Here is a 69,951-nt window from a genome sequence, read left to right as displayed (position 1 = left end):
TACAAATGCAGGCCACTTACTGTTAGACTAGTGTACAATGCTTTCATATTGCACCTTTAAGGAACTGAACAGAAAGATGAAACTTTGTTTGAGCTACAAGTCTGCTGGAATAAAATCAAAACATTTTTTTTTACTAACTCAGCTCTCGTCTTGCCAAGCTTGCAATGCTCTCACATTTCTGTTCTCACTGTGTCCTCTGAAGGTTCTCCTGGTCTTGGCTCATCAGATGCATACTCATATTAGCTTCCATTTAGGACAGATTCAGTGGTGTCAGCATCAGGTCCATTATCATCATCAATCGCTGTTGGGATCATCAGTAAAAATCAAACGTGAGCCCATGGTGGTTATAACACAAGTGAAGTGTCAGAGCTTATTTTGTCAGCAGGTGAGGACTGTTTTCTGCAGAGAGACAGAAGGGAGACATGAATCAGCAGCTGCCAAAGTGACTGACGAAGTCACACACTAATGCAGCAACAGCAGCAGAAAGTTAGTACTCGTGTCATATCTGATAAATGTTTGTGTGTGAAAGTCCTGAGAGTGAGTCAACTCATTGAAGAGGATAGTCGTAACTCAGATTTAGGTTTTAAAAATGCAACGGTAACATTCAGAATTGGGAATAACGTGTCTTCTTAAAATGTCCTGCATCCTTAAATGTGCTGATTGGTATCTAATCAGCCAAATACTTCAAACAGGCATTTAAAGGGGTTGAACACTTGTTTCATCAATACATTTGCAGTGATCTGTGGTAGGAATGAATGCCCTGTAAGTCGTACTCGGAGGATGTGGAAGGTATTTTAAAAACGTGACACCCACCTGTTGCACGTCCCCCAGTGTAAAGCAGCAAATGCACACAACAGCATGAGGACATCACATTCTCCGACATCTCTGAGCTGCTTAGGCAGTGTTAGGTTGTGTACAGCAGCCCCACAGATTAATTAGTGCACCTATTCTCCTGTTTATGCTTTAGCATCAGCGATGGTGGAAAAACTGCTCAGTCAGAGTCTGAGTGGAGCTGACCTGTTGGTATCCCTGCACTTTAAATCAGCCCTGACAGCTTTGTGATTAGAGATGGGGGGTGGAGGTCGGCTCACTGACAAACACATCTCTGCCTCTCACCTCCATCCCAACCTTACCTTAAGCACACTCCGTTTCTCCCTTCTTGATTTAAAAATAAAAAGCTGCTCTTGAAGCAATATTGGGCTTTCTCTTATTCCATGAAATGACGGGGAAAGGTCAAAACAAGTGCACGTCGGGACATAATAAGAACCTTAACTGCAAGCGATGGCAGCAATTATCCGGCTGGATTTTCAAAATTCGGTCCACTCATTTTCCTTACCCATCCTGTCGGTTTGAGTCTTCGGAAGCATGAATCTGGGGATAAGTTGTGGATGTTCCTCGTTTCCATTACATCCCATCTGCTGTAACGTGGACACTTCTGTCGCTGTAATGTGGATTCATTTTAGTGCACGTAGATTCCCTGAGTTGCTGCATATTGGGAAATAAGGTAGGATGGGAAAACAGTTTAAAAGAAGCTTGCATTCAAAGATCTTGTCTAACAATCATTTCCAGGCAGGCCCACGGGGAATGAAGCACACAGGGTTTTAAATGATTTGACACACTTGGATGGTCTCCTGTGTCAGCAATTAGCCACCACCGTGACCTGCTATCACCATTCATAGAGTAATTAGGAGGACTGGAGCGTGAAAAACCTGGGAGTCATGTTTTTTTTATTTTTTTTTATTATTAACAGGCATATTTTAAAACACATCCTGAAATATATGATACCTGTGCAGAATTTATTATGTCAAATGAGTCGAACCCCATGTGGTTAGAGGATTTGCCGGCTCAAACAAATATTGGTAAATGAATTTAAATTAGCTGTGTGGTTGATTTTATTGACTTTAAAATCTCTCTGCATCTCAGCTCCTCAAAGGGTATTGTAATGTATGAAATGACTGTTTTCCACCAAAAGTCATTTTCCCCCTCTCCTCTGACGGAGAACTGGTCTGCATGAGATATGGCCTCAAGGTCTCATGCATTTGCTTTAAACTGCTTCTTTCCAGCCCAACAGAAGAATGAAGAATGGACTCTCTCCTTTTAATAAATCAAAGAACTCTATTTTAATAAGCTAATCAAACAAAGTGTTAGTCAATAATAAGATGTGACCAATCTGTGAAATCAAAATATTAATTACTTTATTATAATCCTATAGAATATAAAAAGTAATATGACTTTAAATGTTTCCACTAGGACTGATCTCACGTAGCGTTAAGAGACATGACATATTGCTTTACTGATCCAATCAGAATCTGCCAGATCTGACGGAGGCGTGGTTTTGGTGGTGCTTGGTAAATCTGTCATCTTTTCATTTGACCGTAAACCAAAACATCCGAAGTATAAAACTATGCCCACGTCATCTCTAACGCCAGTTCAAAGCGTTCTAGAGAAGTTGTCGGAGTGGCCGATCCGTAACTTTCCTCTTCAGCCGAAAGAACCAACGACAAGCTGGATAAAATCTGTTGCTGTTCCACCTGCTGCAACGGTTCCTTTCAGAATAAAAGCTGAACTCACTGACCTTCTGGGTCCATCTGATGCTGTCAACCAACTGTCGCTTTTTACCTGGAGACAATCCAGAGACTAGTTTGTCGTACTGCTGACGCTGTTTTATCTGCTCCTGTACCGAAAGAGAGGTTCGAGGACCTGGCATTCTGGATCTGTACGCAGGTCTCATTCTAAGGGTATGTATGGTGCAACAATATGGCGTCCAATGTGTTTGTGAATCTCCTAATCAAAGCTTAGCTCAAGACATCACCTTCATTCCCACCAGAACTAATCGTTTCTTCAGATTTGCTGTTTCTGAACAACATTCTACACTACACCATTCTCCGTCTCATCCACCTTAGTTACACCATACATTTAGTGTTAAAGTTAGTCTAGTTTTAATTTGTTTAGTAATAAATCTTTAAACTTTTAAACTTGACTCTCTCTTCTGTTGTCTCTGAGTGAATAGCTGTTATCTAATCCCTGCAATAAAAAGTTCCAATCTTCTGGTTAAACAGTACCCACAGATCCATATGGTTGATTTCATATTTACTATGGAATCTTCTGTCTTACGGCTCATTAAATAACATGTAATTTAACTCATTACAGAATGTCGAGCCATTGCCAGATATTTGTACATTCTTGACACTTCATGCTCATTCTGAGACATTTTTAAACAGTAAAACACTAAAACTGATGTTTCTGGTTGAAAACAGGACAATCTCATAATCCACCACTAGAGTGCAGCATCTCCATTTAAAGTCAAAAGGGGGTGTGACACTGTTCACCTCCCACAACTAAGGCTGACGTCACCTCAAGCCATATTGGAGCTTCTAGCACAAAGAACAGGTTTTTTCCTGCTGTCATCTTTAATGTAAATACATGCTTATGTCTTTTCTGAGTGGTTCGTGACACTGTGTATTCTTGTGTACGGAGATAAAATAATTTCTCCACCGGAAGTCCGCTTCCCGGATTTCCGTTTGATCACCAGTAAATCAGCCCGTAGCCTGACTAGCAGTGAATTGTGACAGTCTTATAGGCTTTTAAAACGGAAGAGCGTCGCTGCAGCACGAATTGCACACGCTAATTAGTCCGAAATATTAAAACGAATGAGTCACGGACGTTCGGTTATTCGGGCTGGTCAGTTCTACGACAGAATTAGACCTCAAAGTCCTGGTCAGCTGACAGGCTCCGCTAGCTTAGCACGCTCAGCTGCTAAAGTTTAGCACTCGATTTCGGCAAAAATGGAATAGCTACCCGCAGCTGAAAATCGATTGACACAGCGAACCTGTGTCTTATAATCCGCTAGTACGCGAGGGATAAAACTTCGCTTCGGTCGAGTAGTCTAGCGGCGTTTTTAACACTTTCGTTGTGAGAAACTGACTTTCGGTTAGCCATTTGTGCTAACCGCCAGTTGGAGGTACGGCGCATGCGCACGCATGCCGCCATCTTGCCTGGTAAGCCCACTCAACCTCTCGATCAGCCATCTTGGTACGGTCAGCCGAGTGACATCTCTGGGCCATTACAGAAACTGTTCTGTCCTGAATGTTCATTCAAAACCCTACAATTTCTCCTGTAATAAAGTCCATTTTCATCCATCCAGTAACCAAGGGTTTCCTATTCAGCTTCCATTAATTTTGTAACAAATTAAAGGATCTGTTACATCTGTACAATGCCTTCAGAGCAAAATAATCATTTGACTTCTCTCATTTTCCAGATGAAAAATGAATTTCAACAGCAAATGCAAATGCTATTTTTCCAGTGAAGAAATGAAACTCAGACCCAGCTAAATATGCAACTTTCTGAAATGAAAAACATGCAGATGCAGCTTTTCAATCTGCAACAGGAAGTCACAAAAGTCCAAGCTATTGGAGATGCCTCCCACATGGGAGGGGCTCTAACCCTGTGCTCTGCTGATTTGCCTCCAGATAAGATGGAAACGCTACAACCGGATGTACTGATTGGCTCTGAACTACAGGAAACACACAACATACCCCATATCGCTCCATCCACACTGATGATAAGTGAAACCTCCACGGACAGTGGCCCGGTGCCCCCTGGTGTCGAGCCTGACGAACTACTACTGGGACCTCTCCTGCCACAGGGGAGGGGTAGTAAGCCCACAGTGTCTGTCATATTGCAGCAGGGGCATCCCTGCAACGCACTTTTAGATACGGGTTCAGATTTTACAATCATGAGCAAGTCTCTTTTCAATCGCGTCTGCTTGGATTTAGGTGGAGGTGTACGCCCTCCAGAACTGATTCCCTGTGCATTAACTATCCGTGTTTTCTCTGATTCTACAGTGCTCCTGTCTTCTAAGACTCTGCTCCAATTCATGATCGGTCCCATGACACACCCCGTGTACATCTGTGAGAGTGGAACCATGCCTTTCACCCTTGGCATGGACTTTCTGAGGAGCATTGATGCTTTTATTGATGTGGAAGGGGGAGAACTCTGGTCAGGGGTTGAAGCCCATTGTTCTGCCTCCTGACCTCCATTGTCTCACGGTTGGTAACTCTGAGCAGGCGGGAACAACATGTTCACCACGCAGCCCAGAACCTTTGCCACCACTGATTCAGCTTTCATCAGAGTCACATTCTGATGTTTTCTTTCAGACTGAACAGGTCGTGGACCAAGCAGATGCTCCCACTGGGTTTACTTAACCCTTCGGGCGCCAGAGTTTTTACAAGAAAATATTCAATTTTGACATGACTATTTCAAAAGGTTGTAGCTTGGAAATGGTTTGAGACAACACTTAACTATAGGAGAAAAACATCTTCAGAAGTACCCAAAGTTTGTGTTGGGAGCAAATTCTAATTTGCATATTATGATGTATTCAGGCTGCCATATTTGAATGCATAATTTTTACAGATGTTGCTTCTTATTTTTAAGTTGTTTTGAAATTATTATATTTGGAACATTTTAATTTATATATACATAAATAAAGCTCCTTTTAAATGTGATATTTTACTTTTATTTTCTGATTATGTGGCACACATATCTAACACATTGCATCTGCCCCTTTTTTACGGAATTTCTTTCACATTGTCGCTATGTCTGTCACGTTAGTGGTGTTTTTACCATCATTTCTACATCCATCATGTCCCAAAGAAGGTTAAACAAACGTGAAACCTAACATGTGGAGCTTGTAAACTCCACACACCTCTCATGCAGCACCAGCTGTCTGATGCTACAGCAGAGACAATCTTTCCTGCTGGATGAGTGAATTTCTTCATCAGAGTCAGTAATCTGCTTCATAAATGGAGTCAATCATGACCAAAGTGTTCAGTCAACAACGACCAGACCTGCCGGCAATTATAAGTTTTATCCCGCTCATATTTGCCCTTCATGCTGCGCGTATCTCCTCCTCTCCCCGACTGGGAGCCTCTCGGCGGGAGGCGTTTTTCAAACTCTAAAAGCTCCCAAACTTTGCTCAGCCTGAAGGTTACACATCTCCACTATCTTCTGGTGTAAAGTAGTAACTTCATGAGGGATCATATTTGTAGATTTGTTAAAGTCAACTATTACGTTTGTCGCAATACTGCGATTTTGGCGCTTATAACGAGTAAGTCCCAACACTGACAACAACGTACTGAAACTAGAACCAGCATGCATAAACAGACAGATCGGTCCCGCCTACTTACACTGTTGGTCTTTTTTAAATACGCAGTAATCGTTGTATGTCTTTTTTGCTTCATCCTGCATCCTAGCAGCAACCACTTTGGCGCCTCTGGAGTCGGTGTTTGTTTACGTCATGCTGCATTCAATATAATTGGAAAAATGAGCTTCAAGCGCTTAACCTCTGATTTTGTTTTCTTTCTTGCCTTAAGGGTATGTGTGTGGGGGGGACGGATCGGCGTCAGATTTTTTTATCCCCAATATTTAGCTCTGTTAAATTAAATCCAAATAATCGGCAGCATGTTTTAGACTATGACATCTACATATCAGTATCGACAATAGAAAACCCCGTTTTGGTCAACCTCTGATTAAGTGTAGTTTATTTTATCTCATGTCCATCTCTTTATGACCACAGCAGAGTCACATCACAAATCTCAAATCTTTTCTCAACCATGACAATGAGTTTCCTGGACTCAAACTGCCTCCATGGTCACAAGATCTTAATCCAAATTGGGAGATTCACATCTTCCTATCATGTCAATATAGACTGGGCCCTTTGTTGAATATGACCCAAAGTTAGAGCTGTTCTCAAGGCAAAAAGAGGACTAACCCAGGTGTTGCAAAGAATGCCGAATAAAGAGTCCTGTGAGCTTTTATTTAATTTATCTTATCATATCACACACCAAACCATCATCTGTCATTAGCACTTTACTAAATTACCTTACCTCATTATCACATTACAAATTTACAGATTTCTTTAGTACGTTTCGTAATAAGGTGCCTTTCCCTTTTTTTGCAAGCACTTTACACTAATGAAAAGACGTCATACTGGCCCAGACCGTGATGGATTGAAAGAACACAAGCCTTTTGAAGAAATCTCTGGCACTGCTCGGCTTGAGATGGGAGATTAGATAGAGCCAGCCCAAATAGACGAGCTCATCTCAGCCAGGAAAAGCTCTGGAGATGTGATTGATGACACTGAAGCAGAACCTCAAAGCAAACTTAGGGAGTCCAAACAGTTGGTGATGAGGATGTCTGTGAAATTGAAAAAACTACAAATTAGTGATATTCCATGACAGGACGATGAATACATTTTATTGCACTCTGTGATATTTATTTTTAACAAACTCAGTGGTGTTCCAGTCTTCTTATTAGGTCTCCTCATGCTGTTAGTCACTGGCTGTCGCTGAAATCTCAATGGGATTTTGAATTTAGCTGCTGCTGTGTTGCCTGTTTGCTCATTCACTCCCACAGATTTTGCCAAAAAAAGTTTTCTCACTCTCTTTTTCAAAACTTTTCAAATCAATAGCAGGTTCACATCTGCTGTCAGCCTTGAGCAGCTGTCAAAAATACATGTCTGAAGACACAGTGGACTTAAATTAACTTTGAAAAATTGTTTTTAATTTTTTTTAAAAGTGGTCTCAAGCTTTGTTTCATAAACTTAAATTCATCAATTTGTTAAAAATGTAGTGTAACCTCAGAAAGCTAACCTGGGCAGCTGGTGATTTATTTATTTATTTTTTTTGGGTGGGATGCATTTTTGCAAGTCAGTTTTTCAGATGCGCCAACCAAATACCACTCCTAGGGGACACAAAATTACCAGTCTTATGCATCACACAAAATGAACCTGACAGACCTGATACCAGGTCCACGAGCACTTCAAGTTGTTCCTAAAAATATACTTAATATTCACCAGTCCAACCTGTACCTGTACTTAATGGGAAGAGGCTTATCTAAACGATAGAATCCACGTTTTCTGCCTCTACAATGAAGTCACAAGTGTTAATTAAGTTTTACCTTTGCTGTTTATGGTCATAATAATCCATGTTATAGTAAAAAAAAAATCCACTCAGTTTGTGTAATTCATGAGACTGGTGGGACTATGGACGAGTAGTCACATCACTAACAGACTGTACACCCACAATCAAATCTGGCACATGGCATCAAAATCTGTTCCTGTAGAATGGGAATAGCCTAGTTCACACGTCTCAATCTGCATCAGTACAGAGACACGCAACGCCAAAAGCCGTCAATGCAAGTGCTCTCCAACAGGCTCGCAAGGATGGACGGTGTTGAGCCCACTTTTTAAAATATTTGTCAAAAACGACAGAGATCGCAAACCAAAGTCGCAAAGTTGATTCAATGCTTCCTTTCTTAGAGTGTATACTGACAGCTACTGGAGACAGACTGGACCAAGCGGCTATAGTATCCAACAGAATCCATGTCTCTAAAGTAGGTGTTAAAGATGTCGGACCACCAGATAGGAATTATGTGACGACTGACAGCTGTCATAACTATTGTCTACATGTGAATAATATGCATTTCACTAGAATGAGGGATTGATGGGTAGTGACAGTTACATCTTTACAGTCACTACTGGTGTATTTCCACTTTTGCAACACACATACTGCAGACCAGCAAACTGTCAAAGCCCACATAAACGATGGTCGTAATTATTTGATCAGATGGACAAGTTGTCTGCTATACTTCTTAAATTCATTAAGAGTAACAAATATGAACTTGGGTTTTCACATACAATTTCATAATTTTAGATTTTGGATTTGTCACACCCTGTCCTGTCTCCCCATTTGGTTCAGCCTGCGTCTTTGTTAGTTGCTCCCACCTGCCTCTCGTTTTCCAATCACCCAAGCTCCCAGCCCTCTTGTATTTAAACCCCTCTCTTGTTGGCTCATTGTTTCCATGCCCTGCGTGCGTATATCATTAAAACCCTTTAAGTTTTCCAGTTTGTCTGCCTGCCTGCTTCCTCTTCAGCGTTTGGATCCTTACCTCTGCTCCACTCACCAGCGCGTCGTGACAGAATGAGCCAACCCCCTAATGGATCCAGCGGGGAGATTCTCCCCTGGGAGTGCCTGCTCCAATTCCTCTCCGTCATCTGCAGGTGGAGGAACCACGCCTACAGCCCAGCTGACAGAGCTCGCCGGTCTCCAGGCGGAGCTTGGCCGGATCCGTCAGCTCGTCAGCCTCCGGGAATTCCAGCTGGACACCCTATGCCACCCGTAGCTCCAGGAGAGGGTTTCTGTCCAGCCAGCGGCCCCGCCTCCGGTCCAGTCAGCAGCTCTCTCATCTCCAGGCCAAAGGACCGAGCTCGCAGTCAATCCGACAGAGCTCGCCGGTGTCCGAGCTGAGCTGGTCCGACTCCGTCAGATCCTCAGACTCCAGGAGTTCCAGCTGGACAATCTATCCTCCCTGCTTTTCCAGTTACCGGCTCCACCAGGTCCCGCGCCACCAGTCCAGTCAGCGCCAGGTCCCGCGCCACCAGTCCAGTCAGCGCCAGTTCCAGCGGTGGTCCCAGAGGTCACGCCGCATCCTGTTCCAGCGGTGGTCCCAGAGGTTACACCTCATCCAGTTCCAGCGGTGGTCCCGGAGGTCGCACCGCATCCGGTCCAGCCTGTCCAAGCGGTCCCGTCTGCAGCAACTCCTCCTCCGGACCAGAAGTCGACGCCCCCGGACCAGAAGTCGATGGAGATCGACGCCCCCAGCCCTGAAGTCGACACCGCTTCCAGTCCTGTGGTCGATGCCCCTTCCAGTCCTGTGGTCGATGCCCCTTCCAGTCCTGTGGTCGATGCCCTCTCCAGTCCAGAGGTCGATGCTCTCTCCAGTCCAGAGGTCGACGCTCTCTCCAGTCCAGAGGTCGACTCTCTCTCCAGTCCAGAGGTCGACGCTCTCTTGTGTCCAGAGGTCGACGCTCTCTCGTGTCCAGAGGTCGACGCTCTCTCGTGTCCAGAGGTCGACGCTCTCTCGTGTCCAGAGGTCAACGCTCTCTCGTGTCCAGAGGTCAACGCTCTCTCGTGTCCAGAGGTCAACGCTCTCTCGTGTCCAGAGGTCGACGCCCCCTCCAGTCCAGAGGTCGACGTCCCCTCCAGTCCGACGTCTCCCCCTCCGGTCCAGTGGTCGACGTCTCCTCCTCCAGTCCAGTGGTTGACATCTCCTCCTCCAGTCCAGTGGTCGACGCCATCCCCAGTCCAGTGGTCGACGCCGTCCCCAGTCCAGTGGTCGACGCCCTCTCCAGTCCAGAGGTCGACGCTCTCTCCAGTCCAGAGGTCGACGCTCTCTCCAGTCCAGAGGTCGACGCTCTCTCCAGTCCAGAGGTCGACGCTCTCTCGTGTCCAGAGGTCGACGCCCCCTCCAGTCCTGAGGTCGACGCCCCCTCCAGTCCAGAGGTCGACGCCCCCTCCAGTCCAGAGGTCGACGGCTCTTCCAGTCCAGAGGTCGACGGCTCTTCCAGTCCAGAGGTCGACGTCCCCTCCAGTCCGACGTCTCCCCCTCCAGTCCAGTGGTCGACGTCTCCTCCTCCAGTCCAGTGGTCGACGCTGTCCCCAGTCCAGTGGTCGACGCCATCCCCAGTCCAGTGGCCGTTGCCGCCGCCTCCAGTCCAGTGGTCGTCGCCGCCGCCTCCAGTCCAGAGGCCATCTCTGCCGCCTCCAGTCCAGAGGCCGTCACCGCCGCCTCCAGTCCAGGAGTCAAGGACGTCTCCTCCGGCGTCTCTGCCTCCGGTCACCGCCGGTACTGCCCTCACCAGGAGCGGGCCCCCAAGAACCCGTCGGCGCCTCCTCCTCTGCCACAGACGCAGGCCCCCAAGAGCCCGTTGTCGTCTCCTCCTCTGCCACAGACGCAGGCCCCCAAGAGTCCATCGTCGCCTCCTCCTCTGCCACAGACGCAGGCCCCCAAAAGCCCGTCGTCGTCTCCCCCTCTGCCACAGACGCAGGCCCCAAGAGCCCGTCGTCGTCTCCCCCTCTGCCACAGACGCAGGCCCCCAAGAGCCTGTCGTCGCCTCCTCTGCCCCAGACACAGACCCCCAGACTCTACTGGTCCCTGTCTCCTCTCCATCGGCCCCTCGGTCCCTCTTGGCCCTCCCTCCGGCTCCCCCTCCTCCCACCCTGCTCTGAGTTCCTGTGGGCGTCTGGAATCCGCCTGTTGAGGGAGGGTGCTGTCACACCCTGTCCTGTCTCCCCATTTGGTTCAGCCTGCGTCTTTGTTAATTGCTCCCAACTGCCTCTCGTTTTCCAATCACCCAAGCTCCCAGCCCTCTTGTATTTAAACCCCTCCAGTTCTGTGTCTCTTGTTGGCTCATTGTTTCCATGTCCTGCGTGCATATATCATTAAAACCCTTTAAGTTTTCCAGTTTGTCTGCCTGCCTGCTTCCTCTTCAGCGTTTGGATCCTTACCTCCGCTCCACTCACCAGCGCATCGTGACAGTATTCATCCATAACAACTTGGTAGAATGTTTTGGTTTTTTTTTCACTTGACACTCATTTTGAATAGTTTTAGAAACTGATTTACAGATAATTTATTACATCCTGATTCAGAAAACCCTGGAATTTAAATACGGTTGGCTTTCTTCTTCCCAAAGACTGTTCACATCTTTAAAATGAAAAGGATTGTCTAAATTATTCTCCATGAGGTTATGAAAACACAAATGAACTGTTATTATCACACATTATATTACTAAGTTTAAATGTAAACTAGAACATAAATCTTAGGAGTGGTGGACTAATAGGATACCAGAGACTTGCAATTTAAAAATGCTCTAAAATCCAATATTAAGTAAATCTTCCATTGAATTCCTCTGTGTGCACCTATGTTTGCTGCTGAACCAGCTGAATGCATCATGACCAACCATGATTCACTCCAGTGTCCCGATTGGCAGCGTGCCACATTAATCGCCGCGGTAATGGGAGGACAGGCCTATTGACCCGGAGTCCAATAGGACATGTGGGCAGGACATACAAATCAAAGCTGTCCAGGCTCATATTGACTCATCTGTCCACAGGAAGTGAGATTTATCAGCTAGGGGGACAGAGCACTGAGGGGGTTTGATCCAGCATAGAAACCCCCAGGTCTGCACTAAAAATGGTTAATATATTTAAATATTGATTTACTTTTCTCAGTAATAACCAGCCACGGCATATTCCAATGATCTGTTCTGTGTGGTACCTCAAGGCTCTGTTTTGGGTCCACTCCTGTTACTTGACCACAGGACGTCATTCTTACTTTATGTACCTTTAAGTTTAGTGCTTCATCAAATGGGAGACATGTTACAAATTTGGAACCTTTTACTTCCCAAATGAAAATTTTCAGCTGCATTATAATCACTTTGTGCACCAAGTTAAAGTGGAAATTTGATATATTCTGCACATTTAACCGTCTCTTACTGAACTCATTCGCTGCCAATGACAACTGAAGTCGTCATTTGCATTTTTCTTACTGTGTGGGCATTGGAACGAGCCCCCGCACTGTGAGAACAAGCATCTCAGCTCTAAAGCCGATCTTCATCCGCATACGTCACATGTCACATGATCAGAAAGCAGAAAATCCATGTGTTAGGAGATCGTTTTGGGCCGCTGCTGTAAAAAAAAGTGAGGCACGAACCGGAAAAGCTTCTGTCGAACAACAGATTATGAAAGAAAGGATAACGCTTGAAACACGCGGATTCTTCCTGATGTAAGAGTGAGTCTCCGCTTTGTTTTGGTTGTTTTGGCGTCGACATCATCCAAGCGTGCAACGTTCTGTGACTCTTAAATAACAGTAAAAACGATGAGAAACGCTGGCAGCGAATGAGTTAAAGGTGCATTATGTACAAATGAGGTAAAAATTACATGCTGTGGTAAAATTTGGTCACAGCAAACACTTTAAACAACTCTGGAGCTTTTTGCTGGCCGTCGTCAAATTACAAAGCCGGTGCTGCAGTGTTAGCTCGTAGGAGACACGCAACCCCACACTCACTGATGGTAAACAATAGTCCCTCCTTCCTTTGTTTTGAAAGGAGAAAAACTGACAATCCCACAACCAGCTGGATATGAAATATGTTTCAGTATAACCTTCCTTCCAAAATGACTGAAACATTTGGGATTTTCTCCCTGTAAAATTCTCACTATATTTTTACACACTGCACATTTAAACAAGCCCCATGCTTCCAGTGGGAGCCTCATATTTATGCTGGATGTTTTTGTTAACTTTACGTCAGAAATAAACGACTCCTGATTTACACGAGTGACTGTCTGCATCGAGGCAGCTACGCTTCAGAAACACTAAAGCTGCTGTTTATTGTTCCTCCAGTGCATTGAGGAAATCACTCTGACTGCAGCAGAACACTATGATGGATGTGCACTTTGCTGCCAAATGAAAAGTTTCACAAGCAATCTATAAAATACAGTTTTGGGAAAAGAAGCAGCTGTTGTGGTGATGAGAATGTTACCATCAGGTGGCAGACAAAGAGCAACAAGTTTTGTTTTTCTACAAGGGACTTTCATTTTACTGAGGATATAGAACTATGGGTTTTTTGCACACATCTTTTCTTTTTCACATATAAAGCACAAAACACAGATGCACCTTCAAACCTGGCTCTGTGTTAAACAGCCACCATTTAAATCAGTAGTTCAAGTCTTGAAACCTTCAAAATTAATTGTTTGATATTTCTTTGTGATGTCTATAATTAGAATCTTGGTGAATTCGAACAGGATTAGTCGCTTCTTATTTAAGGAAGTGGAGAGGTAGTGCCCCCTACTGGCTAAAACAGAGATCATCAAAGTGTAAATGCTCACATGAAACTTCACTTTATCTATGTAAGAATACTATATACATTTTTGTTAAAAGGGAAGTCATATATTTTTTTCTTTCATTTAATTTTCATGTTGACAATCTCACAACCTTTCATTTGTTGTTTTATCAGTTTTGAGAGATCCCATCGAACTAGTGGTCCCTTCTTAGTGACAAATATCTGAACCAATTACAACAACAAGCATTTGTTACAAGAGCTGGTTCTAGGTTTTACTCAGATTTATGTCAGAAAATAGTCCTGATTTTATTCTGAGATCTACCTAGCAACAGCTGAGATCATCTATTAAATTCAACAAGATCGACTCTTGATCATTTATTGCCTTGATTAAGATCCACTGGAGAGGATGGATGAAGAAGCTAAATCCTCAGTGCATGTGTTGGTGTGTGTGTGTTAATATTTAACCAGCGCTTGTGCGTGCGTGCGTGCGTGCCAGACCGGAGGCTGCAGCATCGAGGCGAGTCTAAAACACGTAAGCTGTTTTTTTCCCCTGCGTTAGCTTTCATTTCTCTGTTTAGTGGCTTCAATCGCCTTTCTGTTTAGTTTTTAATCACAGTCTCTTTTATTCTGCGGTGACTAATGAATGTTTTCTCCTGGCCTGTGATGACTGCGCTGTTTTAGCTGCGCATTTTATTCTCAGATGCGTTTCTCTCGAGAGTTTAATCACGGGGTGAAAATAGAAACGACAAAGGTGATCCGGGTTATAAGATTATCTATGAGGGGACAGTCTGAGAGAAGCATTTCGTGTTTGGTCAATAAAAGAAACCTGCTGCACTTCCCCCATTAAGATCAGCAGAGGCGTTAATAGCGTTTTCTGACAAGGGGCTTCGGCTCAGCCAAGAAATAGTTTTCATAAAGTGTTTTTAAATGAACATTTACATAAGGATAAAACGCCTTGCCATGTAAGCAGAAGAAAATTATAAAAGGGTTTCCTTTAATTTGTTCAATGTGACAGTTAAAAATAGTTTGCATCATTCCTATTCATTTATTTTTATTTTTGGAAATACAGGAATAAGCTATATAATTTTATACAACTATAGCTCTCTTTTTTGTCCGGACATATGAAGAGCTAAATCCTATAATTTAAAAAAGAAAAGAGAAATAGGTTTCCCATTTTCACTGATCTATTATCAATGTAAAATTGATCAGGTGTTTTTTTTCCTCTCTCATTGTTTGAATAACTTCCTTTTTGTATTTTTAATACATTTTTTAAATCTGTGCAATGTTCATGCAAAATGGCTTTCTGCTTTTGCAGCATTTTCATTTTGGGAGGGTGGGTTGGAAGTAAAAGCTACTGTTAGCTTAATGACAAAACACAATTATAAGCATGATTTTTTTTTCAATCAATCAATCAATCAAATTTTATTTATATAGCTCCTTCTTCCACCAACCTTGCAGGAGCCCAAGGCGCTGAACACAACTTAGAATGAAATCACAAAAGAGCAATAATGAAAATAGTAATAAAAAGGTCATATCACAAGCAATTAAGATTAAAAAAACATACAATAAAAATGTGTCTTCAGGTGAAAATCTGGAGTGATGGCAACTGTCGATTAATGAGCAGCAGCTCATTCTGAAGTTGGCGCCAGGACCGAGAAGGCACGATCTCCCCTGGTCCTGTGCCTAGAGCGTGGAACATTGAACAAATCCTGTTCGGCTCATTGCAGAGATCGTGAGGGAGAATGCCGATTTAATAACGCAGTAAAATACAGAGGAGCATTACCCTGTAGAGCCCAGAATACATGCAGCAAAATCTTAAACCTAGTCCACAGGAAGCCAGTGCAGTGAGGCCAATACAGGAGTGATATGCTCTGTTTTCTGTGTCCCTGTCAGCAGACACGCTGCTGAATTATGGACAAATTGTAAGCACCTCAGCGCAGCTTGACTCAGTCCAGCGTAAAGTGCATTACAATAATCAAGCCTTGACAGAACAAAAGCATGAAATACAGATCCAAAGTGCTGTCTTGAAAATATGTGCTTGATTTTACCTCAACATCACAGGTGGAAGAAGCTAGATTTCACCACTATGTTAATGTTTGCATCAAATTTTAGTTCTGAGTCAAGTCTCACCCCCCAGACTACAAAAAATTAACTGCTGGTAAGGTGACTGAACATCCAGGTCAGGAGCTCCAACACATGGACGTAGCTTTGGGGGGGACACGTCCCCCCACTTTTTCCAAAGTCAACTTTTGTCCCCTGCACTTTTACCACCCAAAAACTATATTACGCTATATTAAATAGACACTGGTTGAGCACTAGGACCAAGCAGAAAACAATCACTTGTGTTGAAGCCTGTTTCCCATTAGAACCCTCCATAAGCTCATCTATTGGCCATGATGATACTTGCTTAAGTGTGATTGGCCGTTCCTGCCACCTGTATACTCAACAGTTCAGCATTCCTGAAATAGCATAAAAGAGCCTCTAGGCTGTAGTTTTATGTATATTTTTTGTATACTTACTGCAAACATTCCCCCCGGTCCTCATGGCGGTTGTGCCCCCCTTCTAAAGTCAAAACTACGTCCATGCTCCCACCCACCTTACTAGTGGGAAGAAATGCGATGAGCTCTCAATTGTACCGTGGTTCAGGTGAAGATAATCAGCTGCGAGCCATAAGTTAACCTCATCCAAACAGATCAAAAGGTTTAAGATGGAGCCTCCCACTCCTGAACATAGAGGAAAATAGATCTGGCAGTCATCTGCATAAAGATGAAATTTCACTCCATGTTTGCGGAGATCCCCCAGGGGGACTAAGTAAAGAGCAAAGTGGAGAGGCTCCAGAACAGAACCCTGTGGTACCCCCTACCGCAGATCTTCCCAAGGCGAGGCAGCTTCCCCCGCCTTAACACAGAACCTCCTAGTGGATACGACCATACCCATTCAAGGGCTGACCCTGTAATCCCTACCCAATGTTCCAGGCGGTCCAGCAGAATGTGATGATCGACCGTGTCAAAGCTTGCTGTTAGGTCCAGTAACAGCAGTACTGCTGGTACGCCCTGATCCAAATCCTGAAAGATATAATTTAACACTATCAACAGTGCAGTTTCTGTACTCTGTCCAGTAGAGCCCTGCACTGAAGCCATAGGCCCTCGGGCCGGCCCGGCCCGACGGCCCGAGGGCCGGGCTTCGGGCCAACGACTGTGTAATTACCTTGGACACGGGCCGGGACGGGCGCCTTCATTTTTAATCAAATTCATTAAAAAAAAAACTGAAACACTTGAACGCAGCAGCACCTGCCTGCTTCTCATGCACCGGCACCCATTAGCTCAGTTAAGGTCTGTGTGGTTTATAAATGCGCCTATAAACGAATTCTCAAACTGCTGATTGAAACATGTGCCCCTGTTCTAATATGCCATTTATGTCCACTTTGATGTCAGAAACCATGTGTTTATTCTCATGAAAACGGCAGCATTCTATTTTTCTGTGAATAAATTCGCTCTGCAGTTAAAAAAAAATACAGCATTCATTGCTGGTTTTTTTCTAACTGGAGAGCACATTTTCAGAGCGGCAGATTAAATTTACAAACGCTATAATAATTGGGGGCGTTTATTTAATCTGCCGCTCTGAAAATGCTCTCTGCAGTTAGAAAATTAGAACGCTGCTTTTTTTCCTAATTGCACAAGAGCGCGTTTTCAGAGCAGATTAAATTTACAAACGCATCCAATTAATATAGTGTTTGTAAATTTCATCCGCCGCTCGAAAAATACGCTCTGTTAGAAAAAAGAGCTGCATTGATGCTGTTTTTCTTTCTTTTCTTTTCTTTTTAAATTTTTTTTTTAACTGCAGAACGCTTCTCACAGATAATTAGAACGCTGAGCATCCTATCACGCTAAAGCATTATGAAAGGTTAAAAAAAACGTCGGGCTCGTGTCGGGCCAAAGAATCCTGAAAACCTTTTCGGACCGGGTCGGGTTGGGGCTCCACCCCTGGGGCCGGGCCGGACACGGGCTCAGATTTTAGGCCCGTGCAGGGCTCTACTGTCAGCCCTGACTGAAACATATGAAATTTATTAAATCCCTCAAAAAGTGACCAATTGCTGTAAAACAACATTTTCCAACTGTGTTGAAGTAAAAGGAAGTTTGAAGATAAGCCTGTAATTGGACAAACAGACCAATCAGTGCCCAACTTCTTCAGAATTGGCTGAACCACCCCATCTTTCATAGAAGCTGGAACTACTATAACATGAGTTTTAGTTCATTCAAGTTCTGATGGGAAGCAGCCTACCTGAAACCTAGGTTCCTACAACATGTGAAGGCGGAAGCCCTTATCTTCCTGAAACTGGAGTATTTCTAATGTAAAGTAAAACAGACAATGGTGCAGGATTGCATTCACACCAACTCTTTTCTCTCGCAGAACCACATCTTCACAAGACCAGCCATCCAGAATGCCTTGCTCCCTCTACGGAACAAACTCGTGGTTCCTGTCTGAAATGACCTCCTTGGCGTATTTGTTCAGCAGAAGATGCTCTCTTTAAACAATCCTGGATAAACAGAACTGTGTTAACACAGAAAGGACCATTTGATTGTATCTTTAGATGAACCATAAATAGAAACCAGACTCATGGAGGCCATCACATTCTCCTACAGCTCTGGTGTAAGTTGTTGGCACCATTTGAATGATCTCATATTAAAAAAAAGATGACTGATTGAGATAAAGATGGGTCTCACTCCCCTTCTGAACAGTTAGTCCAGGAAGTGAGGGCGTCCTGCAGAAACTGAGACATGGGCTGCGGGGGTAGCAGGACTGACGCTCTAGAGCCTCGCTACCTGGAGAGCTGGACCAAAGAGACGGAGTCCACCTGGTTGACGAGCACAGACACCGACATCCCGCTGTCGTCCATCCAAAGCATCCAATCAGAGAACTCTGAGGCTGGGTTTGCATCTGAGAAAACGATCAGCCCGGGTAAGAGGAGGGGTGGAATAACGGTTTATTTATTCTCATTAAGGAATAATTATCTTGAGTGAGAAAAAAAGGCAATTAGAATAATGAAAAACGACTGATTCCTTCATTATAGCATCATTATCATTCAGGAGGGGTGATTAACATAAAGTCCTGTTGCCTAGAAGAAATCCCAACATTGTCTTTAGGAAACCAGAAAAGACAGAAATAAAGATTAAAACATTCTTCATCAACCCTCCCATTACAGCAGCAAAGCAGAGGCAACATCTTTGAACATCTCAGTCACTCCTCGGTCTCGTTATTGTTGTTTATTTAATTTATTCCTTCACACTAATGAGCGGCGAGCCCATTTTCTTTGAAGTCATGCTCCTTCAGATGAATCAATACAAGAGTAAATTAAACTGCTTCAAACGCCGAAACGTTGCTCTCATGGCAACCATCGCAGCTGTTGGCGAGCGAAGGTGGAGGAGCCTTGATGTTATTGTGAAGACAAATTCACAACAAACACACCCACAATGTGGCAAATCAGTTAGCAAAGCTAAAACACAAGAAAGGCCTAACGTTTATGTCAAAAGCATAACTAGCGCTCCTAAAAGGGAATGTAAAAATGCATTTTCCAGGAATTCTGGCTCTTTATTTAAAGATGAGACATAATCTGGTTTGAGGAACATGTTTTATGCTGATGATGACTTGATTTCTCTTTAAGTTCCAGATTTCTTTGAAGACGGTCTCCCTCCTCCTGCTCAGGCATATCTGAAGGGGTGCTCCGCTGTGTCTGAAGCCAGTCTGAATGATGTGAAACCCAGCAGCCCAGTGTCCATCCTGTCCTCTCCACAGCAGGAAGTGACGTCACCTTCATCGGGCACCACCGTGCAGCGCAGAAGCGTTCTACACACTGAAGAGATTGTAAGTCGGATTTACTTAAAGATGCAATTTGTAAGAAATCCACAGTGAAATAATCATAAAACACTCAAATATGTCAATCAAGTTGGAAGGAAGCTTATTCTAGAGCAGATTTTTCTCAGCCGGCTGGAGGGGTTGTCAGTTTTTCTCCTTTTGAAAAAAATGAAAATGGGACATAATTATTATGATTTTATGAGGTTGCCAAATCTGCAGCAAGCTTATGCTGCAGCACAGGCATTTGTAAACTGACACTGGCAGGCAAAATGCAAAGCTCCAGAGTTGTTTAAAAGCCAGTAACCCGGAGCGACCCAGAAGTTATTTCTTGTACCCCTACAGAAGCCACAGCATCTTTTTGTTTTACTCTTTTATCAAGTGAAGCTAGGATGGCCATTTTCCCCAACACCAAAAAGGAGACAAATTCCAACATTGAATAAAGATAAAAAATAAAACATATCAAAGCCATTACATAGTATGACTGCTGTACGTGGAGGTCCACTCATTATATTTTTGGCTGCTTTTGTTTGTGAGAAACATCCTTTGCATGTCTGTGCACTCCAATGTAAAGTTGACACAAATTTACAGCTCTGCCTTCACACTTTCAAGACAATTTCCCTCATTTCTCCACGCTGAGGTCATCATGGGAAAAAATCCTTTCTGTGTATGCATTGCTGCATGGAATGGAGAAGATGTAGGCACTTACTTTCTTCAGGTTCAGTGGGACAGCTGTGTGTGTCTGATGTTCACAGCAGAGCCAAGACAAACCTGTCTTTTAGCCTCCTCTCAAGTATCACTCAGACATCACTTTAAACACAGAAGTAATGCTGGATGATTTGGCCTCAAGTGCTTCAATGTAGTCTGAAAATACCTTCAGAATATGACTGAGGAAGAGGAAGTTCATCTCAGACACTTCCGTTCTGTCCTCTGCAAAGCATTTACACAATAACTTAGGGCAATCTTCATCACCAAGGCTCTGAAAATAGCTGGTCTGGGGCTTCCAACACTTCAGCATTCGGTCAGTAGATGGCAGCAGAGACAGCTACCTTGTACTAGGTTACACTCATCCACCTCCACAAACTCACAGATTTCCTACAGCTGTGCTGATCTGCTGGCTGAGATGCTAACGTGACTTTAAACCTTCAACAACGTTTTCAACATCCAGATCCAAGTTGTCAGCCACATATCTTGTGGTATTGTACAAGACACGTGCTAAACAGTTAGCTGCAATAATGTCATTTTGAGCTCGTTTTAGCTTCTGAAAAACGCTGTTGTGTTTTCCATAGTTAACACTGGCGTTGTCTGCCGTATGCTTACGGTTTTTGTAAATCCAAACCAGACATCTCGACTTTTGCCAGCAGCTGATTTTTTAAAGCTTCTGATGTCTCATTGCTATAACTGTAAAAATTCAGTAGAGCATTCTGCATGCCCTGTTCAAAGTGAAAGTATCTTAGTACTATAGGAACCATTTGGTAGTACCTTTGTTTGACGCATCAGTCGTCAGTGAGAAATGGAGTTGGTTTTCTCTGATGTAGTCTATATGCTCCTTGATGAAGTAGGGAGCGAGGAAAGCTTTAGCATTTGTTTTTCCACACGTTACCCTTTAGTTACTGCAGAATCATTGTAAACCTCCTGTATGATTGGTGATGCTTGACAGCATAGTACACTTCACAAAGTTCTGCTGCAGATACTTTGTTGTCCTGAGGAGATGTGGCTTCATGGAAAATGGAAAGCTCCTGTGCTTCTCTGTGCTAGCATGTCAATCGAGTGCACCTCTCCCTTTGCTGCATGACAGAAATCTTACCTACTTTTGAAGATGAATCCATAATCCATATTCCAGTGCCCGTCCTGTAAAAAAAATGCAATCGATGGCTTTTGTCGACAAGCGGTTGGATTTAAGACGACTTTTGCCGTCAATGGCAGTAAATGAGTTCAAGAGTCATTCTGAACTATAACAGCAAGACGGCAAAAAACCACACTTCCTATAATGCCGGAAAACAAACTACAGTAAAAAGTGTAGTAAGTGCTCCCTACCGTAAAACACCCAATCTAATTATCAACTTCTTGTGTATCACTTGTCCTTGCTTGTCACCAAGAATGTTCCGGCACTAATCTGTAACTGGCAACAGCCATGAAACTCACGGAACAGGAGTGAGAGTGATATTTTAGCTTTAAAAATAGACTGCAGTAAGCACATTTGACCACAAGATGTCAGTCTAACAAGTTGCACTTTTAAAGCAGCAATCAGAGTTTTACCTTCTTCAGGAATAATGCATTATCGTCTTCGTCTTCCTCCGCTTATCCGGGTCCGGGTCGCGGGGGCAGCATCCCAACTAGGGAGCTCCAGACCGTCCTCTCCCCGGCCTTGTCCACCAGCTCCTCCGGCAGGACCCCAAGGCGTTCCCGGACCAGATTGGAGATGTAACCTCTCCAACGTGTCCTGGGTCGACCCGGGGGCCTTCTGCCGGCAGGACATGCCCGAAACACCTCCCCGGGGAGGCGTCCAGGAGGCATCCTGACCAGATGCCCAAACCACCTCAACTGGCTCCTTTCGATCCGGAGGAGCAGCGGTTCTACTCCGAGTCCCTCCCGAATGTCCGAGCTCCTCACCCTATCTCTAAGGCTGAGCCCGGCCACCCTACGGAGGAAACTCATTTCGGCCGCTTGTATCTGCGATCTCGTTCTTTCGGTCATTACCCAAAGCTCATGACCATAGGTGAGGATTGGGACGTAGATCGACCGGTAAATCGAGAGCCTGGCTTTCTGGCTCAGCTCCCTCTTCCCCACGACAGATCGGCTCAGCGTCCGCATCACTGCAGATGCCGAACCAATCCGCCTGTCGATCTCCCGATCCCTCCTACCCTCACTCGTGAACAAGACCCCGAGATACTTAAACTCCTCCACTTGAGGTAGGACCTCTCCCCCGACCCGGAGGTGGCAAGCCACCCTTTTCCGGTCGAGAACCATGGTCTCAGATTTGGAGGTGCTGATCCTCATCCCCGCCGCTTCACATTCGGCTGCGAACCTACCCAGCAAGAGCTGAAGGTCAGAGCTGGATGAAGCTAGGAGGACCACATCATCTGCAAAAAGCAGAGACGAGATTCTCCTGCCACTGAACTCGACACACTCCACACCACGGCTGCGTCTAGAAATTTTGTCCATAAAAGTGATGAACAGAACCGGTGACAAAGGGCAGCCCTGGCGGAGTCCAACCCTCACTGGGAACAGGTCCGATTTACTACCGGCTATGCGGACCAAACTCACGCTCCTCTGGTAAAGGGACTGAATGGCCCTTAACAGAAAGCCACCCACCCTATACTCCTGGAGCGTCCCCCACAGGGTGCCCCTGGGGACACGGTCATAAGCCTTCTCCAAATCCACAAAGCACATGTGGATTGGTTGGGCAAACTCCCATGCCCCCTCCATCACCCTTGCAAGGGTATAGAGCTGGTCCACAGTTCCACGGCCAGGACGAAAACCACATTGCTCCTCCTCTATCTGAGATTCAACTATCGATCGGACCCTCCTCTCCAGTACCTTGGAGTAGACCTTTCCAGGGAGGCTGAGGAGTGTGATCCCCCTATAGCTGGAACACACCCTCAGGTCACCCTTCTTAAAGATGGGAACCACCACCCAGGTCTGCCACTCCCTAGGAACTGCCCCCGATGACCACGCAATGTTGTAGAGACGTGTCAACCATGACAGCCCTACAACATCCATAGCCTTGAGATACCCAGGACGAACCTCATCCGCCCCCGGGGCTCCGCCGCTGTGTAGTTGTTTGACTACCTCAGCAACTTCTGCCCCCGAGATCGGACAGTCCATCCCCAGGCCTCCCAGCTCTGGTTCCTCCTCGGAATGCGCATTGGTGGGATTGAGGAGCTCCTCAAAGTATTCCTTCCACCGTCCGACTATAGCCTCAGTTGACGTCAGCAGCTCCCCATCCCCACTGTAAACAGTGTGAGCGAGTTGCTGCCTTCCTCTCCTGAGGCGCCGGACAGTTTGCCCGAACCTCTTTGGAGCCGATCGATAGTCTTTCTCCATGGCCTCACCAAACTCCTCCCACGCCCGAGATTTTGCCTCGGCAACTGCCACTGCTGCACCCCGCTTGGCTATCCGGTACCTGTCTGCTGCCTCCGGAGACCCACAGACCAGCCACGCCCTGTAGGCCTCCTTCTTCAGCCTGACAGCTCCCCGAACCTCTGGTGTCCACCAGCGGGTACGGGGGTTGCCACCACGACTGGCACCGGCCACCTTACGACCACAGCTACCAACAGCCGCCTCGACAATCGCAGAGTGGAACAAGGCCCACTCGGACTCAATGTCCCCCACTGCTCTCGGGACGTGGTCAAAGCTCTGCCGGAGGTGGGAGTTGAAGACCGTCTTGACAGGTTCTTCTGCCAGGCGTTCCCAGCAGACCCTCACTATGCGTTTGGGTCTGCCAGGTCTACGCGGCATGTTCCCTTGCCATCTGATCCAACTCACCACCAGGTGGTGATCAGTTGACAGCTCCGCCCCTCTCTTCACTCGGGTGTCCAAAACATACGGCCGCAGGTCAGATGATACGACTACAAAATCTATCATCGACCTGTGACCTAGGCTGCCCTGGTAGCAAGTGTACCGGTGGGCATCCTTATGTTCGAACATGGTGTTCGTTATGGCCAAACTGCGGCTTGCACAGAAGTCCAATAACAAAACACCGCTCGAGTTCTGATTAGGTGGGCCGTTCCTCCCAATCACACCCCTCCAGGTCAAGCTGTCATTGCCCACGTGAGCATTGAAGTCCCCCAGCAGGACAATGGAGTCCCCTGATGGAGCACTATCTAGCACTCGTCCCAGGGACTCCAAAAAGGGTGGGTACTCTGAACTGATATTTGGCCCATAAGCACAAACAACAGTCAGGACCCGTTCCCCGACCCGAAGGCGCAAGGAAGCTACCCTCTTGTCCCCCGGGGTAAACCCCAACACACAGGCAGAGAGTCTCGGGGCTAACAAAAAGCCAACCCCAGCCCTCCGCCTCTCACCCGGAGCAACTCCAGCAAAGTAGAGTGTCCAACCCCTCTCCAGGTCTCGGGTTCCAGAGCCAATGCAATGTGTCGAGGTGAGTCCGACTATATCTAGCCGGTACCGCTCAATCTCTGCCACAAGCTCCGGCTCCTTCCCCGCCAGCGAGGTGACGTTCCATGTCCCAAAAACTAGTTTTCTTGTCCGGGGATTGGACCGCCAAGGCTACCGCCTTGGTCTGCCACCCGATTCGCATTGCACCGGACCCTTCATGTTCCTCCTGCGGGTGGTGGGTCCACAGTTGGACGAGCCCATGTATCCGGTTCGGGCTGGGCCCGGCCGGGCCCCATGGGCGAAAGCCCGGCCACCAGGCACTCGCTCACGGGCCCCAACCCCAGGCCTGGCTCCAGGGTGGGACCCCGGTAACCCTCCGGGCCGGGTACTCCGACTCTTCGTTTTAACCGCCATGAAAGATCCTTCGAACCGTTCTTTGTCTCACCCTTCACCCAAGACCAATTTGCATATAATAATGCATTATACTTTAGAAATCCATAAAAGTGATTGTCTTACTGTGATATATAGTAGGCAATACGTAAATTATTTTGCTAAGCCCACCCCCACCTGTGGAGCCCCATGCAGTTTGAATTGAGTGCCGCTCAGCATTAGCCAATAGCATTAGATCTCCGTTTCTATACAGATGTCAGTTACAGAGTGAGCATGTGACATTGCTAATGTAGAGTGATGCCGAGTTGGTGAAGTGGACAAGTCTTCCCAACGAGAGGTACGCATTCTCAGAGACGATGCTTCCAGCCTTCATTACGGAAGCGGCTAGACAGACCTAAGGGTGTAATACATTTTTCTGCCTCTAGATGGTGCCCTGAGACAAACAGTCATATTTCTGCTTTAAATATGTGCTTTTTAGACATTCCTTCCATTGCTCCTGTTCTTGTGTCTTGCGTCTTTAGTTCTACCACAAGTCCAGTGTTTATTGTTGGTATTTCTTTTTCCATTAATAGACAAAATGGCAGGACAACAGGAAGTCCACCAAGCAGGTGACCATCACAGTTACCCAGAGCATCCACCAGGTGGACAAGAATGGAAAGGTTAAGAAGTCCCTCACAACCTATGAGGTTATGAAACCTGTGGAGACGATTAAACAGGTGGACACTCAAAACACCTGAGACTGGAAAAAGACCAGAGAGGAATTAATCTACTACTCGTGAGGTTTTTACGATCCAGTGACTGATGGGTGACCAGGAATCAGGTTTAACGAGAAACAAAGATCTTTTCAGTTTGATGTGTGTTTTATGTATTTGACACGATAGAGTCAGACGTCTAAACAAATGGGTTAAAAAGGGAAGTACAAACAATGTAATTTCTTGTTTTTTATTTGATGAAAAAAGAAACTCGTACTGTCTTTGCAGCAAACAGGATGTTTATTAATTACTGTGAAAAAACACTTTAATCTCATAAATATGTCATGTTAGTATTATTTGCAGTGGAAAATCTAACAGATGTGAATATTTCTGTCTTACTGTTTGGTGTTGACACAAGACAGGTTTGTGGTCTTACAATCTGAATGGCTCTAAAACAGGAAGTGAAGAATTTAGCTTCAGGAGTGTGATGAGGAGGGGAGTCCGTTTACTGCATCGTGTTGCTTCGAACAATCCAGTGTTCTTTTTTTCATGTCAGTTGTTTTTTTTTAATAAATTATAACATTTGAGGTTTCTGTTTGAAATGATTGCATATGGTTAAAAGATTAAAGAGCTTTTATATGGAATTTATTTTGTTGTTCTTAAACACTGGAAAAATATTTCAAACAGAAAATCAAAGTTGAAAATGTTTTTTTGAAAAATTGTAAACAATAAAAAAGTAAACAAGCAACAAAAATAACCTCAAAAACATTTTTAAAGGTTGAATTTTAAATCTAATCAGAATTTTGTTTATTAAAAAATTATAAAAAGAAAAAAAATTTTTGTCTGAATGAAAAAGTATTTTATTTTGAAAAATAGAAATTTTGTTTCTTGCATCGTCATGCTCTCAAAACTTAATTTTTTTAGTTTGAAGCACAATTTTTGACTAAATAATAAAAACACTAAATAAATTCCATACTTTTAATACAAAAGCAACTGAAACAAGACAGAGTGTATTCATGACAGACTTTAAACCCGCTCTAAGCTGGTCTGGGGTCAGCTGGGTGCCGACACTGTGTGGATCTGTTTTTGGAGGTCGTAGAGTATCCGTCCCGATCGGAATAATGGCTCGTCTTTATCCATCCACTCTTCTACGTGGAAATCTGGGAAGAAGAAACAGATTTCTCTTCGAGCTGACTCTGGAGAATCTGAAGAACACATCACAGATTTTAAAGGCTTACAATGTGAAAAATGCCAAACTTTGAAAGAAAAGAAGCTCTAACTTTAAGTAATATATTAATTCAAAAATGAAAACGACACTGAAAAAAGACAATGTGTGATTTCTGAGAAAGTAGTTTCTGCAAGGCCCTAGGAATCAGGATGAACCCACCAGACCACCTTTAGGCTCCATCTAACATTCCTCATTTTAAATTTGGATTAAACATCATTTTTTAAAACATTTAAGATAAAGGTTTGGAAAGTTTGCTACCTGAGCCATGAGTTGTGTTTCTAGTGTCTGTGAGCCCAAACTGGGCCCTGAGGGAGGTGGGGGACGTGTATCTGGCTCGAAACACTTTAGTGGGTCCCATCAGGTCCCTCCAGTGACGTATCCCGTCCTCCTTGGCTAAGATATACGCTCGCATGGGACCACTAGAAGGAAAAAGGAAAAGAAAACCTGCTTTCAGAAAAGGCATAAAAGGCTAAAATTGATCTGATTTCTTCACACCAAATATAATGAAAACACCCTTCAGATGAAGCTCATATTATTCATCTAAAAGTCTCACTCGATGACGATGTTTTCTTAGTGTGTTCTCAGTAACAGCTTCCCGTTTGAATGGTTGCCATGGCAACCATTTCACCACTGCCACCCAAGAATAGTGACAGCATAATTACATGCACTTTTTCCACCCCAGCGTGAGCTCGCGGCCAGAGGAGGAATCATCCAGATGTTTGTAGACGATCGCTGCTGGGATGTTGTGCTGAAGGGGTGAGTGTGATGACAAGTTCCAGAAAATGACCAGAGTCTTCCTCAGAATGAAATTAAAACACCAAAAAGAGCTGATCTGTGTCAGCTATAGTGGACTAATTAAACACTTACCAGTATTTTACAACTACTTTGTGATGTTTTATATCATTCTTGTGAGGAAATCCTCAGAATGCAAAAAAATTATTATGGAGGCTAACCTGGACATGAACTCAACTAGTCGTTGATAGAAGAATCGCTCTGTAGACAGAGGAAATTCAAAATGAAGCAAATCTCAAACATTATTCTTTTAACTTGAGTGAATTTATGTAAGTTGTTCCAAAGTATACATATTTACTTCATAAGAGACATTGCATGTGATATTCCTGCTCTAAAAAGCTGCTTCTTTCTTTGATCTCAAGCAGAAACTTTTAAAGTCCCATCTGATCACGTGACTTTTGTCCACACCTGAGTGTTCAGCGTAAAACTTCTCGGAGTCCTGTCGTCTCCACGCCAGCTCTTTGTTTCTCACAATCACAAATTTGTTTTCCAGAATTATCTGATGAAGAGCCTGAAATAAAAAAAGAAGAAACACAACATCTGTGCATTTTTCTACCATCTGCGTGTTGGAAGATATCTATTAAATGGAGAAAATCACTAGCTGTAAAATTTTAATACTCTGCAGAAATATAAAAGTAACATCAAATTCCCTTTGAAGTAAAAGACTGATGATTTTATGTCATTAAAGAGCATTTCATGTGTTTTGGGACAGACAGTCTTGTTTACCTCTGACATTAAGGGATGAGCCACAGCATCTGGTTTGATGACCGCTAGGGTGAGCTGCAGCACTTTAGACAGGCGAGTGGTCGTCAGTAACATGATCTAATGAATACACACGAATTATGAAGTAAATTAAAGCAAATGTTCGAACATCTGCTGGATATTTTAATGAAAAAGACCAAAATATATCTTTGAAATCATTCGGTTATTTTAATAAACACCTAAGATGTACCTACACCTGGTGTAGCAGCATTTTGGACACGTTTTACCGCTAATATACACGGAAAATAAAGTTTATAACCGTACAAAAATCATAACAGATTATACATTTTGATACCGACCTTTTTTTAGTTTTTCAGGGTGTAGCAAAAGCTAAAACGCCGCTGCACCAGTTTAAATTTCCACTTTTACGTAAAAGAAAACGTTGCAGAAGCTCTTGATAAAACTCCAATGCAGTAGTCATCAATAGCAGTTTGCATTTTAAGCGATAAATGTAATGAAACAACTTTAAGCTAGCTGAACGATTCCATTTCCTGATTTGTCCGTTTGTCAAAATCGTCCCCGAGAAACGGAACCTGTAAAGTTTGTTCCTATGTGAGGACAATAGAATTAATAGCTCTATTAATAATAATAATAATAATAATAATAATAATAATAATAATAATAATAATAACAACAACAATAATAATAATAATAACGTTATTACTCCTATTACTTTTACTAGTACTCCTAATAATAATAATAATAATGGAAATATATTTTTAAACGACTTTATTAAAATATTGCAAATGGCACAACATTCTGTATGGAATACAATACAATACAGTATTTATTTAGAAGTTTGAAATCATAGTAAATAACAAACAGCATTAAAACAAGAGGTTACAGACTCAGATTGTAAGGGGTACATGAAATCAACTTCATTTTTGGAACAGAACATCAATTTTGGTACACTACTTTTTTTCTCTATAGATGGGAAAAACAATAATAATTTAATATTTTTAATAACAAATTCTTATACTTACTGTCATTAGAAAAACAAAGTCTTTAACCCTATTTTAATATTAAATTGCAAAGTAAATATTATTTTCTACTCATCAATTATTTAAAATAAGCTACTATTCTAATTAATAGTTACTATTGAAAATACATTTCTCATGCCAGAAAGTACATACAGATTTATGAAACATGTAATCCAACAATACTGATGCATTTTTATATGCCTGATATTTTTCTTTGATGATCACATTAAACCCTTTCTCTATATTTTTCATTTGAACAAGCTACTTTTTTAGACTTCACCAAAGAATGCTCAGACCTTGTTTTCCTTAGTCCTTCTGCGGGTTAAAGTACTTTATTAAAATTATCTGAAACTGAAATTGAATTAATTATGTAATCACTACTGGAGCACTGAAATAATGTGTAAAGATGTTATAAAGCATCACAGGTACTAGCTTTACAGCTGCTCTAACACAAGATCTCTATCAGAACAAACACTTTGGGGCGGACTTCACATCAGTAGGACGATTTGGTTTCTTACACCTGTTGTCAACCAGAACCAGACGTAATCTGCTGTCTGTACACCAGAGATAAGTGTGTGGCTACGTGTGGTTAGCCAGCTTGAGGTATCTTAAGGTGACATTACGTCTTTTGCTGGAAAATATCATGTGAATATAATGTAATATTTGGGCTAGAGCGCAGAGAGAGTACGTTCTTTTCCAAAATGCCGTACCAGACTTGAGTTGTCTAACGTGAAGGTCACAGAATTATCTTCTGTTGAAATGAAAATCTTCCTGAGAATAATCCGTTTGCTGCTGAGGCAGAGATCAGACATTTGGTGTGTGTTACACATTCCTGAAACGCAAAATGACCACACCCTTGACCTGCAGAGGCTGCAACTGTGTGTGTGTGTGTGTGTGCGTGCGTGCGTGCGTGTGTGTGTGTGTGTGTGTGTGTGTGTGTGTGTGTGTGTGTGTGTGTGTGCGTGTGTGTGTGTGTGTGTGATGGAAGGGTGGATGTCCTGTATAGGTCTCTCCCACCTGCCCTGTGTCATGTGACTTTGGGGCGAAACCACAGCTGTTACCTTCAGGGAGGGGGGGGGGGTGATGGCAGGGTTAAAGAGGACACTTCTGTCTACTTATATTTGTTAAACAATATGATTGTTTTGCCTGTTTAAATCAAATAAGTTGTGAAAATCATGCTTTGGCAGCAGAGAAATAATAAAAGTAGATCAGATTCTCATTTGAAAATTTGTATGGCTCCATGATGTAAATGATAAATGACCCACACTTGTATAGCGCCTCTCAGAGTAAGGACTCCAAAGCGCTTTACACTACAGTGTATCATTCACCCATTCACACACACATTCACACACTGATGGTGATGAGCTACAGCTGCCCTGGGGCGCACTGACAGAGGCGAGGCTGCCAAGCACAGGCGCCACCGGTCCCTCCGACCACCACCAGCAGGCAAGGTGGGTTAAGTGTCTTGCCCAAGGACACAACAGCAGAATTCTCTGTCTGGAGCCGGGATTGATCCTGCAACCTTCCGATTACTGGACAAATGAGATTAGAAACTTTCACTGATCATTAGATTTAAAAAAATATGTATTAATTTGTTTTTAGGGAGCTTCAAACAGGAAGTGACATCAGACATACTTTATCTTCTACCTAAATAATACACAGCAATATTTTCCAGGTTATATGAGACGTCATAAAAACGTTAAAGTAGAATTTCACCAGTGATCACCAGAAGGAATGAATGCCTTGAAAGTCATTTTCTGAGGAAACAAAGCTCTGGTGTGTCAGTTACAGGAACTAGAAGTTACCCACGTCAGAGTTTAGCTTCAGATGACAGAATTCAGGATTGTGTTTCCTGATATTTGGACATCTCAACACTGATTGGATAACAACAACGTGGCTCTACCACTGACTCTGTTTTGCAATGAGGATTTGTTATCTCCACAAATAACACAAGCCTGGAGAAGTTCTGCTGTGTGGTGGAGTTGCTCATTTTAATGTTAGCTTATACTAGCCAAGACGTTCTCTGCTGTTTCTTGGACGCTGAACCACCAACAGCCTTCCCTGTCGTAAGTCAAGATGGGCGAGTCCATGAATGTTCAGTGTCAGTGTGATGTCATTCTGTCAGGCTTTTCTAATCCTAGCGTTTCACCATCTATTTTGTATCAGAAGCTAAGGCAGGAGATAGGTGTAGGAGACTATTTTCTGTTCAGCCTGCATAAAAAACTCAGAGTGACCAATTTTTTTCAGAATAAATTTTTTTTAATGATTTTTCAGTGTTCCACACCTTTCAGAGCTGTTTCTTTATGGTTTAAACTTATAGATGACTCTGTTAGCTACTCCTTGTTGGAGCAGCTGGACAGAAATGATTGGTTTAGCCTTCAGCTGGTTCATTTTCTGCCTTCTGGTCACCATGAAGCCCGTCTCTGTTTCACCTCTGCGCCGCTGCTGCTGTTGGAGCTGCTGCAGTTGTCGCTGGCTTTTATTGGTGGTCAGACAACTGCCTTCATGACTCACAAGCCCCAAATCTGTTCATTTGTTCACCAGGATCCACTGAGCAGGAGTTTGTGTGAAATGATCCAGGTTTATTTTACATTTCGGGTCCTGGACTTGACTGACTTTTCGTATTTGCAAAAAATTAAAGAAAAATAAGAATAAGTGTTTTATTTCCCCCCACATGTGCTTTTCATGCATTTTGTTTTAGATCGTTTTAAAAGAAGGTGGTATTTATTACACATTTGACTGAAATTAACTTTTAAATTAGAACCTTAATTGTTAGAGATGTATGTAGGGAACCTGACATTGTGACTTACACGACGGTGTCCATATGCATAGAAGTCCAGTTCATTTTTGTTTGTATTTTGCCATAAAATTTCTCCCTTTTTCATCTTTTTAAGACTTTTGACCACCATGCATACTTTAATTAAAACTCATTAAATGGAGGTTACATTGTTTCTTTATTAATCAATAAAAACGTTTTTTAAATTGAAACCAAATTTTTTAAATGTGCAAAAAACAAAATGAAACAACCATTAAAAAATTTTTTTTTATTAAAATTAAAACCAAAAGTTTTGTTTGAGAAAAAAAATGAAGGGAGGAAATTTTGTTTGCACATTTCAGTTTTTGCTCATAAAACCTTTGTTTTTGTTCTTTTATTTATTTATGTTTTGTTGATTAATGAAAACCAGTTTTGTGGGCGGGGCCTTGTTGTGGGTGATGAAAGACCTCTCTTCATTGGCCGATGTCAAGGTCTATTATACGTTTTGACTCAAAAAAAAAAACGTAGAAATATAATTTGGTTTAAATTTTAGTTCAACTTTTAATGGACAAATTTAGAATTTTGATGTAAGTTTATTTATATATATTTTTTGTTAAAAGGTTTTTGTTTGCAATGTTTTTTGAAGTGTTGTTTTTTTTATTGGTATTGGTATTTTGATATTCTAAATACTTTCTAATGTCTCAGAGAGGATTATTTTGTAGTCTTCAGATTGGGGAATCTGTGTTTTCTGTTATGAAATTTAGATTAGTCAAAGTAGGTTACTTATCTAAAAAGCATTACAGCTCAGGGTTAATGAAAATATAAAGATATAATCAAAGTTATAGCCTAAAAATAAACATCTTTAAAATTTTAATCAAAAGCTGTTTTAACTAAACCTTCCAGAGTTTCAGAATTCAAACATGTCCTCGGTGACCTCTGACCTTTACTAAAGACTCATTTATCACCACACAGACCCGAGTGTAACAGTCAGAGCCTTTTCTGTCCTAATTGTTGAGCCGGTGAGAAAAATCTCTGATGTGTTTCCTGTTCACCGCTTTGGGCTCCAGTGACACACAGAAGCTGCCTGATTAAAAGTCATCCTTGTAAATGTTGCAATCAGAGGTTAAACATGTGTTTAGACTTTTTTTGTTCTTCTTTACTGGTTTCACGATGTGCACATGGAAGATATATCACTTTTAAAATGTTTCTTTGATCTTTCTTGCATTTTTTGAATGAATGAATGAATGAATGGATGGATGGATGAATGAACGAATGAATGAATGAATGAATGAATGAATGAATGAATGAATGAATAGATGGATGAACGAATGAACGAATGAATGAATGAATGAATGAATTAATTAATTAATTAATTAATTAATTAATTAATTAATTAATATTTTATTTGGGACAGTGCATGTTAATGAACATACATGTGGGGATAGCATGAATGTAAACATGCCAGATTGTAGCCTAGGGCTAATTTCCATCTGTAGTCCCGAGACGGTTGCCACATAAAAGTCCAGTGACCTTAACAAAGAGTTTGTTGACAAGGAAATTATAAATAAATAAATAAATAAATAAACATCAATAAGACACAAATGTGAGATTCTGGTCACTGCAGACCCGAGGTATTTGTCACTGTGGGGTTCTCTGACATTCAGAAAGTGGGCCAGTGATAATGAAAAGTGGTCCAATGGCATCGTTTAAGTGAGCAGTCATAATAAATACTGAGGGGTAAATCATAAATACATCATATGTGCTAGGGATGTGAATCTTAGAGCAACTCACAATTTGATTCGATTCCGATTCTCGGGTTGCAGATTCGATTCAGAATCGATTCTCTATTCTCGATTTAAATCGATTCACAATCAATATTAACATAGAGTGTCCACTCCAGGATTAATTACTTTGTTGTACAAGTTAGTTAAAGCTATGGGACATTTTTATTTGACTTTAAACTGGTCATGCTCAATAATGCAAATTTACATGGTAAAATAAAGTGATTCTAAAACTGTAAACAGAAACAATCTTTTGACCAAAAGGCAACATTTATTTTTGCTTACCTTGTAAAATATAACAAATCTTTAGTTACCTAACATTAGCTTTGAAAGTAATATGGTCAAATACTTTTCAAATATGTGTAGAAACAAGTTTAACATTTGAGTCCTCAACCTGTTTAAAAAAAGTGCCTCAGATTTCTTACAAAGGAAAATGTGTTCTCTCAGTTCTCAATAACTTCAAATAAACACCTGAGTAATCCTGAGTACTCATTTATCAACTTAGAAAATAAACACATGAGTAATCCTGAGTACTCACTCATCAACTTAGAAAATAAATATAAGAATATCTCAAATTAATGAGTATGGAAAAAAATTACATTCAAGTGCCCTCTTATCAGCAGATTCAAACATAAATCATCTCAATTTATGGGACCACAAAAGTAAGCGGAGTACTGACTCTCCTAGCGAAGATAAAAAACAGAGAAAGTGCATCTCAAACCTGTAACATGCCAAATATTTGAGTTCTTGGAATAGATTCTGAACCTTTGTGAATCGATTCTGAATCTTTATAAATAAGAATCCAGATTCAGACTTGAATCGATGTTTTTCAGCACATCTAATACGTATATACAGTAGTAGTAGGCACATTGGTGATAATTTTTCAGTCATTTCATATCTTGTTCTGCTGATTTCTCATCATGTTGAATGTGTTTTGTTGTCATTTTTGTGTGTGGGTAGGTTGTTGAATTTTCTTAATCTTCATAAGTGATTTATTTAATATCTAATGTGATGAGCTGCATTTAACATTTCAGTGTTTTTATGTGATCATTTAGCATCTTGAATTACAGTAATATAATCTCTTTAATCGTCCAAGCTTCACGTTTTTATTCTGTGCCACATTTATTGATAGTTTTATAGTTTTATGTGTTGTTTTTGTCATATTGTGCCACCTTTTCCACATATTTTCATGACTTTCCATCCTTTTTATATTTCTTTTTTTTTTTTTTTTGCAGTACCCACTCTGTTTCTGATCATTTTAATCATAAATAGGTTGTAACACGTCATTTTATCGATATTTGTTACTGTGCTTAAATGGTTTCAGGTCTCATTCTGATTGTTTTGTCAGTTTCTGTCCCGCTGTGCTTCTCCTGTGTGATTAAAAAGAATTTTGTCACCATAATTGAACTGCAATTAGACATTTGACTTATTTTTCTTTGTCATTTGCCCTTGTTTACATCTGTTTCTCTTCTATATTTTTTTATTTGAAGTTAAAAAGCCCCCCTTGGACCGATGTACATATGTACTTAGGTCAGTAAGCTATCCAAGTGCAGACCTGACTTTGAGCCCTTTGTCTGTGAGCCGCATGAAGTCCGCCTCACCTCTCCATCACCTGTTCCATCAAATCGCCTGAATGCTGCTGACCTTTGACCTTTCTGCTTCATTGCTTCACCACACGGGACCGCTTTGCTTTCAACAGCTGTGTCAACCCCAGCCCTGGCGACCGGTGTGCCAAGCGGTGGGCAGAGTGTGGCATGAGAATCAGCGCGCAGAAGGGGTCAGCAGCATCTCTGCAGGATTCAGCTCTGAACTTTTACTTTTGGTTGAGTCGTCCAATTGAATAAGTCGTATTTATTTTCTTTTTGCAGGTTTATTTATTTTCTCACTTAATGGTGAATATGAATGTGAATTCAGAATCCAGCAGAATCTTCTCCTTCTCATTAAGTGGGCTGCATCTCCTGCAGGTGGTCCCATCCTGAGCCTTGGTCTGTTGGCAGCTGCCGGTCTAATTCCTCACAATCCACAGATGAAGAAACCTCTTTGTTGTGAGTTGGTCCAGCTCCTACCTGCTGTCCTGAGGGACATTGTTTCCTCAGGACAAGAAAAGTGTGTTGTGACCTCTTCAGAAGCAGCCGGACACCAGTAACACAAGGCAAGTAGGTCTGACGGGAGGGGGGACAAAGTGATTAGCAAATGGGAGGGCCGTATGTGAACACAGGTTAAAAATAACCTCTATGACCCAATTATATTCTCTAATTTCCCTCTGGGATTAATAAAGTATATTTGAATGTGTTGCTTACAGATGAACTGCTGTGATGTCTTTCTCAGATTCTAGGGTAAAGCGTTTGTTGGTTCAATATACTTCTGCAGTGAAGAAAAGTCGCTAACGCTAACGGTTAGCTTAAACTAGCCATGATGTCCACTGCTAATTACCAGACATTAAAGCAACAACAGCCTTGCCAGTTGTGAGTCAAGATTGGTGAGTCCATGAATGTTAGGTGATAGTGAGAATTTTCAAATCATAGCATTTCACCGTCTATTTTCTATCAGAAGCTAATGAGATAAGTGTAGGAGACTATTTTTCATGGTCACCCTGCATAAAAAATTCAGAGTGACTAATCAGTCACAGTCATAATTCAGTCAACCACACCTTTAACACTTTAACGCTATTTATCTAACCGGTTTCAGTGGTTCTTGAACAACAAACTTGAGCCACATTACATTACAGAAATTACAATTAACAATTTTAACAGTTGTGGGAGGTCACTACCTGCTTTACAGCAGTAGCAATTTACTCTTCCAATAGCTAATATAAAAGGCTAGCATTTAGCTCTTTTAGTTCACCGACAATCAATAAAAAGCACAAGAAGTAGGAAGAACAAGCGTTTCGCTTTTTTTTTTTTGGCATCATGGCAGGGCCTGGAAATAAAAGTTAAATATTCATTAATTTTTAACAAAGACATTTCTTTGGAGGAAACATTGGAGAGATGCTAGCTGCAGGGAGCTAAAGTAGGTAATGAAATCACAGACTGATGGTGACCTGGCTTTGTTGCTACTGTAGTTCTAAGTAATAATATTTTTTTCCATCAGTGTGGATCGTGTTTACTTTGTGGCATATTTAGAATCAGTTGGCTCATGTTAGCATTAGCTCATTGTTAGCGCTAGCTACAGCAGGCTGCAGCATGGTAATATTCTGCTTTCAACCATAGGAGAAAGAAGCGGGAAACTTATTCAGTGTCGCTTTAAACTATATTTTTTCAAAAATTAGATTTCTCAAAGTGCAATAGTATGTACTGTAGTTTAGAAAGCTTTTGTAACCATGCTACACCTCATCCATCTCTTTTTCTGTACTTAACATTGGGGGTTAAGGTCTGCAAATGATCCCCAAACCTTCAAAAGATGATGTATGACACATGATGAAAGAGAGACAGATGATAAGAAGGGAGCTCGCATTAATAGAGATCAGCTGTCTCGATAAAATCAACAACAGGACTGTGATCGGTGATTTTACCAACGAACAAGAATCTAATCCACAACAGAAGTCACCCGATATTCCCAGGGCCCAGATATAACCAGTGAGGCCTCAACAAATTGCTGGCATTAGTGGAAATGTTGCATTTGTGATGCACTTCTGGCTCGTGGCTTCGGAAACACTGAACAACTGTTGAAATTAGACAACATCCTGTGAGGGAGACAAAAAAATAACAGGAATATCGGGAGCTCCAAAGACCCAATGGAGGTGCTATTTGTGGAGGACGAGTGCATCGAAAATAGCAGGAGGGTTAGGTTTCAATATAAGCTCCTCTCTGAGCTCCAGCTTTCTGTGAATGAGGCCCGGGTTCCGATCGCACCCAACCCCGGAGCTGATTTTAGATCACAGGTGTTGACCTTAGCGGAGCGGCTTGTGCTTGCTGCAGAGGAAAATGAGCCCCTGAGCTCGGACCGTTTGCCACACAGCATCGGTAATTATTGGACGCATGTGGTCGTGGAGGCACTTCGGAGCTTTCAGACGCTGCAAAGCGAACGTTTGAGGAAAAGATAAAAGATTTTTAAACAAAGAATAGTTTTATTTTTCTTTAATGTTCGGACTCTGATTGGACTCTGTAGGGCTTACGTTGTCATTTTTCTTTCTTAGGTACATTATATCGTCATAAAGCAGCTGTTTTTGTTAAAGCAGCTTTCAAAAACAATAAATGAGCCAATTTCCCTGATTTATGTTGAAACTGAAAGATGGAATAATTTGGGATGAAACTCAACCTTGTCTTCAGCTGTGATCGTCAGCCTGCGGCTCTGCCCCTGAACCCAGTAAAACACACCCACCATACAGTTGCTTCCTCCCCCCTTTTCAAAGGGGAGCCATTGACATTCTCCATAGACTAGAAGCAGGGTGAGGCGGGATGGGTGGGGGTGGGGGGCTGTGTCATGCCCAGTGCGAACAGCTGAGAGGTGTGATTTCAGGCAGGCTGACCCCCCCCCCTCCCCCCCAACTTTGTCAGGGCCCTGATTGGACCAGACAGGAGGTGCAGAAGAGGCCCGGGGCTTCTAAAGGACACCAACAGGTGGGAGGCCTGGCAGAGGGGGGCCCCATTCCTGATGGGGCTAGAAAAGGCCGGTCCACCAGGCCTGGAGTGGTCATTATCCACTGGCCAGAATCCGAGGAGAAAAGCCGGTCGCAGAAAAGCTGAAGCTGAGAATGTTTCTTTTTTATTTTATTTGAATTTTTACTTTGAGTTGAAAGGACAGACGGCACCAAGGTTGGTCTGAATTTTCTATCTTGTCATGTTGTGATCAGACTTTTCATGTTGAAGCCCAAACTCTCCGTCGGGTAAAATATCTTCCAGCATCAGTTGTGGATTTCAAGTTTGGTGCTTTCTTACTGTTCCTAACTTGAAGTCAAATGAGACGCTGGGCCAGACCTTGCTTGTTTTGCTTCAGATGTCTCACAAAAACAACACTTGAGAAAGTCTGACACCTCCGTCAGCTGAGGGGAAACTGAGGCGCGACACAGGAAAGAATCAGGAAGTTCTGGATGAAAACACTCGTTTAGATGAGTTTCCATCTGAGCTCAGGTGACTCACGTTTACTTTTAACACAAAAACAAAGCAGAACAAATCATTTAGAGCAGATCAAACTAAAGAATCACACAGATTCAAGCGTTTCTCACACACAGCAAAGCCAGTTTGGCTTCATAAAGGTTGAGGTAAAAGGAAAAATGTCACGATGTTAAACCTTTTATTTTCATAACTGCTCCTTAATCAAGTGGGAGGAATTAGCAAAAAATACATATTTTTGTTTCCAAATTTTATTCACCCCCCCCACCCCCACCCCGTCACAGCTCACCACTGTTTCTCCAGTTGTTCCCGCTCTTCTTCGTCCATAGCCATGAAAGGGCGCCTTGTGTCAGAGGAGCAGCGGATCCAGTTGTTGCCCCTTGCGAGGACATGCTTCCTTATATCCCCATATTAATGCAGCACTTATGGAATGTAAGGAAGTGTGTGGTTTCAAAGGGGCGCCGGCATCAACCGCCGAGGAACGACGGCACCTGTCTGATGTCATTTTTTGTTTTAGGAAGTTTTTGAAGATCTAACTTTATTGATAATTGCAGCCTGAGTGTATATTTTTAATAGGAGGGGGGGGGGGGGGTATGAGTGTGTGTGTGTGTGTGTGTGTGTGTGTGTGTGTGTGTGTGTGTGTGTGTGTGTGTGTGTGTGTGTGTGTGTGTGTGTGTGTGTGTGTGTGGCAGGATAACAGGTGAAAGGCCTCTTCCCTCTCCCTCCCGTCAGGCACGTGTACAGTTAGTGTTCCTGCCCTGCACCAACTGCTGACAGTCAGGATGGGGTGAGGCATGGGGGTTGGGGTTGAGGGATTGACACACCACAGCTGTCACCCATTATAGCAGCAGGACTTTAAAAAAAGGATGAGGGGGTTAAGAGATGAAGAGCTGTCACTGGGGCTGGAGATTTGGAAGTTAAGAGGAACTTCCTGCTCGGTAACGCAGTAATAATGTTATTTTACTCTGTGTGTTTCATCAGGTAATACCGAAGAGGACTCCACGTTTCTTTCCTATTCCCCCTTTTCCTTTTCCCCTCCTTTCCCCCCTCCTCCTGCCCTGCTCTGCCTCTTGCAGCTGAAGCAACACGCCTTGCTGTGGCTGGTCAAACGGAACCAAGTCAGGTGTTTCAGTGAGGTTTGGTCCCCTTCAACCAGCTACCGCGTCGTGAACTCTGTCAGCACCAAGCCAAAGACTCCGCAGCGTTACCGCTAGCGCTGCCTGCTCTGGAGGTGGTAATGAAATCAAGTTTTATAGGATCCATTATCAGAGTTTTATCACTGGAAAATGTGTTTGTGTTATTTAAATCAAATAAAAGTACTGAAGATGTGCAGTGGTGTTACTTTTCATTCATACATCAAGATCTATGAAATGTTTTTGTCAAAAGATTTCCAGTTGTTGCAGAGAGATGTGCTAACGATAGATACGTAATTCAGTACCACGGACAGCACCTGCTCATATTATGATGGTGATGATGATGGGATGGATTTTATAATATATAATAAAGCAGCCATGCACAAACCAGCCTGTCCTGTCGTCGTTGGAGTCACAAACAAAAGCATTCACCCTCCGGGTGCATGGATTTAAATGTACTTATGGGTGGAACAGGAGCTGCATCGGGAACAAATCACGATGAAAAAATATTTACTGTTATTAATAAATTATTTGTTAATCGGGTGATGTTTTAAACATTAAAAAACACATTAGGTCAACACCAAATAAAGTCAGTAAATGCAGGAATGAAAAAATAAGATGTGATGTGCAAGTCTGACTAAACTTGTAAGGAATAAAGATTTAAATATAGTAATTTGTTTTAGAATATCTTGATCTCAGACAGAAAGTTAATATGTACAAAATATATGAAGCTCCTAGCATTTCACAAAAAGTGTTTGCAAAATTTGTGAGAAAACTTGTAATCAAACCTAATTAAACATGTCTGAATTCCTCCAAAAAGTAAAATCATTTTACTCAATTAAATATTAAAACTGTTGAATTAACATGATTATTTAAAATAATTGAGAAAGAATTTTGCTAAATGAAAGAGTTCCATCCATCTGCTCATCCACTGTTAGGCTGTGGAGGAAACAGGTTCAGGAGGGAAGCCCTGCCTCCCGTTTCCATAGAGATGACCCCCAGTTCCTCCTGGGGAATCCCAATGCGTTCTCAAGCCAGAGAGGATATTTAATCCCTCCAATGAGTTCTGGGTCTCCTCCCAGTGGGACATGGTTACACCTCCAGAGGGCTCTCATTAGGAACCATCCTTGTAAAGATTCCTTAAATCTCTGAGGGAAAGCCCAGCCGCTCTGCGGAGAACTCATTTCAGCAACTTGTATCCGCATCACTGCAGATGCAGCCTATTGATCTCACTCTCCATCTTTACCTCACTGAGGAACAAGACTCTGAGATACTTAAACTCCTCCACTTGGGGCAGGACCTCATCCCTGACCTGGAGAAGAAATTCTACCCTTTTCTCACTCAAGACCATGGCTGCGAACCGCTCCAGCAAAAGCTGGGGATCACGTTCTGGTGTTGTGTCTGCAGTGATGCGGGCGTTGTACCGATCTGTCGTGGTGAAGAGAGAGCTGAGCCGGAAGGCAAAGCTCTCGATTTACCGGTCGATCTACGTTCCTACCCTCACCTATGGTCTCAAGCTTTGGGTAGTGACCGAAAGAACGAGACCGCGGATACAAGTGGCCGAAATGAGTTTTCTCTGCAGGGTGGCTGGGCTCTCCCTTAGAGACAGGGTGAGAAGCTCTGTCATCGGATAGGGGCTAGAAGTAGACTCGCTGCTCCTCCACATCAATAGGAGTCATATGAGGTGGTTTGGGCATCTAGTTAGGATACCTCCTAGACATCTCCCTGGTGAGGTTTTCCGGGCACGTCCAACTGGGAAGAGACCCAAGGACAGACCCAGGACATGCTGGAGGGATTTTGTCTCTCAGCTGGCGCAAGTAGCCGGGGAGAGGGAAATCTGGGTCTCTCGAGTTAGGCTGCTGCCCCCGCAACCCGACTCTGGATAAGCGGCTGAAAATGAATGGATGAATGGAACATTTTACAACTTTTTATGTTTTTTAGTGATTGAGTTTCTCAATGTTAAAGGCCCAAATTATTCTGTCAATAAACCCTTTTCACAAAAGGAAACTTTCAGCCTAATCCCGTGTTTGTGTTCATGTGTTAGTGTGTTTGTGTTCATGTGTTAGTGTGTTTGTGTTCATGTGTTAGTGTGTTTGTGTTCATGTGTTAGTGTGTTTGTGTTCATGTGTGTTGCTGTGAGCTGATGGTAGTGTTCCACCCCCACTGGTCATCACTCTGACTCAGAAGACAACACTCACAAAGTTTTCCAGAAAAGTGTGGATGAAAACATGTTTCACTCCCATTTGGAAGGATTCAAATTTGTTAACAGCACCTCTAAGGATGCTCCAACGACACACTTCCTTCTGAGAAATCTGCCCAGCAACAGCCGATAAGTCTCTTAAACAAGAGAACCATTTCTGTTTACAGCCTGGGAGCGTTGTTGGTAAATAATCAAGTAAAGACACAAGTGCTTTCTTTTCTGTGCTAGTATGGGTGTTCTCCTTGGTTCTGTTTCATGCTTCAGGGCTTGTAGCTTGTTATTATTGTTCTTTATTCAATAAATATGAGTTATTTTAATGTTTCTGCTATGATGATGGGCCACTATTTGGTTCCAGTCAGAGCAGAAATGAGACGTTATTAGTCACATGAGATAAGTACCCAGTTGTAAGATTATAGTTTATTTAATTAGTATTTGACTGTTTTTTTATTGTTTATGACATGAAAAGGTAAAGTATGAAAATCTGAAAAACAAGTCATTTTCAGGGGTTTTGCATTTATTAATAATAAATATAAATTCTCAGTATAAAAGGATAGCTTAAGAGAAATCTTTTTTTCCACCACAGGAATAAAACGTTGATGATCAGTGAGATGCTGTGACAGCCTGAATGTTCTCCTTGACCTCCATGATCTCCTTCACCCACCTCTGGGACGGATCGACACACGAGTCACGACCTGCCTTCATCGAAAATCTGAAACAAAACAATTGTTTTCATTTTAACTGATCAAATGATGTAGTTTCACTCTTGTTCAACTACTTTTACTTTGGCTTTTCTTTAATGTTAGTAGGTTTGAGTGTGTGATCACAAAAAATAAACTAAATTCACAGCCCAACTCAACAGAGCACTGTGTTGAACTTTTAGAGACACTGACAGGACACCCTGTTTTGGACACAAGTTGTCTGTCCATCTGATGCTTTTCACATTGGCCTCTTTCAGTGGTTTAGAGTAGAAATGGAAGCAGCACACGTCCAGGGGCAGATTTAGCAATTTGGGGGCCCAAGGCGAACACAGACATGGGGCCCCTTACACTAAATTTTCGACAGTCTTGTCTTTAACTGGATTTGCCAAACTCCCCCCTCTTCTGACATGAGTAATTTTCACTTTTTATTAGTCCTCCTCTTATTTCCTGTTTTTCTCTCCCTTTGAGTGCTTTCTTCTTCCTGTCAGTGCTCCTGTGCTTTAGCCTTAATGCGGGCGTACACTGTGCGACTTTTTCACTTTGTTGAGTCGATTTTCCACTCGTGCGAGAATCCACAAGATCGGGGCGAGTTTAGCGCTGAGTGTCGTGTAGTGTACAGGGGGTTACGAGAGGCGATTAACACCACGTGACCAGCTACCGATCGGCAATCGTGAGCTCGCACGGACTTCTGGAGTGCAGGGCCAGCTCTAGGTAATTTGGTGCCCAAGGCGAGACTGCCCATTTGCGCCCTCCCCCCCGTGCCCGCACGGCTCTCACCCAAACCCAAGATCACCCACCCACCACACATTGGAAAAAGCAACTCCACAGTTATTCCTTAGTTACTAATTTTTTATTTTAAATATTCACACAGCAACTCTTTAAAGTCAACAGCCTGAAGAATAAATGTAAGCTTGAAAGATAAGTAACCTGAGAATTTTAGAATAACCAACAACTCAAAATGTTGTGCAAATGTCATGGGGGGGGGGGGGGGGGGGCAAAATCAAAAGCAGCATTAAACTGTGCAATCAAAAGCAAAACTCAAATATCAGTGTCATCATAAAGAAAGTTCTACTTTCCATTTTGTTCAACTGCTGTGGCCAGTCAACAGGATCCATGGGGCCAGCAGCTCATACATGTTCACAGACATCTGTTGAAGCTGATGATGGTGTCTCTTCAGGCTGTTGGATTGGAGCACTGAGTCTGCTGGTGTTGGGTTCTTCTTCTGTGAGAAAATAAACACACACACACACACACACACACACGCACGCACACACACACACACACACACACACACACACACACACACACACACACACACACACACACACACACACACACACACACACACACACACACACACACAAAGCAACTTAACCTTCTGATGCATGAATTAAGAACAGTGCCACTTTCACATTCAGTATTCCTCAGTCATGTGCAGTGATGCTTTTCATTATTTTTAATGTTACTGGACTTTTTATTTTATTGATCTTTTTTTAATCTGTTCTATGAAAACATGAATAAAATGATCAAAAACAGGTGGAAGTGAGCGCATCCATGGGGAATATTTGAAAAAACTTATGTCTCACTCTCAGGTGCTCTTCAGCATCAAATAAATTGTAGAACATGAGGAAGAAGAACCGGTGATCTGAGGCACTCTGAGGATTTCATTTATTAAACAAGGAAACGCCGACGCGTTGCCAGCGGCAGCTGGGGAGTCCCCGCCACGGCCGCGGCGGTGCCGCCAGCCCGATGTGTCAGAAAAAGTTGAAATTTTGCTACACACACACCTAGCGTTCTTCTGATATGCAAATATTAAATTCATATTGTATGCGTTCTTAAAACTTGAATCGAAGTTCAGAAAAAGGCTGCAATCATACTCGAAAAACAGTAAAAAAAAAAAAATCTTACATTCTTCATCATCACAGTGAGACTCAACAGGTGTAGAAGACAGTCCCGCCCCCGTGGTGTCAACAGGTGCCTGTGTGGCTGCAGATAATGTCTCACTGCATCTGGACACGACGATTCAAAAGTAAAAATAATTGGTAAAAGTTATGAAATACTGTATTGTGTATGTAAACAGCTAGCGAGGGTCCGTCCGTGGACCGTGCGTGGCAGGAGAGGCAGTTAGCTAAAATTGTAACTCAAAAAGTTCCTTTGCCAAATTTATAAAGTCTACATACCTCTGCTTTGGGCCCGTTTTTTTTTCTTCCTCCTTCCTTCGCTTTGGGAATGCTGATCCCGATGGTTTAGGTGTTCTTTTCATCGTAAAAGATATCAAAAGTTTATACGCGACGACAACAGGAAGTCCTTCTACAGTGCCACCCATGCACGTGATCTACGGCACCCTTAACGGTCAAATGCATCGGAGCGGTGGCCCAAGCGGGAGCTCGTCATGCAGCCAGATCATCAGAATTTAAATATTGATGTTTTAATTTCATGTCATTTCAGAGGGGAATTTTGAGTATGTAGAGAGTGCATTTCATATTACAAACATAAATTTAATAAACTTTTTTATAATTTTTTTTATTTATTTATTTTTATTTTGCGCCCTGTCCATCAGATCGCGCCCCAGGCGGCCGCCTGTGTTGCCTGTTGGCAAAGCCGGCCCTGTTGGAGTGTTTGATATTTCGCTCGTCCCTCGTGAGGGTATCGCACTGTTGAAGCGGTGCTGCGAGCAGCTGCGACCCAAAATGTATCAGAACCGCTCATAGCGCATGCGCAATCCTGCATCAACACCGCTCCCCGCTATTTCCTTAATAACACATGTTGTTCGTTTTAATTTCTACACGTTTTTTTACTCACAAAGATTGTAAAGAAAGCGTGTTTGTCGCGTTCATGTCCAATTAAACTGATCACAAAACACAGATTTATACATAAATCCCTGTGCGTCCTCCTGCAGCACTCCTGAAGGACAACAGGCAAAACAAGACAAACAAGTCTGACGTGTTGAGTAAAAACTGCTATTTTTAGCATATTTTTAGGTCCGACGTGTTGCTACCAGACGTACAGTGTGAGCAGCAGGTCGCATCTGAGAACTGGGTCGTACAGTGTGAGCGCCTGGCTCGTGAGATCTGCCCTGCGAGGAAGTCGTACAGTTTGAGCTGAAGCTGCGTGCTACGAGTGAAAAAGTCGCACAGTGTACGCCCGGCTTTAGTTTTTTATTTTTCTATTGTCCATTTTCGTCTATGTTTTCCTCCCTTGAAACATTTTCCATTGTCTTTCCTTTCCTTTTGATGTTTACATCGAAAAACGATTTCACTTTTGGAAGGGAAGATAAAAGCTTTTATGAAGCAAGCTGCTTCTTTCTCTTATTGGAGCCACAAGGATAACTCTATTTCATGCTTCATGTTTTGACTATCGCTCTGAGTTTGTTACAAACGCTCCCGCCTCTCTTCTTCTTCTTATTTGTGGTCTTATGGCACCTGGCAAACAACAATTTGATGCATTACCACCACTAACTGGATTGGAGTGGAATGACTACCAATCGCTTCCTGTTTGTGCATCGCCGTATTAATAACCCTCTTATGACCATAATTATAACAGGGCCGCCTGGTATTTTTTAATCTTATGGCTGTAAATTTGTAATAAAAAGTGCAAAGTGTGTGTAACTCTTCTCCTTTTTTCAGAACAACCTCAGCTTTTAGTGTATGGTTTGTATTTAGAATTTATTTCTATTACTATTAGATTAATGTCAAATCAGTCCAAAACATAAATTTCATAATTTATTTCTTTATGCCTGATGCAGCTAAATAAACTGGAATAATCCTTGAAAAGAGTTTATTTATGCAGATTTTTTTCCACGCAATTTAGCAACAACAATATTAGACATTTGCCAGATTTTCCTTATAAATAAATGCAGCAAAACAAAATGGATTTAACTGTTTTTAAAAGAAAGCGGCAAACTCACTTTCATGTGCCAGGATGGTCAGAGAGGAGAAAATCAAGACGCAGGTGGCCAGAATGACGGGGTTCTTCATCGTCATCATCATCTCGACTGTTATCTCTCAGGTCTGTTTGCTCATTCGATGGAGTGTCTTCTGCCTGTCTGCCCTCTGCCTTTATGTGCTGCTTCTCGCATTCATGTGTGTGTGTGTGTGTGTGTGTGTGTGTGTGTGTGTGTTTGTGTGTGTGTGTGTGTGTGTGTGTGTGTGTGTGTGTGTGTGTGTGTGTGTGTGTGTGTGTGTGTGTGTGTGTGTGTGTGTGTGTGTGTGTGTGTGTAAGCATGAGCATTTGTCTGTTTGTGCAGCCTGCAGATACATCGCGGCTTGCAGCATCTCCACCTGTCACTGCTAACCCTACTGATTTATTTTATTTAAGGGTTGAACTAAAAATGATGAATCGTGCAAAACGTCAAACATCAGGTACTGAACGAGTTTTATTAGTTTTTTTTTGCAAACGCTTAAATTCATGCTGAGAAATTTGGACACTAACCTGTCAAACAAAAATCATTTAAAACCATCTGATCTTAAAACCACTACCTGTCTGGTGGTGCTGTAATTAAACATTTAATTAAAAATGTATTAAATTTCTTTGGTAACATTTAAAGTAATAAATGACCAGGTGGTGTGTGTGTGTGGGGGGGGGGGGGGGATAAGTCCCCCAAAAAATGATTGTACAGTTGTACCTCTTTTTATATTCAGATTCATGTATTTATAGAGAGCCTAGGTCTCCTTCCTTTACAGTCGGCTCACGGGTCCCTGAGGAACAAAAAAGTGAATACAAGTCAACGGGGCTAAAAATGCTGTTTTCTAATCCGCTTTGCCTTACACCCTGGATCGCACACATGTTTTACTGCAATTTACAAGACAAGTAATGATGGTTATTTCGACCACGCCTGTCATGCATGAGTATAAACTAGAAATCGGCACGTTGCATATGTGACGTCACCACATAATCTCCTCTCCCCTAGCGTAGCTGCTACTTACCAAATGACCAGATTTATGGTGGTTCTTTCCTCCTGTGGGAAGTTTGCTGAACTTACAGCCATTTTCCCTCAGTTTTCTCCGTGTCTAGTTCAACGACGTCCCTTTCATGAAGCACATTTTTAGTTCTGGACTTATTTTCACACAAAACCTTAAATAATGTTTCCCCCTGTTAGAAAATAAGCGAGTTCTTGGTATCAAAAAGCTTCTTTAAAATTCACGGACATCATCTGTGAAACCCATGGTACATAGGTGGAATTAGAAAAAAGCCTTTTTAGCCCCGTTCACTTGCATCTATTTTTTTGTTCTTCCAGGGATCCATAGTCTGGAAATAGGTGGGCGTGACATAGGCTCCCTATAGTCATTCAACAGCCTGTGAGAGACAGAATTTAACATGCTACTCAGACCAACCAGAATAAATAAACACTGCATGTCATCCAAAGACGCTGTTCAGTCTTGATAGTTTTTTTTTCTGCATTTTATGTCCCTATTGAGAGGACTGTGTGTGAGTCCTCTGTAAGGCCGCCTGCTGTGCTGTTATCTCTGGAATGTGGTAACCGTAGGAGATGAGTCTGTATGTCTGTAACTTGAGAAGGCCCGCCTTCTCTGTCCTGTTTGTCAATAAAACCCCTGGGAAACTGAGGAGTGGGAGAGAGACGTGGGGGCAGCTCCAGAGGGGGTTATCCCTGCGTCTTCTCTCCACTGTTTGGCACTTGGTGTACAATGAAATCCTCTTTGCGTATGTGTGTTTATTTCAGGTTAAAGGGTCATGGACAAATTACGAATAACCAATCTAATTCCTCTGCGTGCGTCTTCCTTTAAGGTAATATGGGATGAATGAAAAATTACCTATCATGTGGTGCCGAAACCCGGGATGGCAGAGCCGTTGGTGGGAAGCTGTCTTCGGGGAGCCGTGCAGGCGCCGCTTACCTGATCAAAGCCCGGGGAACTAAAATTGTTTCACCAGCCGGCTTTTTTAGCCCCGCAGGCAGATTCCCATTTATGCTTTCACCTTCCTGAACTCAGGACAAATTTACCACGCAGAGGAGAGTAAGTACCTCATTATTTTGCACCTTTTTTCTTAACCACTGGCAGTGTGGTTTTAAGCTGATTGTGGTGACTGACATTCACACCCGAAAAGACGTTTTCGTGTCCAGCTAGGGGTTGCACAGGTGAACCGTAAGGGTTGCACGGAACGTGAGCCGGGGCTGTAGTCCTGGCCTTGGGATTAGGAGGTTGTAATTAGTCTGTGTCTGCGCACACAGGAGTCCCGCAGTGCTGTGGGTGGTAATTACAGGTGAATGTGCAGGAGTGCCTAAAACCATTACTAAACCAGCGCTGCGTTAAAGCGGCCAACCGCAGTGGGCACAGGCACACGCTTCTTTTTTGCAGCTGCCAACAGGAAGGTTTTGACAGATTCTGTTTAACTCTGTCTGCATGGAAGTGCATTGGGAAGTTCTCTCAGCGAGTCTTGGTGTGCGCATCCAACTCGTCTTGGGTTTAGTGACCATGTATGTGAAATATATACTGGCTTGGGTAGATGATGGCAACCTGCCTGCGGCACTGCAATGAGAAGTGATGTGTAGCCACAGTAAAGCGGATAAGCAAATATATACACGCAGCACAGAGTCCATGTGCTGGTGTCGAGTGGAGAGGCTTGTTGCTAAAAATCACACTGCTGCTGGGATTGTTTAAATATTTTATGGTGCGTCGAAGGTACACTAAAAGTAATCACCGCTACATTTGGCCAAAGTATCCTAAGTCGGTCTAAATTCGGCCTTGCTGTGTGTTATTCGTAATTTGTTGTGCATCTGGTATCGGGGCTGCGTCCCATTTCTGATCGGGTTTGTTACTTCTGGTTAAGGAGATCTTTGTGGTCCTGTGAAGTGTTGATGGTATCTGAACATTGGTGTCGGTTGTCCCAGTGTGGACGTCGCATTTATTGTGGTTTGAAATCTGTGCTGAAGTGCTAAAAAACCCGGCTGGGAGCGTTGTTTCGGCTGCCGATTCATTGCGTCTCAGTGTGTGTGATAAAACCTGCAGGTTCGGTGTTGTCCTATCCTGTCCTGTTCATTCTGTTCTGTGCATGTATGAGAAAGTATGAATGTAGAGGTACTGGAAAAAAGAAACAAGATTGTTTGACTAAAGTTCTGGGATGGTGTGTTCCGGTTGAAGTGTATTGGTTGCCGTTTCATTGGTTGGTTCGGCTGCTGTCTTGTTGCATTCGAGTGTGTGTGTGTTGATTGAGGTGGGTCGGCTACCGTCTCGTTGTGGCCGTGTGCGTGTGAGCCACAAGCTCTGAGTGTGTGAGAAAGTTTGGCTGAAGAAAGGAAAAAAAATAAGCAAGTGTGAGATTGTTTGGCTAAAGTTTGGAGGATTTTGAGCTTGTTTCTGGTAAGGGAGTGTGTGTGGAGGTGTGCGTGAATCGGGGACTTTGAGAGTATTACATCGTGTGTGTGTGTGTGTCCCCGGCCAAAAGCTCTGAGTGTGTGGAAGACAGGATCGGATGAGTGAGTGAGTACCTTAATTAAATTGCACCCTTTCTAATAACTGGTTGACAGTGTGGTGTAGCATTATGGATTTATGCTCTTTTATGAAAGAGAAACCATGCTACGTATTAATTCGGAATATTAATTTTAATAAATCAATAACCAAATTTTATATTGTTCAGAAGACTCAAAGGTTGTTTTCATCGATAAACTGACGATAATATCTGAGTGTCTGTGTTTCAGTTCAATGAGGAAACCAGTTTCACAATTAAAAGTTTTAATTCATCATATTAAACTAATGATTTTGAAATTGACAAACAGGAAATACAATCAACATTGGTAACTTTGTGGGACAATCTTTTTAACAGTTGATATGCTGTTCTGGCTCAAATAGACCTTCTGATGAATTTATGAAGATTGAGAATGTTGTGACATGAATGCGTGTGTGAGTCTGATTTTGCTTCAGGAAGAACAGGTGTCTGAGTGAAGTGATGGTTTGGATAAACTTAGGTCTTATCAGAGAACTGCATCAAACGCTAAAACCCGTGCTCTGTCTCACCGAACTCTTGTGGACCCTCTTTCGGATCCGGGCCGTGGAGGATGTTGTGGTTCATCCAGATGACACCGGCGGCTGACAGGAGACGTAGGTGTCGAACGGAACCGGTCCAGAGTTGCCCTCGGTACACGTGGATGGTAGAGCGTTTTATCGATGCGCTTTCTTAAGTTAATTCACTCAGAAATCAAAAGACTCGGTAATGAGTCTTCGTTAGAAGTCGCGATTCAGCTATTCTGCCTGGCTTGGCAGAAACAGCGTGAAAGGGGGGAAGAACGAGCCAACAGGCTCTGCCCCCCCTTTGGTTTTCAGGTCTGTTCTCTCTCGTTGTCCAACACGAACTGAATCATAAGACTGAAAACTTACCAAAAACCTTTCTCTTCTCAAAGCAAAACCTGTGCGTCATCAAATGTGTCTGGAGTTTACTGTGGGAAGGTGTGTGTGGGTGTGTGTGAATGTTTGTGTGCTTGAGTGTGAAGGTCAGTACCAAACATTCTCAACACTATCTAATTATGGATTCATTAAGCCATTATAATTACCCCAAAGCATAAGAACCATTCATTTGATTAAACACATTTATAATGAGCAAAATGATAATGGTTATTTTAACATTAAAATCAAGAAAAAGAAGTTTAAACTTTATGTTTTGACTTGGTCTGGGTACAACTCATGTAAACACATCTTCTGGTAGACTGCAGGTGGCTGATGTTATGGTTTCCTCCCAGACTCGCTGGCGTTCAGGACTTAATCTGTGGGTGAAAGTTCTCAATGACCCAGCTTTGACCTAGCTGCGTCCAGCACCACCTTTGTGATAGAAAACCCATATTTCCTCACGTTACAGTCCCCCCTTTTTGTGACGACATGGTGGTCAAGCAGAGGCCACCTGACGTCACAACCACAATAACGTGATGTACTCGTGAAGGTAGACATCCCAGATGAAGGCAGGAACGATGAAGCGTCACCACAGGTCTCGTGTAGAAGGGAGTCTATCCTGATCAGATGATTAAGGCCAAAACTGTTGCAATCATTGTAAAGTAATCCACTTAGGGAATCTTGAAAGCAGAGCTATTTCAATAGCAGTTAATTTTCATCAGCAATAATGCAAAGGTATTCAAAGGATAAGCAGCTCGTATGCCACACGGAGCTGGGCAGGTGATGTATTCCCCAGGCGTAGTCCAGGCGAAGTCCAGCGCAGACCTCGACCCATCTCGAACCACGACCGAAGCCCCATGCGACAGGAAACCAGCTGAAGGATGGTGAAGATGACCCCTCTGATGGGATGTAGTCCATACGAGCTCGGAGAAGGAGACAAAGTGAGACAGCCCACACGATAGATAGCATTTGATGCAAATCAAAGAAATCAATCAAAACCTATCTATGGGTGCCTCTGGGAAAATGTGGATGCCTTTTGTGAATTATCTAAAGAAGAAATGTTCTGCACCCTGTTCTACATGTCATGTAAAAACGTGATGCAGTGAAAACACAAATAAAAGAAAGTAAATCCTAACTGATATGTGAAACTCAGCAGGCTGCATTAATTAAAGGCATATATATAAAAGAAATAATCATGAAAATGAAGGGCAAATTGGCTTGTGGCCCTTTAAGGGAAATAGTAACAAAATAAAATCAAATTTGTAATCAAATATAAACATGCTACACAAAGCACTAATAAAAAGATAGAGATGTAAATCAGTTCTAAAAATGTAAATCAGTAGGTTAGTAATCCCTAAAAATGTGAGTTAGTAACAGGACCCTGGCTGGAGGCAGGTAACCTGAAAAAAAAAACCAAAGGATATCACATTTGTTAAAAATTCATCCCACAAACGAGAGAATTTGTAACGGTCCACCAGTCAGTGGAAAAGAATCCGGTCAGAATAGAGTTGGTCAGAATAGAGTTTTGAATCTGGTATTGCGGACCCACAGAGACACGAGTTTGGACGTATCTGTGGGAGCAGGCTCATAAGCGATTTGGTTATCAAACTGTTTGTATCTTGTGTTACGAACCCACAGGGAAACTTGTTTGAATTTACCTGAGGGTTCCGTACGGAACTGGAGCGAAGCTGATGGTTTAACTATTAGATCAGAACCTGATTTTACCTGCTCAAAGTTGGGTTGCAGCTTTACGGAGGCGACTTTGTTGTGATCAGAAATAGTAGTGAACTGGAAATGCGAAACCGATGCTCGCAAAGCAGGAGGAGGCTCTCCACCCCCCTTTTGTTTCTCAAACTTATGCCGTGTCTGTGAGACAGGAGAAGCATAACAAAGAACAGTTCTTAAGCTCTTAAAAGCTCTGTTACCAAGAAGATGCACATTGTCACCTGAATCGTGCTGAAAGAGTAGGTGTTCAGATGTCCAAAGACCCGGAGGTGTTGGACGTGGAGGTTCTGAAAAGGAGTGATCCAAGGATGGTTGTGTCACGGGTGTCAAAGCAAATCTAGCCATGTTTAGAATCAGATACAGACATGATGCTAGCTTTAGGAACATGGTCTGTCCTGAAAACTGAAGCCAAGAATACTTTTTTCCCAAGAATGATGGAGGTTCCCACACAGAATCAGAAAAACCCGGTTTAACCAGAGTAGTTACAGACTGACTAGAATTCCGCCCCGTAGAAGGTGCAGCACCTAACTCCGGGTCGGAGGTCAATGTCGTCAGCTGAATTGGTGGAAGGTCAGTGTCGATTTCTGCAATGACCCGCCCGCTCGGAGGAGGGTTTCCCCCAAACAGCCTGAAGTCCGCAACGGAAAACTCAGTGCCACTCGGCACCCCCCTTTTGTCAGGAGGGGCCCCGAGCAGAGCATCACTGCCCGCACCTACACCTCCCGGACCGGGTGGTCTTCCCGAGCCCGTGAGAGAGGTGTGCGCTGCAACCGCCGAGCCTCCTTCAATATCGCCACTGACCACTTGACTACTGGAACCTGCAGGGTTTTCTGCGTCGTCGTGGTCACCTGTAAGAGAAATCACAGGAAAGAGAGCACAGAGGCCCGAGACTAAGTCACACCCCTGTGAAAGGAGAAAGGAATTGGCCACCGTATTAGCAGAGGTCACAAACTGAGAAATGACAAGGTCATTCACATAAAGGTCAAGATGTCCGGGCACAAACCCCTTAAATGGCATTGTAGCTCCGTCCGGAGGCCACAAGTGTTTCACGGCGGCTGACGTTTCCATCACGCCCCGATAAAGAAGCTGGTTTGTGCATGAGGCGGACTGACGAGTAAAACAGACCTCTGACTGAAGCGGTGGGTCACAGCCTGAAGATTTCACACCCATGCTGGAGGGATGTTCAGCCTTTAACATGGATGACAGAGGAGAAGCATTAGGAACCAAAGGGTTAAGCACAACCTGTTTGTCAGAGAGGTTAACCATAGGCTCAAGAGATTTATTCAGCTTAAAAGTAGCAGAGAAAGTGTTGTTTATTTCAAACCTTGATGTTTGTAACGGTTTTCAGGTTTTGCTTTATTGACTAAATAGATGAATATGGACGTTGGGCGCCAGTCAGGTCTCCCTCCTGACACATGGGATAAAATAACAAAACAAAAAACAGGCGTACAAGTTGCAATGGTGAATGAACATAAAATCTCCCGTTACACAAGGAAATATGTTACTAGACATACACCCTTACATTAAGTTGTCTGACCAAAAAAATGAAATGAATGGAGGTAATAGTCCAGAGGAAAATCAGGTTTGAGCAATTTCACAGATGCGGTTTATTTAGCTGAATTGTCCATTATGGAGGAGAGGTGCTTGCAGGTGAGTGCAGAATTTTACCCTTGTGTTGGAAAAGCTATAAACAAACAAAGAAATTACACTTATAATATCATTTTCTACTATTTACATATATACACAAAATTTTCAAATAAACTTACTTGACAGGGGTCGTTTAACAAATGAGAGTGATGAGAAGTTTGAAACACACGTTCTCACTACAAAGGAAATAATTTTCTTTTAATAATCGATTCCATTTTCATCCTGTCATTGAGCAAACCCAAATTCTGAGTTTAGTTTTCTTTTTAACTCACGTTTTAGTAGATCGTTTGCTTGACGTAAGGATCTCTTCAATGGGCAATCCGATTAAGCAATCCCCCTTTAAAAGAATTTTCAGATGAGTTTTGGCTTCATTTTCCTTTTCTCGCTACGGTCAGTAGGAACTTACATCAGTGGTCAAGTAGCGATGAATATGGTGCGTCCAGGGTCTCTTCCAGATCTGTCTCAATCCTTGAGGGATTAACGGCCTCTTTGATTAAAAAACAGCCTGTTTACTCAGTAGAAATCACTGTGCGCCTGTGTTCACGTCACTCTGTTCACAGGTGGAGAGAAAGTCTGTGGAGCTTGAAGGCACTTTCTATTTTTTTCCTGTTTAGGGTGCGGCAGCCAGCTGCACACAGGTGCAGCAGATTTATAATCAAGAAGAAAAAAAAAGTGAGAGGAGCAGTGGAGTGCTTAGCTCCATATTGTCATGACAATTTCAGATTGTTACATCCCCCCCCCCCCTTATGAATACCAGCATGGTAGGTGGAAAATTCATAATACCATGTCTGTACATTTTGATTCGGTTTTGATTTAAATTTTTTATTTTATTCTTTTTTCCATTAAGATTTTTGATCAATGGGAGGAAATCCAGTGAAATCTTCCTCATCACTGTCTTCTTGAAAAATCTTAATGTTTTTTTGTTTCTGTAGCCTGTCCCATTCTCTTGCCGTAGGATAACAAGGTTTCATTTGCGATACATGGATTATTCTATGGTCTTCTCCAGTATCTTCCAGCACGATTTCATAATTTACAGGACCAGTCTGTTTGATGACTCGATATGGTCCTTTCCATCAAGGTGCAAGTTTTGCAGTGAATGATTTATCAGCCTTTGATAAATGATGCGTGCGTATCCAGACACGATCTTGGTCGGAGTACGTGTCATCACGGTGTCTTTTGTCATAGTGTCTTTTCTGGCTCTGTTTCGCTTTTTCCAGGTGATCTGTTGCAAATTTTTGCAGTTCAGCCAAGTGTTTGCTTGTAGAATAGGCAGCAGTATCAGGATTACTCAGATGTGGGTTGAGTTCAGCATCTAGAGGTCCTCGGAGATGGCGTCCAGTATTCAGTTCGGCTGGAGTGATTCCAGTGGATTCATGAACGGCGGTGTTTATGGCAAAACGGAATTCGGGTAAGAATCTGTCCCACGTTTTGTGTTTTGCATCTACATAAGAGGCCAACATGGTTTTAATGTTGCGATTGACTCTTTCCGTCAAATTCGTTTGTGGGTGATATGCAGAAGTTCTTTTAGGTATCATGTTCAATTTTTTACAAAGTTCATCATAAAGAGAAGAAACAAATTGAGGTCCTTGATCAGAGAGTATGTATGTAGGTACACCCCAGCGAGTCAATATTTCCTTTATTAAATGTTGTCCTACAACTTCAGCTGTGGCTTTGCGTAAAGGAAACATTTCGACCCACCGGCTGTAATAGTCAACAAATACTAGCAAGTATATGTTACCATTGTTGCTGCGAGGAAAGGGGCCCATGAGATCTACTCCGAGCATTTCCCATGGTTTACTTATGGTGGGCTGTTGAAGCTTACCAGTAGGCTTTCTGGTTTCGGGTTTGCATACTTGACAAATTTGGCAACAGCGCACATAGTCTCTGACATCTAAACTCATTTTTGGCCAAAAGACAAGAGCTTGCAGTCTTTTATAAGTTTTATATCTGCCTAAATGTCCTGATAAGGGATCATTATGGTAGTGGTATAGAAGTTGTGATCGGAGAGAAGGCGGTATGTAGACTTGATAAGTGGTTTTGTGAGGCAGTTTAACCACTCGGTAAACCTTGTCTTCCAATACTGTATATGTGATTACTTGACTCTCCTTTATTTCACCTTTTTCCATTATTTCAGTGTATAATTTTTGGGCAAAGGGGTCTGTTTGTTGTTCTCTCCAGATGTTTTCATCTGTAATTTGCAAAGGATCAGATGTGTCTGTTTTTGATCTCAGTACAACAGCACAAGAGGAAAAAGAATGTTCTGAGTCCATCAGTGGAGCTCGTGAAAGGGCATCCGGCACTGTGTTGTATCTCCCTTTCCTGTATTCCACAGTGAAAGTGAATTCTTGTAGACGTAGGGCCCATCGGATTAATCTGGTGCTTGGTTTTTGTGTCACGGTCTGAGGTATTTCCCTGCTGTCACTCCCTGTCTTTTGAGTTTCCCTCTGCAGGTGGGCGTGTCTGGAGGTGACCAAGCTGCAGCAGATCTGCTCATCAGCTGGCCAGGGGTATTTAAGCAGCTGGGAGACTCCTACACTTCGCTGGATGATTACTCTACCTGGGTACCTTCTAACAGCCACTTGTGAAATTTATTCGAGCTCTGTAAACTCTTGAGAATTAGATTTGTTTTTGGATTTTGGATTTTTTGAGATTTGATGTGTTTTTGGATTTTGGATTTTTGCCTTTGTGACCTCCTGCTCTTGTTCCCAGACAAACCTACACACTCATCTCTGACTGGCAGAACTCTGGAGCCCACACCATTTGGATCTCCAACTCCGCTCGTCTCTCAGCCTCTCCCCTGGCCAGACCCGCCTCCAGCTGCCCACCTAACCTCCCTGGACCTTCCCAAGCTCAGCTCCCTCCACGTCTCTTTTCTGGATCTCAGTCCCTGCTACCCAGACCGGACCACTCCTCCCTCAAACCAGTTCCCACCTCTCCAGACCGTAAGTCCTCCACATAAGCCTGATTCCCTGTTCCATCCGCAAATTGGATCTAACTCCGATCTGTCCACAGTTTTTCCCGCACCAGCTTCCTCGTGCAAGAACTCAGCTACGTTTACGCTGCTTCCTTGGTTTCCCTTTTAAATAAATTCTTATTTAAAACATTTTACACCGTCTCAGATCTGATTCTGTATGTCGTGGGTTAGATTCCTTCACCACAACATGACAGAATCATCCAGCCATTCCTCTAACCTCAGTACAGAATCAGTTCCCTCTGTCGTTTCCGCCACCCTAGCTCAGCACAGTGATTCACTCCAAGCTCTGTCTGATCAACTCTCCCACACTAACCACACCTTGTTTGAAGTAGGGACGATGGTAAAGGAATTAAGCCACAGACTCACCTCCCCGGAGCAAGCCTCATCCCCCGCTCAGAGTCTGCCCGGACCCGTTCTTCCTGCACCATCCAGTCTGCCCAGCTTCCGGGTCGCTACCTCTCCTCCACCGGAGACGTTTGACGGCAACCGGGAGGTTTGTCGAGGTTTTCTCCTCCAATGCCAGCTGGCTTTCCAGCGATCTCCGGAGTCTTTTTACACCGATGAAATTAAGATCTCCTACATCATCGGTCTTCTACGAGGTAAGGCACTCCGGTGGGCGGAGGCAAAAAGCCGGAACCCGTACTTCCTTAAGAGTCCGTTGGATGAGTTTCTGGCGGATTTTAAAATGACTTTTGACAAACCTGAGTCAGCGGCTGAAGTGGCCAGACAGATTTGGAGCTTACGTCAAGGGAAGCTCTCAATCGCGGACTTTGCCATAGAGTTTCGGACCCTAGCCGCCACTTCCACCCTCGATGAAGCCTCACTTAAGGGGGCGTTCACCCAGGCTCTTAACGAGCAGCTTCAGGATCAACTTGCTTTCTGCCAGGAACCACCTGATCTCGAGAGCCTTATCGCACTGTGCAGTAGGATGGAGAAGAGACATAAGGTACGCCAAAGAGGTAACAACTTCCCCTTACCTTCTCGCCTTAACTGTCCGCAAAATGTGTATCCAGCAGCTCCAGCTCCGCCCCCCAGTGAGCCCATGCAGATTGGTCGAGCTAAATTAACCCAAGAGGAGAGAAACAAGCGCATGAGTTCAGGGGCGTGTTTGTATTGCGGCATGTCTGGACATTTTGTGGCCAACTGCCCCAAGCAGTTAAACTCCAGGTCCCATCAGTAGCCCCGAGAGTACTGGTGGGAGGTTATCGGTCAGATTCAAACTCTCGGTGTTTGCTGGAATGTTCTCTGTCACATAATCACATTACTCTTCCCTCTCTCCTATTAGTTGACTCTGGCTGTGAATTAAATCTTCTTGACCAACAGCTAGTGGAGCAACTCCTGGTTACCACTTTCCCTCTACAAACACCCTACCGTGTATCCTCTCTGGACGGAGGCTCCCTCACCTCTATCACTCACAAGACTGCACCCATCCGCCTTATGACGTCAGGTAACCACAGTGAAGAACTCACCTTTTTTGTATTTCCTTCCCCTCAGTCTCCTGTGGTCCTGGGTCATCCCTGGCTTAAGAACCATAACCCCCGTATTAACTGGGTCACAAACCAAGTGGAGATGTGGAGCAATAACTGTCATTTAACCTGTTTGGGACCAGCCCGTTCTAGTTCCGAGCCTCGAGCCCTGAAGACCACACCACCCGACCTCACCGGGGTTCCGCCTGAATATCACGACCTCCAGCAGGTATTTTCTAAACATAAAGCATCCTCATTACCACCTCACCGCCCTTACGATTGTGCTATAGATCTTCTCCCTGCAGCACCTCTTCCCTCTAGCCGTCTCTACAGCATCTCCAAGCCTGAACGTGAAAGTATGGAAAAGTACATCTCCGAGTCCCTGGCATCCGGCATAATTCGGCCTTCCACCTCTCCTCTGGGTGCTGGCTTCTTCTTTGTCTCCAAGAAGGACGGCACCCTGAGGCCTTGCATCGACTACCGCGGTTTAAACCAAATCACGGTGAGAAACAAGTATCCATTACCCTTACTGTCATCCACTTTTGAACCCATACAAGATGCGACCATATTCACTAAGCTGGATCTTAGAAATGCTTACCATCTGGTTCGCATCAGAGAGGGAGATGAGTGGAAGACGGCTTTCAAAACACCAATAGGACATTTTGAGTATTTAGTCATGCCTTTTGGCCTCACGAACGCACCTGCCGTTTTTCAGAACCTGGTCAACACTGTTTTGAGTGACTACCTGAACAAGTTTGTCACAGTATATCTGGATGACATTTTGATTTTTTCGAGGACCCCCGAGGAACACACTGGTCATGTCCGAGCCGTTCTCCAACGCCTACTCGAGAATCGGCTCTACGTTAAGGCGGAGAAATGCGAGTTTCATGCCCCATCTGTTAAGTTTCTGGGTTTCGTACTGGAGAGTGGAAGGCTGGGACCTGACCCCGAAAAGGTGCAGGCAGTTAAAGACTGGCCAACTCCTTCCACACGCAAACAGCTACAGAGATTTTTGGGTTTCGCAAATTTCTATCGTCGGTTTATTAAAGGGTACAGCCAGATAGCCGCCCCTTTAACACAACTAACCTCAGTTAAGAGGCCTTTCATTTGGGATGCTGAAGCCTCCAGGAGTTTCTGTGACTTAAAGGAGAGGTTCATTCAGGCCCCTATTCTCACCCGTCCAGACCCTGCAAAGCAGTTTACTCTCGAGGTTGACGCCTCGGACACTGGAGTCGGGGCTGTGCTTTCTCAAACCTCCCCCACAGATCACCGCCTCCATCCCTGCGCCTTCTTCTCACGGCGCCTTTCCCCTGCCGAGAGAAATTACGATGTGGGAGATCGTGAGCTCCTAGCTGTGAAACTCGCCTTGGAGGAGTGGAGGCACTGGCTGGAGGGAGCTGAGCACCCCATTGTGATATGGACGGATCATAAACATCTCTCCTACCTCAAAGAAGCTAAGAGACTCAACCCACGTCAATCCAGGTGGGCCCTGTTCTTCTCACGTTTTCACTTTATCATTTCCTACAGACCAGGCAACAAGAACATCAAGCCCGACGCTCTCTCACGACAGTTCTCGGTGAATTCGGATCCCGAGCCCACTACCATCATACCACCGGATTGTGTCCTGGGAGCTGTTACCTGGGAGATACGGGATCAGGTGCTCGAGGCTCAAAAGAACTACCCCTGTCCCAATCAGGTACCCAACCGCACCCTGTTTGTTCCGCCTTCCGTCAGGCATAAGGTGATTAACTGGGCCCACACCGCCAAGTTTTCTGTCCACCCTGGTATCAGTCGTACCGTAGCCTTAATCCGGAGGTCCTTCTGGTGGCCAACAATGTTTAAGGATGTCAAGGAGTACGTTTCCGCCTGCCAAACCTGTGCCCGCAACAAGGGAAGTAACCAACCCCCTTTTGGACTATTACATCCGCTACCCATTCCCTCCAGGCCCTGGTCCCATATTGCACTAGACTTTGTCACCGGTCTTCCCCCTTCTCGAGGCTTTACGGTTATTTTGACCATTATCGACCGTTTCTCCAAGGCTTGTCACCTAGTGCCGCTAAAGGCTCTACCTTCTGCCGCTGACACTGCCACTCTGCTTGTTAAGCATGTTTTTAGGCTCCATGGCATTCCTGCGGAGATACTTTCTGACCGCGGCCCTCAGTTTATCTCAAGGGTGTGGAGGGACTTCGCCACCTGCTTAGGAGCTAAGGTGGCGCTAACATCTGGTTTTCATCCGCAGTCGAATGGCCAATGCGAGAGACTAAATCAGGAGGTAGAAGCCATGCTCCGCTGTCTGTGTTCTTCTAGCCCTTCCAGTTGGAGTACCCACCTTCCTTGGATCGAGTACGCCCATAACGCCCATGTCTCCTCCGCCACTGGACTATCTCCCTTCGAGGCCTCGACAGGTATTCAACCCAGTTGGTTCCCTTCTGTATTTCCCACCACAGTTTCCTCCGTTCCTCAGTTCCTGAAGGGGGCCCGACGGGTTTGGGCGGCCACGCAACAGGCCCTACAGAGGACTGCAGAACGCAACCGGCGTCTGGCCGACCGGCACCGGCGTCCTGCCCCAGACTATGCGCCTGGACAGCGCGTCTGGCTCTCCACCAGAGACATCAGATTAAAGGACCACTGCAGAAAACTTTCCCCCACATTCATCGGTCCCTACACGATTTCTGCTGTCGTCAACCCGTCCTCCGTCCGCTTGGATCTGCCGTCCCACATGAAGATCCACCCCGTTTTTCATGTCTCCCTCCTTAAGCCTGTCATCTCCAGTTCCCTGTGCCCTCCTGTCGACCCTCCGCCTCCTGTGCGTCTCGCTGACGGGGGCCTCGGTTACCGTGTCCAGCGCCTTCTGGATGTGCGACCTCGTGGCCGAGGTTTCCAGTACCTGGTCGAGTGGGAGGGTTATGGCCCGGAACATCGGCAGTGGGTCCCGAGGTCATGGATCGATGACCCCTCTCTCATTCGGGATTTCGAGTTGGCCCGCTCCTCCTCCTCCTCCTCCTCCTCTGCTCGGCCGCCGGGTGGCGTCCCTTGAGGGGGGGGTACTGTCACGGTCTGAGGTATTTCCCTGCTGTCACTCCCTGTCTTTTGAGTTTCCCTCTGCAGGTGGGCGTGTCTGGAGGTGACCAAGCTGCAGCAGATCTGCTCATCAGCTGGCCAGGGGTATTTAAGCAGCTGGGAGACTCCTACACTTCGCTGGATGATTACTCTACCTGGGTACCTTCTAACAGCCACTTGTGAAATTTATTCGAGCTCTGTAAACTCTTGAGAATTAGATTTGTTTTTGGATTTTGGATTTTTTGAGATTTGATGTGTTTTTGGATTTTGGATTTTTGCCTTTGTGACCTCCTGCTCTTGTTCCCAGACAAACCTACACACTCATCTCTGACTGGCAGAACTCTGGAGCCCACACCATTTGGATCTCCAACTCCGCTCGTCTCTCAGCCTCTCCCCTGGCCAGACCCGCCTCCAGCTGCCCACCTAACCTCCCTGGACCTTCCCAAGCTCAGCTCCCTCCACGTCTCTTTTCTGGATCTCAGTCCCTGCTACCCAGACCGGACCACTCCTCCCTCAAACCAGTTCCCACCTCTCCAGACCGTAAGTCCTCCACATAAGCCTGATTCCCTGTTCCATCCGCAAATTGGATCTAACTCCGATCTGTCCACAGTTTTTCCCGCACCAGCTTCCTCGTGCAAGAACTCAGCTACGTTTACGCTGCTTCCTTGGTTTCCCTTTTAAATAAATTCTTATTTAAAACATTTTACACCGTCTCAGATCTGATTCTGTATGTCGTGGGTTAGATTCCTTCACCACAACATGACATTTTGTGTTTTGAAAACCCAGATTAATGAAGAATGGTCGGTTACTACAGTAAATGGTTTTCCTTCCAGGTAATATCTCCATTTTTCTAATGCCCATAACACAGCGAGACATTCCTGTTCTGTCGTAGAGTAATTTCTTTCTGCTTTGTTTAGAGTTCGACTGGCAAAGGCGAGAACTTGCTCCGTACCTAACCCAGTTTGTTGGGCTAAGACTGCTCCAAGACCTACATCACTGGCATCTGTGTACACAATGAAAGGTAAGTTGAAATTTGGATGTCCTAATACAGGAGGAGAGGTAAGCAGTTGTTTAATAGTTTCGAAAGATGTTTGACATTGAGGAGTCCAATTGAATTTTTCTCCTTTTCTTTTCAGTGCATTCAATGGTTCAGTGAGGTGAGAAAATCCAGGTACAAAGCGGTGGTACCATCCCGCCATTCCAAGAAACCTTTGCAACTGTTTGAGGTTCGTTGGAACAGGGAAGTCTTGTACAGCATTGCTCTTTTCTTCATCCACAGTTATCCCTTCTGAAGAAACAGTGTGCCCAAGAAACTTCAGGTGTGTACGGAAAAACTGACTTTTGTCCATGTTCACAGTTAAGTTAGCTTCACGTAGTTTATCCAATACAGCTTGAATATCCTGTTGATGTTGTGTATGGGAGGAAGAGTAAATGATGATATCATCAAGATATACAAAACATTTTTTTCCTTTGAGTTCTCCAAGGACGATTTCCATCAACCTTTGGAAAGTAGCTGGTGCGTTCTTCAATCCAAAGGGCATTACTTTGAATTGGTATAATCCAATGGGGCATACAAAAGCAGTTTTCTCTTTGTCTGTGGGGTTCATTTTGACTTGCCAATATCCACTATTGAGGTCTAAGGTGGTGAATATGGTTGCTCCAGCGAGAGATTCTAGGATTTCTTGTATGTTTGGTAGTGGGTACGAGTCTGTGTGGGTAGCAGCGTTGAGTTTGCGGTAGTCTACACAGAAACGTAGTTTAGGGTCATTTTTTTTTTGGTACCAGTACAACTGGGGCAGCATATGAGGAAGTAGAAGGCTCAATGATTCCTTGTTCCAGCATTTCAGATACATGTTCCTTTATTATTTGCAGTTTTATGGGCGAGACTCTGTATGGTTTTTGTTTTATGGGTACATCGTTAGACAAGTAGATTTTGTGTGTGAGTACATCCGTACATCCCAATGAGTTTGAACACACATCCGAATTTGTTTCCAATTGCCAATGTAATGAACTTTTTCCAAAATCGTCAAGGTGTGCTTTGTCAATGATGTTTTGGAAAAGATGTTTATTCAATGGAACAGCTGGTGAATGAGCTGGGTTTATTGCAGTGAAAAGAGCAAGTTGGGGTTGGCTGATTGATGAGTTCTGCCCAAATGCATACTGTTGTTCTGGTTCCGACTTAAACCAATATTTAAGTTCTGCTACATTCAGTTGTAATCCTGAGAGAGAGATAAAGTCTAGGCCAAGGACTGCTGAATAAACAAGACTGTGTGCTGGTAGAATAACACAAGGTAATGTGATTACTTGAGTCTTCACTGTAATGGTCAAGTCGCTCCATCCAAGTGGTTGTTGACTTCTACCATCGGCCAAGTATAGGGGTCCTCTTTCCCAAGAGATCATGTTTTTGTTTATTTTTGACCATACCTTCTCATTGATGAGGGTGTATGAAGAACCAGTGTCGAGAATTCCTGTTCCTTTCCAAGATCCAATGTTTAATGATACCAATAGCTGTGATGGTAATGGGCTGCTATAGGTAGAAACGGTAGTATGGGTTTCTGGAGGTCCAAAGGTAATAGGAATTCCTGTAGTCATCGGTTGAGTCACTTGATTTTCAGAGATAGATGGTGAAAAGGTACGATGCTGAACATTGTGTGGGCAGGTAGCAGGTGAATGGTTACTTTTGCAGTGCCAACAAAATGCCTGCGTTTGATTGCGTGATCTAGACCTTGTGTTCTCTGAATTCGGAGCTCGGTAAGTAGATGGTTTTGTTGAGGTAGTTTCTTTTTTCCGGCTTTCATAATGATGCTGGTTATTTCTGTCTTTCTCCAGTTGTTGTCCCATCCGTACAAGTTCATCTACAGTACTCACTCTGCTACTACGTAGTTGACTAGCCAAGTTTGGATTGATATTTTTCAGAATCAGTTTTATTATTTCTTTTTCTGTGATTTTTGGTTTCCAACGTTTACACAAGGATTGGTACATATAAGCAAAATCTCTGATGCTTTCATTGTCTCCTTGTATTCTTGTTCTGATTCTTTCAGCTAGTTCATCTTCATAGTCTTCTGTGAGAAAAGCAGATCTGAGGCCTTTTTGAAATTCGGTCCAAGTTCGGATTTTTTGTCTGGCAACATCCCACCAGTCTCTAGCTGTGCCGTACAACACATTCCTCAGGGTTGCCATTAGCTCTTCATCAGTTAGAGGATTAAGGGCCAAGTAGTCCTCACATCTTTCCAGGTAACGAAGAGGATCAGGGTTATCTTCCATCTTCCCATACGTTGGAAACTGTAGCTTTATTGGACTTTTTCCTAGATGGCTACGGTTCGCAGGTGTTGTAGAAAAGTCAGAGGTAGTAGTTTGAGCCGCAGGTCTTGCAGTAGACTCCATCCGGGGTCTACTTATGACATCTGTGGTATCTGGTAAGTTGTAATATGCGGTTTGAGTTGTTTGATCCAATATAGCCTGCTGAACTTGATGTACAGATTTTACATTTGTTGAAATTTCCTCACACATTTCTTTTAGTGTGGCTCTTTGATCCGTCAGCTCCCTCTGCAGGTTGGTGACGTCCATTTGCAGGTCAGCAACACTGGCAGTAATTGGGGTTAACAAAGTTTGAATTTCCTGTAACACTTCAGTTTGCTGGTGTTTCATTCTCCATCCAAAAGAAGCTTTTATTTGCGACAGGAAGTATTCAAATTGTGCATCAATGTGCCCATAGATTTCCTGTGTTTGTTCTTTATTTAACTTCTTCATTTTTGTTTCCATTTTGCTTAGTTTGATCTCCATGTTTTGATTTAAATCCTTCATTATCAATTTCAGTTCTGACCTCTGCGTTTGATCTCCAGATTGACCTTGTGAGGGACAAGGTTGTATGGTGGGAGATAATCTTGCAGGTGAAGAACTCTGGAGAGTAGAAGATGGCTGATCAATCAATGGAGGTCCAAGCAAATCCAACCCTGTCAACTCCATGTCTAGAAGGGTGTGTGCTGTGGTACACCTGGTTGCAGAAATTGCAGGAGAAGTGGTCCGTCCCATTAAATCCATCATTTCCTCATTATGGTCTTGCGTGCTCATTATTTTTATTATGTTTTTCTGACCAAACAAATACGTTCGGGCCCCACGTTGGGCGCCACTATTTTATGTAACGGTTTTCAGGTTTTGCTTTATTGACTAAATAGATGAATATGGACGTTGGGCGCCAGTCAGGTCTCCCTCCTGACACATGGGATAAAATAACAAAACAAAAAACAGGCGTACAAGTTGCAATGGTGAATGAACATAAAATCTCCCGTTACACAAGGAAATATGTTACTAGACATACACCCTTACATTAAGTTGTCTGACCAAAAAAATGAAATGAATGGAGGTAATAGTCCAGAGGAAAATCAGGTTTGAGCAATTTCACAGATGCGGTTTATTTAGCTGAATTGTCCATTATGGAGGAGAGGTGCTTGCAGGTGAGTGCAGAATTTTACCCTTGTGTTGGAAAAGCTATAAACAAACAAAGAAATTACACTTATAATATCATTTTCTACTATTTACATATATACACAAAATTTTCAAATAAACTTACTTGACAGGGGTCGTTTAACAAATGAGAGTGATGAGAAGTTTGAAACACACGTTCTCACTACAAAGGAAATAATTTTCTTTTAATAATCGATTCCATTTTCATCCTGTCATTGAGCAAACCCAAATTCTGAGTTTAGTTTTCTTTTTAACTCACGTTTTAGTAGATCGTTTGCTTGACGTAAGGATCTCTTCAATGGGCAATCCGATTAAGCAATCCCCCTTTAAAAGAATTTTCAGATGAGTTTTGGCTTCATTTTCCTTTTCTCGCTACGGTCAGTAGGAACTTACATCAGTGGTCAAGTAGCGATGAATATGGTGCGTCCAGGGTCTCTTCCAGATCTGTCTCAATCCTTGAGGGATTAACGGCCTCTTTGATTAAAAAACAGCCTGTTTACTCAGTAGAAATCACTGTGCGCCTGTGTTCACGTCACTCTGTTCACAGGTGGAGAGAAAGTCTGTGGAGCTTGAAGGCACTTTCTATTTTTTTCCTGTTTAGGGTGCGGCAGCCAGCTGCACACAGGTGCAGCAGATTTATAATCAAGAAGAAAAAAAAGTGAGAGGAGCAGTGGAGTGCTTAGCTCCATATTGTCATGACAATTTCAGATTGTTACATGTTGATGGTGGGTTTTTGACCCCCTGGAAGAAATAAAAGTAAAGAAAAAGTGTTATGACTGTAAACAGCATGTTGCATGAATTCACGTCAAGAATTGCAGACCAGAACCACCTCCGACCCAGTGCAGCTGGCACCGAACCGCAGCCACTAGTCCCCACTGTTCCCGACCGGCGGCACCCGCCTAAAACGGGCCCGTTCGGGCGGGCGGAGGGACCAGCGTTGCCCAGCCGGTGAACAGTCTCCTGCATCTTGGCATGTTCTGGAAGCAGAACGTCAGAGAACCCTACATCAGGTGTAACAGTGCAAGAAAGATTTTGTCGTGTCTCGTCCATCTCCCATTAAGTTCAGAGCAACTCGCGTTTTTACCTTCTGAGCCGACGTAAAACTCCGGGCAGATTCCTTAATATGTCTCACACAAACAAGGACTGTCCGTAGCGTACTTAACTTTATGACACAGGGTAAAACAAGGAATTGTTGAGAGAGAAATGAATACACACAACTTCACAAGATGGAAGAAAAAGGCATGGATCCGAGCGATGGAGACTGTGAAAGCCGACCCGTTCACCGGTCCAAAAAAAAAAAAAAAAAAATAATAAACCCTACGCTGCCGAGATGTTATCAGACGGACAAACGTAGCAAACTGTAGATTCTACACACCGTAGCGATGTACAAGAATCACCGCCAATGCGGGTTTTGTGAGGACACAGACTGACTGTGTCAGAAATGGTTCGACAATCTAACGGGACGCGTGCCCTATTTGTCTAACTGTGGCGCTAGCTTAGCTCTCCGGCCAGGCCTAGCGTTCTTTGTCTGTAGCAACCAGACTTAAATCTTCCCGATTAACAAGTAGGCATCTCGCTCCACTTTTAATACGGACTTTAAAAAGCGTACGCAATCTGAATGCAGTAACGCGTGACGGCCATGCTTCGCTTTACGACGTTTACCTAGCGATCAAGCTACGGTAGGTGTCACCGGGCATTCCGTTTAGATTCGGCTTCTATCAGTCGCCCATGCAATGGAAGTATTTTCCACAATAGCTCGCCCACAGTGTCAACACACTGAGACGAAAGGTGTCCGAGAATTTAGTCTCGGTTCGGAGGTTCGGAGAATTTAGTGATAATTTTAGGAACTGAGGATAAGCTGCTCACGGTAGCTCACCCAGCAATGGTCAGAGCGGAAACGTAGCTTTCCGACCTGAGGTTAGATTAGAGACGCGGCGGCGCGTCAAAATGGACAGAATTCAGTCAAAAGCACAACTCACACGTTCGCTCCGAAGGCGAAGATGGGATAAATCAAAGTTAGGTCTGTAATTTGCGGTCAATCTGAGATCGGAGTTCTTCTCCGTCAAGTTATCACCCGGACGTCTCCCGGAAGAGTGACTTCAGCGGAACAATTTCCGGTTTTTCAAAATAAGACATCAAAGTGAAACACAGAGAAAAGCGTTGTTTGTAGCTTTTAGATGTTATGAATCAGACATATCGCAGATATAGAAGACTGGATACGCTCGCCATTAATGTAGCGTTATGGTTTTATGCTCTTTTATGAAAGAGAAACCATGCTACGTATTAATTCGGAATATTAATTTTAATAAATCAATAACCAAATTTTATATTGTTCAGAAGACTCAAAGGTTGTTTTCATCGATAAACTGACGGTAATATCTGAGTGTCTGTGTTTCAGTTCAATGAGGAAACCAGTTTCACAATTAAAAGTTTTAATTCATCAAATTAAACTAATGATTTTGAAATTGACAAACAGGAAATACAATCAACATTGGTAACTTTGTGGGACAATCTTTTTAACAGTTGATATGCTGTTCTGGCTCAAATAGACCTTCTGATGAATTTATGAAGATTGAGAATGTTGTGACATGAATGCGTGTGTGAGTCTGATTTTGCTTCAGGAAGAACAGGTGTCTGAGTGAAGTGATGGTTTGGATAAACTTAGGTCTTATCAGAGAACTGCATCAAATGCTAAAACCCGTGCTCTGTCTCACCGAACTCTTGTGGACCCTCTTTCGGATCCGGGCCGTGGAGGATGTTGTGGTTCATCCAGATGACACCGGCGGCTGACAGGAGACGTAGGTGTCGAACGGAACCGGTCCAGAGTTGCCCTCGGTACACGTGGATGGTAGAGCGTTTTATCGATGCGCTTTCTTAAGTTAATTCACTCAGAAATCAAAAGACTCGGTAATGAGTCTTCGTTAGAAGTCGCGATTCAGCTATTCTGCCTGGCTTGGCAGAAACAGCGTGAAAGGGGGGAAGAACGAGCCAACAGGCTCTGCCCCCCCTTTGGTTTTCAGGTCTGTTCTCTCTCGTTGTCCAACACGAACTGAATCATAAGACTGAAAACTTACCAAAAACCTTTCTCTTCTCAAAGCAAAACCTGTGCGTCATCAAATGTGTCTGGAGTTTACTGTGGGAAGGTGTGTGTGGGTGTGTGTAAATGTTTGTGTGCTTGAGTGTGAAGGTCAGTACCAAACATTCTCAACACTATCTAATTATGGATTCATT

At 43.5% G+C, this 69,951-nt stretch overlaps 4 protein-coding genes and 2 long non-coding RNA genes across 9 annotated transcripts; 2 read left to right on the top strand and 4 right to left on the bottom strand.

Annotated features, from left to right (window-relative positions):
- The first annotated feature begins 14,010 nt into the window (after nucleotides 1-14,010).
- baalcb (BAALC binder of MAP3K1 and KLF4 b) lies at nucleotides 14,011-26,312 on the top strand. Of its 3 annotated transcripts, none has more exons than XM_015975091.3 (5): nucleotides 14,011-14,207; nucleotides 18,086-18,325; nucleotides 18,415-18,634; nucleotides 19,344-19,537; nucleotides 25,549-26,312. In XM_015975091.3, exons 3-5 carry the CDS (start codon nucleotides 18,454-18,456, stop codon nucleotides 25,711-25,713), a joined length of 540 nt encoding a protein of 179 aa, XP_015830577.1. In that variant the 5' UTR covers nucleotides 14,011-14,207; nucleotides 18,086-18,325; nucleotides 18,415-18,453; the 3' UTR covers nucleotides 25,714-26,312. The 3 variants fall into 3 exon arrangements, with proteins under 3 accessions (XP_015830577.1, XP_015830576.1, XP_015830575.1); XM_015975090.3 differs by having other exon boundaries at nucleotides 14,021-14,207; nucleotides 18,419-18,634; nucleotides 19,338-19,537; XM_015975089.3 differs by having other exon boundaries at nucleotides 14,028-14,207; nucleotides 19,338-19,537.
- Nucleotides 26,313-26,632: 320 nt separating this feature from the next.
- Nucleotides 26,633-28,973, bottom strand: nme6 (NME/NM23 nucleoside diphosphate kinase 6). Of its 2 annotated transcripts, none has more exons than XM_015975087.3 (6): nucleotides 28,750-28,973; nucleotides 28,415-28,510; nucleotides 28,097-28,199; nucleotides 27,850-27,889; nucleotides 27,155-27,315; nucleotides 26,633-26,873 (listed from the first exon to the last, which is right to left on the bottom strand). In XM_015975087.3, the coding sequence occupies exons 2-6, from the start codon at nucleotides 28,505-28,507 to the stop codon at nucleotides 26,722-26,724; spliced, it is 549 nt and encodes a 182-aa protein (XP_015830573.3). In that variant the 5' UTR covers nucleotides 28,508-28,510; nucleotides 28,750-28,973; the 3' UTR covers nucleotides 26,633-26,721. The 2 variants fall into 2 exon arrangements, with proteins under 2 accessions (XP_015830573.3, XP_015830574.3); XM_015975088.3 differs by having other exon boundaries at nucleotides 26,633-26,828.
- Nucleotides 28,974-38,378: 9,405 nt separating this feature from the next.
- On the top strand, nucleotides 38,379-40,349 carry LOC107395667 (uncharacterized). Its single transcript, XR_001574214.3, has 2 exons — nucleotides 38,379-38,720; nucleotides 39,999-40,349. It is a non-coding gene; the product is annotated as an uncharacterized lncRNA (long non-coding RNA).
- Nucleotides 40,350-40,548: 199 nt separating this feature from the next.
- Nucleotides 40,549-47,132, bottom strand: LOC129165238 (C-C motif chemokine 5-like). Its single transcript, XM_054747880.2, has 3 exons — nucleotides 46,943-47,132; nucleotides 43,241-43,339; nucleotides 40,549-43,059 (listed from the first exon to the last, which is right to left on the bottom strand). The coding sequence occupies exons 1-3, from the start codon at nucleotides 47,035-47,037 to the stop codon at nucleotides 42,951-42,953; spliced, it is 303 nt and encodes a 100-aa protein (XP_054603855.1). The 5' UTR covers nucleotides 47,038-47,132; the 3' UTR covers nucleotides 40,549-42,950.
- A 3,452-nt stretch (nucleotides 47,133-50,584) lies between these two features.
- LOC129165237 (uncharacterized) lies at nucleotides 50,585-55,481 on the bottom strand. The gene is made up of 4 exons (XM_070548767.1): nucleotides 55,163-55,481; nucleotides 55,029-55,093; nucleotides 54,876-54,932; nucleotides 50,585-54,793 (listed from the first exon to the last, which is right to left on the bottom strand). Exon 4 carries the CDS (start codon nucleotides 54,373-54,375, stop codon nucleotides 52,897-52,899), a length of 1,479 nt encoding a protein of 492 aa, XP_070404868.1. The 5' UTR covers nucleotides 54,376-54,793; nucleotides 54,876-54,932; nucleotides 55,029-55,093; nucleotides 55,163-55,481; the 3' UTR covers nucleotides 50,585-52,896.
- Nucleotides 55,482-66,638: 11,157 nt separating this feature from the next.
- Nucleotides 66,639-68,162, bottom strand: LOC139066318 (uncharacterized). Its single transcript, XR_011519233.1, has 3 exons — nucleotides 66,980-68,162; nucleotides 66,827-66,883; nucleotides 66,639-66,744 (listed from the first exon to the last, which is right to left on the bottom strand). It is a non-coding gene; the product is annotated as an uncharacterized lncRNA (long non-coding RNA).
- Between the last annotated feature and the right edge of the window lie 1,789 nt (nucleotides 68,163-69,951).

Source organism: Nothobranchius furzeri, chromosome 2, assembly GCF_043380555.1.
Source record: "Nothobranchius furzeri strain GRZ-AD chromosome 2, NfurGRZ-RIMD1, whole genome shotgun sequence".
Classification (NCBI taxonomy): domain Eukaryota; kingdom Metazoa; phylum Chordata; class Actinopteri; order Cyprinodontiformes; family Nothobranchiidae; genus Nothobranchius; species Nothobranchius furzeri.
Note: the sequence above shows the minus strand (reverse complement) of the source record. Positions and strands in the feature narration are given on the sequence as shown.

What these genes read in the sequence shown, in the direction of transcription:
- baalcb (XM_015975090.3), top strand. Translation starts at nt 18,454, where the DNA reads ATGGGCTGCGGGGGTAGCAGGACTGACGCTCTAGAGCCTCGCTACCTG. An exon ending in TGAGAAAACGATCAGCCCGG is followed by an intron (nt 18,635 to 19,337) that starts GTAAGAGGAGGG and finishes TTTCTCTTTAAG; the next exon opens with TTCCAGATTTCTTTGAAGAC. An exon ending in TTCTACACACTGAAGAGATT is followed by an intron (nt 19,538 to 25,548) that starts GTAAGTCGGATT and finishes TTCCATTAATAG; the next exon opens with ACAAAATGGCAGGACAACAG.
- nme6 (XM_015975087.3), bottom strand. Translation starts at nt 28,507, where the DNA reads ATGTTACTGACGACCACTCGCCTGTCTAAAGTGCTGCAGCTCACCCTA. An exon ending in CTCATCCCTTAATGTCAGAG is followed by an intron (nt 28,200 to 28,414) that starts GTAAACAAGACT and finishes TTTTTATTTCAG; the next exon opens with GCTCTTCATCAGATAATTCT. An exon ending in GTTTTACGCTGAACACTCAG is followed by an intron (nt 27,890 to 28,096) that starts GTGTGGACAAAA and finishes CTCTGTCTACAG; the next exon opens with AGCGATTCTTCTATCAACGA.
- LOC129165238 (XM_054747880.2), bottom strand. Translation starts at nt 47,037, where the DNA reads ATGATGATGACGATGAAGAACCCCGTCATTCTGGCCACCTGCGTCTTG. An exon ending in CATGAAAGTGAGTTTGCCGC is followed by an intron (nt 43,340 to 46,942) that starts TTTCTTTTAAAA and finishes AAATCTGCCCCT; the next exon opens with GGACGTGTGCTGCTTCCATT. An exon ending in TGTCCAAAACAGGGTGTCCT is followed by an intron (nt 43,060 to 43,240) that starts GTCAGTGTCTCT and finishes GTTTTGTTTCAG; the next exon opens with ATTTTCGATGAAGGCAGGTC.
- LOC129165237 (XM_070548767.1), bottom strand. Translation starts at nt 54,375, where the DNA reads ATGGTTAACCTCTCTGACAAACAGGTTGTGCTTAACCCTTTGGTTCCT.